The sequence below is a fragment of the Vulpes lagopus genome, chromosome X (genome assembly GCF_018345385.1).
Source record: "Vulpes lagopus strain Blue_001 chromosome X, ASM1834538v1, whole genome shotgun sequence".
NCBI classification, from domain to species: domain Eukaryota; kingdom Metazoa; phylum Chordata; class Mammalia; order Carnivora; family Canidae; genus Vulpes; species Vulpes lagopus.
The window spans coordinates 38,540,289-38,612,377 of record NC_054848.1 but is presented as its reverse complement, the minus strand read 5'-3'; the positions used below and the strand labels follow the sequence as shown (position 1 = coordinate 38,612,377).

At 41.0% G+C, this 72,089-nt stretch overlaps 1 protein-coding gene, 1 non-coding gene and 1 pseudogene across 2 annotated transcripts; all 3 read right to left on the bottom strand.

Annotated features, from left to right (window-relative positions):
- Nucleotides 1–14,156: 14,156 nt before the first annotated feature.
- Nucleotides 14,157–36,767, bottom strand: LOC121482489 (annotated as a pseudogene).
- Nucleotides 36,768–61,038: 24,271 nt separating this feature from the next.
- Nucleotides 61,039–61,505, bottom strand: LOC121482488 (60S ribosomal protein L23a-like). Its single transcript, XM_041740397.1, has 2 exons — nucleotides 61,421–61,505; nucleotides 61,039–61,253 (listed from the first exon to the last, which is right to left on the bottom strand). The coding sequence occupies exons 1-2, from the start codon at nucleotides 61,503–61,505 to the stop codon at nucleotides 61,039–61,041; spliced, it is 300 nt and encodes a 99-aa protein (XP_041596331.1).
- Nucleotides 61,506–61,657: 152 nt separating this feature from the next.
- On the bottom strand, nucleotides 61,658–61,766 carry LOC121483658. The gene has a single exon (XR_005985785.1). It is a non-coding gene; the product is annotated as a U6 spliceosomal RNA (small nuclear RNA).
- Nucleotides 61,767–72,089: the final 10,323 nt, after the last annotated feature.

The window sequence follows — 72,089 nt, the reverse complement described above, 5'->3', positions numbered from 1 at the left end:
CCCACCTTCTGTAACCAACCAACCTGGACTGCCGGCCAGTTTTCTTCTATGCTGTTCCTCACAGCTCACCCTTCCCCAGGGATTTGTCCTACTGCCACATTCCACTGCACCCTGGGTTTGAATCATAGCAGAGGTCTCATTTTCTCTAGACTAGTGGCTCTCTACTCTGGCAGCATGTTGGGATCTGCTGAAGAGCCTTCTTTCTCTCTCTCTCTTATTATTTTTTGCTCCTCTTCTCATTTCCTCTCTCCTTTCTTTCTCCCTCCTTCTTCTTTCTTTCTTTCTTTCTTTCTTTCTTTCTTTCTTTCTTTCTTCTTTCTTTTTCTTTCAAGATATAATTCACATAGCATAAGATCCACCCCTTAAGGTGTGTACACATAGTGATTTTTAGTATATTCACAAAATTGTGCCACCAGCACCACTAATTCCAGAATATTTTCATCACCCCCAAAAAAAATCCCATACCTGTTAACAGTCATTCTCCTGGGAAGCTTTGAAAAAGTATTAGTGCCTGGGCTACACTCCCAGAGATTTCGATCTAAACAGTCTGTGGTGAGGCTGGGGCATCAGTATTTTTAAAAAGCTCCCTTGGTGATTCTAATGCACAGTGAGGGTGGAAGAGCATTGTGTCTGGGTCACGTCCCCTGGCATCCATCCCCTGCATGTTTGCAGGTACAGCTTCCTAACACATTACTTTTATCAAGTCATCCCCAACTCCGAAACTGCCACTGATTATTCAGATCAAAATCTGTTCTGGCATTTAGGACTTCCTGGGATTGGCTCCCCATTTCATAGCTGTGTGCCTAGTCATCATCTCTCCCCTTCCATGGCTGCCTCGCCTCAGCCAAACTGGTTTAGTTCTTGTTTTTTAAAACCCCAAATGTGACAAACCACATTTCAACCTGAGCTCCTACCAGAGATTCTGTAGCTGGCTAAGGTTGGGGAGTCCCTGGGGTCTTTTATGAAAAGATAAAAAATACTGGGGTGTTGACCTCACAGCAACTTGGAATGATTATATTTACCAGAAATACGACTATGTTGTAAGTGTGTAATATTAAAAAAAAAAAAATCGCAGTCAGGAGCAAACATGTCCCTGAAAAAAGACAGCTGTTTACTCTTTCTATCTCATTTATTGTATTGACTTCTAGCAGGTAAGCAGTAGCAAACACCAAAGGGAAAACAACTTGTAAGAAATTTTACCTGTTAACTTGTTCTTGTATGTGTGCACTTGCCCAGGAGAGAGAGACACACAAAGACAGAGACAGAGACACAAAAAGAAGTGAGGAAAGACCATCCCTGTTGGAGTTAGTTGGGGGTGACCCTGGGCCCCTGCCCAGCTCCACCTGTCCTGCTCAGGCATGTGGAAGGCATGCTCTGTCTCCCCAGGTGTGAGTCCTTCCGAGGCAGGGTTGTTCCTTTCCCACGTTTGTACCTTCAGTGTGCAATCCCGTGAGTGTCCGACTGTTATCTGCTCTTCATGCTTAAGGGATGTGGCCCAGGCTTTGGGCTCACACAGACCTCGCCTCCTAACCTCCTAGACAAAGTAGCTTCTGGGCCTCACTTTTCCTCATATGAAGAATGGGAGAAATAATGCCTGTTTCAGCTTAAATGGGCTCACGTTGTCTGGAAATGATTTTCCGTGGGTCTCTTGTATATCTACAGGTCTTATGAGCAGAGGTACTGATCTCAAAAGAGCTTTTGTTCCACACTGTGTCTTCAGGGGTGTTTGTACAATAAACCGCTTAAGAAGACAGAGATAGTATCTCCCTTCAAAGTGGAGGGCAGATTTGTTGGCTGTCCTGTATGAGGATAATGTCTCTTCCTGGGGCAAACTTCAGGCCGACTTACTGCTTATTATAAGAGATTTGGGCTCCTTAAGGCTGGAGTTCCTCTCCTGGAATACAACCTGCTGTGTGTGCAGTGCTTCCCACAGTCTTCACTGCATCACCTTTTGGGAATGGGAGCTCAGGAAACTGGGATAAATGATGATATTCTGGTACTGTTGGGATAATAAAGCATGCTCTGTTGGGGCGCCTGGGTGGCTCAGTCAGTCAAGCATCTGACTCCGGCTCAGGTCATGATCTTGGGGTTGTGGGATCAAGCCCCATGGTGGGCTCTGTGCTCAGTGGGGAGCCTGCTTCTCCCTCTCCCTCTGCCCCTCTCCCCACTCATGGTCTCTCTCTCTGTTTCTCTCTCTCTTTCAAATAAATAAATATAATCTCTAAAAAGAAAAATAAGGTGTCCTTTGTCACTGATCCTGGAAACTTTTGTTTTATGCCAGCATCCATGAAACTGTGGTTAACTTGTTGGCTTGCACATAGTGTAAAATCTGACCCTTTGCAGTTTTTGAGGACTATGTGTAAATCCCTTCATGCGTTCTTGACATGTACATAGCAGGCTTTCAATAAGTCATACCTACATGACCGACGATGAGATGACAAACAGATGCCATCAACTGGTGACTTTTTACTCCACCTCTCCAAAACATAAAACATAGAGAAGCCTAAGAATGGCTAGTGGAGTGACAAGTCAAAAGTGACAACCACGGGGTCAAGGAGCTCTGGCCAGCTGGGAAGAAGAAACAATTCTACCAAAGACCAGAAACTCAGCTCCTCAGGCCCCAAGCAAGTAATTCACATGTGGCACACAGGAGCCTGAGCACAAGAGGGATTACTAGAAGTTCAATGTGTCAAGAAGGATACATGGGAATGATGGGCCAGAGTCCCAGGCTCCAGTATCAACTGTGTCTAGACAAAGGCTATACTGGACCAGCCAGTGTGGTCCGCCTCTGCACAGAAATCACTCCAGCTTCCATCAAGAGAGGTGCTCAGGGCTCATCTCATTGAATAAGTCCTGCCCATAGTCCACCAAAGATTATGGAGCAGTAAACGTCCAGAACTCAAGGACGGGTTTCTTGTGAGCACATGGGGAATCGGGCAGTGCTGGGTAGGGCAAGGGACCTGCTCTCCCAGTCACCACTTGACACCTCTCCAGACTCTTCCCTATTTTTGCTGATTCCTATTAGAAAAAATTTGTGTGTGACAACATACAACATAAAGCAGCCTCCTCAAAGCCACATTTTTCCTCTGGAGGAGGGCTGCCTTTACTTCCCCTTTCAGAATCTTCTTGTCTTTTGGGCTTGCTAAATAGTTTATGTATTTGTTTAGCATATCTTTTCCCCACTAGAATGTAAAATACACAAGGGTATGGGTTTTCCCTCTCTTTCTCTTTGTCTTTCCTTTCTTTCTTTTTCTTTCTTTCTTTCTTTCTTTCTTTCTTTCTTTCTTTCTTTCTTTCTTCTTTCTTTCTTTCTTTCTTTCTTTCTTTCTTTCTTTCTTCTTCCTTCCTTCCTTCCTTCCTTCCTTCCTTCCTTCCTTCCTTCCTTCCTTCCTTCCTTCCTTCTATCCTCTCCATAAATTGAAAATACTAATTTTTCCTTGGTTTGAGATATAATTGACATATAACATATATTAGTTTCAGGTGTGCCATACAATGATTTGATCTTTGTATATATTGTGAAAAGATCGCCACAATAATTCAGTTAATGTCCATCACCTCACATAGTCACAATTTTTTTTGTTATGATGAATTTTTTAATAAATTTATTTTTTATTGGTGTTCAATTTGCCAACATATAGAATAACACCCAGTGCTCATCCCATCAAGTGCTCCCCTCAGTGCCCGTCACCCAGTCACCCCCACCCCCCGCCCACCTCCCTTTCCACCACCCCTTGTTCGTTTCCCAGAGTTAGGAGTCTCTCATGTTCTGTCTCCCTTCCTGGTATTTCCCACTCATTTTTTCTCCTTTCCCCTTTATTCCCTTTCACTATGTTTTATATTCCCCAAATGAATGAGACCATATAATGTTTGTGATGACAACTTTTAAGATTTACCCTCTTAGCATCTCTCAAAATATACAATATTGGTAATTATAGTTACCATGCTGTACATTACATCCCCAGAACTTATTTATCTTATAATTGGAAGTTTGTACCTTTTGACTACTTTCACCCATTTCCCCACCTCTGACTCCCATGCTTCTGGCAATCAACAATTTGTTCTCTGCATCGATGAGTTTGGTTTTATTAGATTTCACATATCAGTGAGATCATACAGTATTTGCCTCTGTCCAACATATTGAACTTAACATAATGCCCTCAAGTTTTATCCTTGTTGTTACAGATGGAAGGATTTCCTTATTTCCTTATGACTGAATGCTATTCTCATATATATTTATCTATCTATCTATCTATCTATCTATCTGTATATATATATATATATATATATATATATATATATATCACATTGTCTTTATTCATTTGTCCATCACTGGACACTTAGGCTGTTTCTAGGTTTTGGCTACTGTAAATAATGCTTCAATGAACATGAGGGTGTAGATTTTGTTTCCTTCAGATACACACCTGGGCTGGGGGGATTGCTGGATCATTTAATAGTTCTACCTTTGATTTTTGGTGGAACTTCCATACTGTTTGCCATAGTGGCTTGCACTAAGTTACAGTCCCCCCAACAGTGCACGAGGGTTCCCTTTTCTCCCCATCCTCTCCAACACTTTTTCTTTCTTATCTTTCTGGTGGCAGCCATTCTGATAGGTGTCAGGTGATAGCTTATCATGGTTTTGATTTGCATCTCCCAGGTGACTAATTATGTTGAGCACTTTTTCATGTACCTGTGGGATCATCTGTGTGTCTTCTTTGGAAAAATGTCTATTCAGTTCCTCTGCCCATTTTTAAATTGGATTATTTGGGGTTTGGTTTTGTTTCGCTATTGAGTTGTATGGGTTCTTTGTATATTTTGATTATTAACTCTGTCGGATACATGATTTGCAAATATTTTCTCCCGTCCCATAGGTTGCCTTTCATTTTGTTCCTGGTTTCCCTGGCTGTGCAGAAGCTTCTTAGTTGATGTAGTCCCACTTATCTAATTTGGGTTTTTTAAATATTTTGCATCCTGCTATATAAACAGCAATGGCACTAGAACAGAGCCTCTACTTGTGTCCTAGCCCTACTTCTGCCTCTACCTGTGTGATAGCTCTCTGTTGCTTAACTTCCTCAAAGGGCCAGCTATCTCTCCTAACCTCATATGTCCTACTTTTCTTTACATCCTGTTCTGCAAAAAGATTTTAGGCAACCCACAGAGGTCTTAGAAAACACTTTCCTCAGATTCTCAAACATTCTCCAATGATTATTATTATTATCATTTTAAAAAGATATTATTTATTCATAAGAGACACAGAAAGAGAGGCAGAGACACAAGCAGAGGGAGAAGCAGGCTCTCTGCGGGGAGCCTGATGCGAGACTTGATCCCAGGACCCCAGGATCATGACCTGAGCCAAAGGCAAAGGCAGAGACTCAACCACTGAGCCACCCAGGCATTCCTATTATTATTATTATTATTATTATTATTATTATTATTATTTTCCTGCCATGAAAGATTTAAAGGACAGGTATCTCAGTGGAAGGAGAAGGGGTTCCTGAGCTTCCCACTAGGACCTACTGCCTTGATACCCTCATTCTGAACCTTTGAGTGGGCAGTGTTGGAGAGAGAAGGCAGCAGGAGGGATGGGGAAGTAGAAGTCAGTCCTCAGCTCCAACCCCTCTAACAGCCTGCCCTTCATTCACATTAAAAGCCAAAGAGCTTACTGTGGCCCATAAGAGCCTACACAATGATATTCCTTGTCAGCTCTCTGCCCTGCTCTGCTGATCTTCCCCTGGTTCATTCCATTTTCACCATTCTGGCTCCAAGGCCTTTTTATAGGCTGATTTTTCTGCTAGGAATGCTCTTCTCTCAGTCGTCATTTGACATTTCATCTCTTTTAGGTCTTTTTTTTCTTTTTAAAAGACTTTATTTATTCATAAGAGACACAGAGAGAGAGGCAGAGACATAGGCAGAGGGAGAAGCAGGCTCCCCACAAGGAGCTCTAGGTGAGACTCAACCCCAGGACAGATCCTGGGATCATGACCTGAGCCGAAGGCAGATGCTCAACCACTGAGCCACCGAGGTGCTCCCTCTTTGCTCAAATGTCATCTCCGCTGGGAAGACTTCTCGGATTATTTATTTATTTATTTATTTGTTTATTTATTTAGGAGAGACACCACTAGTGGGAGGTAGGGACAGTGGGAGAGGGAATAACAGACTCCCTGCTGAACAGGGAGCCCGATGTGGGGCTGGATCCCAGGACCCTGAGATCATGACCTGAGCCGAAGGGAGATGCCTCACTGACGGAGCCACTCAGGCCCCTGTCTGATTCTTCTATTTAAAGTATCAACTTTCTCCCTCTCCCCAGTGACACTCCCTATGACCCTTCCCTGGTTTATTTTTCACTGTAGCATTTTCTGCCATCTTCTGTGTTAAATATTTTATGTATTTGTTTATTGTATCTTTTTCCCATGAAAATACAAAGTCCATGAGGGCATGGGTTTTCCATCTATTTTGTTTACTGCTATATCTTCAGAGTTTAGAACCTTGCCTGGAACCTAGTAGGTAGTTAATAAATCTCTGTTGAATAAACAAATTAGGAAAAGAGTAAATGGTGCCTTTTCTTCCATTTTTCAACCATGAGATCTGTGTGAATGATTGCATGAGTGTGGTGGAGGGGCCTAAGAAAAGGTCACATTTAATCCCAAATTAATGGAGTGTGGGGAAGCAGAGCCTCCAGACATCCACAAATCACCTGCAGCAGTTCAGATTAATGGAAGGAATGCTAGAACAGTGGGCTACAGACCAGGTTTAAAGTCGATCTTTACAACTCTCTGGGCAAGTTATTTAACATCTCTGGGCTTCAGTTGTATCATCTGTAAAATGGAGAGGCTGGAATAAATAACCACTGGAAAAAAGTGGATAGCTCTTTATAATTCAACAGATTTTTTTTATGGGGCACCTGTGTGGCTCAGTCAGGTAAGTGTCTGTTGATCTCAGCTCATGTCTTGATCTCAGGGTCATGAGTTCAAGCCCTGAGTTGGGCTCCATGCTAGGTGTGGAGCCTACTTTAAATTTTTTTTTTTATTTTTATTTTTTACTTGCATTATCTTTGAATCTGTGAGGCAGCCAGGGCAGGTCAGTAAGTGTGAGAGAACACGAAGCTTTTTTGTAGTCGTTAATTATAATCTCTGACTGGAAGGGGTGCCAAAGCCCTGCTCTGTGTGTGTATTGGGGGCGGGGCGGGGAGGTTGTCAGGAAGAGGCAGTTTTGTGGCCAGATGAGCAAGTGGGGGCATAGGAAAGAAAAATAGAGGGATTGAATTTGTTCTGCCAGGAAGGATGTAATCCCTTCCTACATCGACTTCAGAAAATCTAAGTTGCTTCTGAATGCTTTGGCCCAGCTGAATTCTCTCAGGAGAACAAAATCCCTGTCAACCCTGTGTGAAGGCTGCTGGAAGGGAGGGGATAGCCAATATCTTGGCTACACAATGGGAAAAGGAGAGCTCAGGTTCACTGGAACAAGGCTCTGGCCCAGAAAGTGGGGTTCCAATGGGCAGCCCTGCCCATTCTTGTACTAGCATATTAGGGTATGCTACTGCCCTTCCCCCCCCCCTGAGTATTGGGTAAAGGGTCTGTTCTAGAATGAATGTTTGGGTCCTCTCCAAATTCATATGTTGAGACCTAATCCCCCAGGTGGTGGTACTAGGAGGTGAGGCCTTCGGGAAGTGATTAGGTCAGCAGACTGGAATTGTCATGAATGACGTTAGTGCCCTTCTAAAAGACGCCCCAGGGGCACCTGGGTGGCTTAGCAGTTGAGCATCTGCCTTCAGCTCAGGGTGTGATCCCAGGGTCCTAGGATGGAGTCTCACATCGGGCTCCCTGCATGGAGCCTGCTTCTCCCTCTGCCTGTGTCTCTGCCTCTCTCTGTGTGTCTCACGGATAAATAAAGGAATCTTTGTAAATAAATAAATAAATAAATAAAGCCCCAGAAAACTTCCTGGCTCGTTCTACCATGTGAGGACCCAGCAAGAAGTCGGCTGCCCATGAACTAGGAAGTGGGTTTTCACTGCTTGATTTTGGACTTCCCAGGCCTCCAGAACTGTGAGCAATTAATGTCCGTTGCTTAGAAGCCCCCCCCCCCCCCCCCGGTCTATGGGATTCTGTCACAGTAGCCTGAACAGACTAAGAGAGGGTCTTATTTATTATTTTAATCTCTCATCAGTTTGTTCTAATGATACCCTCTATCTCCTTGAGCTCGGTAATTGCTTTAAGCCGTAGAGTCTTCTTTAGCCCGATAAGAGTCATCATGTTAAGAGTCATTAGGGTCGGAATTAAAGAAATCTAGAGCCTTTGCCTAGCACTTTGACTTAGCAATTAACTTTTTGCTTTTGCATACCTAGGTAAATGGAAAAACACTTTGAACTCACTTTTGGATAATTAGCACAAAAAGAAAATGGCTTTGCAAGTCACAACGCGGCATGGTCCAAACTGAGCGAACTACAACAAAAATCAACACTTTCATATTCAGACAAACCTTCTGCCACAAAGAATTTTCATTTAACTTAAAGTGATAAATCTGAGTAATTACATGATAAGATTATTCATAAAACTTAATCAAACTCACATATATTTTGTGGCATGTCATACATAACTCTGCAATTGGAATCTTTTAGGAAAATACATTATTTGAATTTTAAAATATCATTCAATTCTAACCGTTTATCAGCAAAAATGGGAAAATGTCTCTTGGCTAGTTCTGTTTAGTCAATTACTGCAGTGGAAGGTATTAGGTAGTATCCAAGACATGTAATTATAAATAACACAATGTATACCTGTTTCTAATGTGTACTCCCTGATAAGCATCCAATGTAAATCAAGAAATATACATTTGGTCTACAATGGATATAGATAGGTAGGTAGGTAGATAGATATAGATATTGATAGATAGATAGTAGATAGATGATAGATAGAGATATAGAACCCAATATCTATATGGGTTCCTCTTCTGTGAGAAGCTTCCTCTTCTGTGAGTTACCAATTTCTATTCTGTTGGTTCGTTTGGGTTTTTTCTCCTGTTGATTTGTAAGATCTTCTTATGTGATCATCTTTGTGATTTTATATTTTGCAAATAAATCCTTCTAGTCAATGGATTTCCTTTTCGTTTTATCTTTGAGAGTATTTTATAGATCTGAAGTATGTAATTTTAATATAGTTGAATTTATTGATCTCACCTTTTGTGTGTTTAAGAAATCCTTCCCTATACCTTGGTCACAAATATATTTTCCTAAATTGGATTGAACCCTATATCTGTATCTATCTATATATATCTATATCTATTTATTTATCTATCTATCTATATCTATCTATATCTATCTATCTATCTATCTATCTACCCCCTTTAAAAGTCAAAGTTTTCCATGGACAGATAAAGATACAAAAATCCTTTCTCTATTTTATTTTGTTAAATCCACACATGAATACTTCTGGAAGGTATGTAATGTTTTACTAGTCAGTATCTCATTCAGACATTTGCCATTTGAGATGGGAAGGTATAAATAAAAACCAGAATGAAGACGGAGAGTTTGAAGGTAATTTTAAAAGCTGATTGCGTCCTATGAGAACCCAGGGCTAGTATGTTTGGGAGGAATCCATCCACAGATTGACTTTTTGACACTAACCTTTGCTTATCCTTTTCTCATTAAATGAAATTAATTCTCACGTGGTGTGAGGGAGCGCCTTTCAAAAGAATATTCCCTTTTCAGTGGCTTAGAAGCATTCATTTGCCTCACTTGGATTACCCATATTCTCTTTCGGCTCAGCAATTTCCAGCTCACTTTAGAAAGTCATTTCATCCTTGGGTGGAATTGCATTTCCAAATATTGGGCACTTTTGATCCCTGTTGGCTCAGAGGCCTTTTTTGAAGATCACAGTCAGTAAAAACATTTTTCTATGGATGACAACAATTGTGAGAATTATGGGTAACTTTTAGAACCAGTGAAATAAGCGGTTCATTTTCCACTGGTGTGGTTCTCTCACAGGCTAGCAGATAGTTTGGCAGTCAGGATTAAAGCAGCATTATTGAGGACTGAAAAAAAGAGAACTTAATAACTTAATTCTCCTGCTGATGGACATTTTAGGTTGTCTGTGTTTTTTCAATATTGCAAATACTGTTGCATTGGTATTCATGGCTGTATAACATTTCCTCTGGAATATATTCCCATAAGTAGGGCTGCTGGGTCAAAGGGTATATACATCTTTAATTTTACTAGATATCGTCACATGGTTCACCAAAATGCCAGTACCAATTTATACTCCCATCAGCAGGACATGAGATTTTCTGTTTTCAACATCCTCATCAAAACTCAATAGTATCTGAATTTTTTATTTTTGCTGGTCATCCAATGGTGGTAAAATTGCATTCCCTTACTGTTTTGTGTTTTTCTGATGAACAGTCATATTGCATATCTTTTTATATATCCTTTGGCCTTTAAGCTTCCTCTTCTGTGAGTTACCAATTTCTATTCTGCTGGTTCATTTGGGTTTTTCTCCTGTTGATTTGTAAGATCTTCTTATGTAATCATCTTTGTAATTTTATGTTTTGCAAATAACATCCTTCTAGTCCATGGATTTTCTTTTCATTTTATCTTTGAGAGTATTTTATAGGTCCGAAGTATGTAATTTTAGTATAGTTGAATTTATTGATCTCACGTTTTGTATATTTAAGAAATCCTTCCCTATACCTTGGTCACAAATATATTTTCCTAAATTGGGTTCAAGAATTTGTAAGGCTTTATTTTTCACAACTGGAATTTGTTATTTTTGTTTACCGTGTGTTTTAGTTCTCTGTTGCTGTGTAACACGTTACTACTAATGGCAGCTTACAGTAGCACAGATTAATCAGCTCACATGTCTAATACAAAATAGCTGATTCTCTGCTGATGATCTTAGAAGGCTGAATCTAGTTGTTGACTATTTGTGTGTTCATTTTCCAAGTTAATGTGGCTGTGACAGGATTTAGTTCTTTGCAGCTGTAGGTCTGAGGTTCTCATTTCCTTGCTGGCCATTAGCCAGAGGCTGCTCTAGCTTCTAGAGGCCATCCATATTCCTTGCCACGTGCCGCCCCCCCCCCCCCTTGATCTTCAAAGCCATCTTCAAGGAATATCCCTTGTGTGAAATTCTTCTACATGCTTCAAATCTCTCTGAGAATCTATTTTTCAGGAAGAGTCCTGTCTTTTTTAAGGGCTCACCTGATTAGGTCAGGCCCACCCAGGATAACCTCCCTATTTTAAGGTCAACTGATTTGGTATCTTAATTACATCTGCAACATTCCTACACAGCAGAACCTAGATTAGTGCTTGATTAAATAACTAAGGGAAGCTGCGAGTATACCATGGGCTCCATAATCTTGGGGCCCATCTTAGAATTCTGCCTACCACATGATATAAAGTAAGGATCCATATTTTTTCCCCATTTGGATCACTGCTTTCATTTTGGAAAATTTAAAACATACACAAAAATGGAGAAAATAATCTCATGAACTCCTATGTTCCCAGTACCCTGCTTCTGTGATTTCATATGGCTGATCTTTTTTCACCCATGTCCCCCGACTGCCTTCTCCCCATTCCCTGCCTGCAGATTATTTTTCAGCAAATCTAAGACATACTAGCTTGTCTGTAAATCGTTCCATATGTATCTTTAAAGATAATGACTTTTCTTTCCACCTGGAATTAGCCTAACTCAAGGTAAAGGGCACCATCCTTCAGACTGCCAAGTCTGCCCAACACTTCTGACACCAGCTGTGAGTTAGGGATTTCCCAAAATCACCTTCACATTTGCTAACTTACTAGAAAGGTCCAGAGCACTCCCAGAAACCTATTATATTCAGTCACATTTATTATAAACAAAGGATGCAAATTAGAAGATATGCTTAGGGCAGTGCCTTGGAGAGGGGAGGGTTCCAAAGCTTCCACCCACGTCGTCAAAGATGCGTTACCCTTCCAGCATTGATATGTGGCAATAAGTATATGGAATATTGCCAAGCCAGAAAGTTCACCCAAGCTTTGGCATCCAGACTTTTCTTTGGGGTCTCATTATGTAGGCATGATTGATTGAATCATCACCCACGTGGTTGAGCTCAATCTCCAGGCCCTCTGTGCTCCCAGAGGTCAAGCTGATACATGTGGCTCACGGCCCCAACCCTCTAATTACATAGTTGGTCTTTCTGTCGGGGCCAGTCCCCACCCTGAGTCATCTCCTACCCTGAGCCATCTCATTAGTACAGGGCAGAGGCTAAAGCACCCACCGTGAATAACAAAGATACTTCAATCACTTAGGCAATTTCAAGGGTTTAGAGGTTAGCTCCCAGGAACTGGAAGCAAAGGTCAGCCAAGTTTGTCTGTTCTTCTTTCCTTCCTCCCTTCCTTCCCACAATATCATTATCACATCTAAAAAATTAAAACAAATCCTGTCATCAAATATTCAATAGATGTTCTAATTTCCCCCATTGTCCATTTTTATACAAGCAGTTGATTTCTATAAATCAGTATCCTAACAAGCTTCATACATTGCACTTGGTTGATATGTATCTTAAGTTCCTTTTAGCTTATAGGTTCCTCTTCCCCCTTACCTCCCGCCCCCCCCAACCCTTGCAATATTTTTGTAGAGGAAAATGAGTCATTTGTTCTATAGAGTCTACCATGTTCGAGATTTCGCATAAATTACATAACCATAAAAATACTGTTTACACGTGACGTATTTGAATTCACTGAGCTAGAATAGACAGTCCAGATACACCTTGTGGCACAAACTGCACAGGCACAAGCTAGCATTTTATTTATTTATTTATTTATTTTAAGATTTTATTTATTTATTAGAGACACACAGAGAGAGAGAGAGAGAGAGAGAGGCAAAGGCAGAGGGAGAAGCAGGCTCCATGCAGGAAGCCCGTGGGACTGAATCCCGGGCCTCCAGGATCACGCCAGAGGCCAAAGGCGGCGCCAAACCGCTGAGCCACCGGGGCTGCCCACAAGCTAGCATTTTAAAGGCCCTTATGAAGAAGCCACTAGTTTGAGTGAACAGCTTGGTGACCTGGGAACTCTGGAATGTCTGTTCTAGTCTGTCCCTGATCCATCTTCCAAGCTTAACTGCACTTTACCCTCATGTTAATGAATGCTTGGAAAGCTCCAGAACTTCAAGGCCTGTTTCTATATGACAGATACTTCATAGAGGCCTGTTACTATGGCCCTGCCTAAGGGGATTTCTAAGAAGAAAACAAACTGCCGTGGCTGTGACTTGAAATCCCCCAAGACTTCTGCCCATAAAGAAATGAAGATTTGACCAACAAGGGCTTCAGAGCTCTGGGGTCCAGCTGTACAAACTCTAGCAAAAACAAAACTGGAACTCTGGCTGAATTGGGGAATCAGGTCTTCTGGGCCCAAATGACTTTTAAGTCAGAATGACACAGATTTACTGAATCCAACTGCAAAAAGCTTGACTAAATAAAACTGGCTGTGTCTCAAAAACAGCCATGTCTTTCAAAATAATTCTTTGAGAAGTGCTCAGAGGTGAGAATTGAGCCTCAAATAAGTACCTTTAAAAATCCCACCACAGCTGGGACACCTGGATGGTTCAAGGGTTGAGCCTCTGCCTTGGGTGCAGGTCCTGATCCCGGGGTCCTAGGATGGAGTCCTGCACTGGGCTCCCCTCAGGGAGCCTGCTTCTCCCTCTGCCTGTGTCTCTACCTCTCTCTGTGTGCCTGTCATGAATAAATAAATAAAATCTTTTTAAAAAGATTTTATTTATTTATCCATGAGAGACACACACACACACACAGAGAGAGAGAGAGAGGCAGAGACACAGGCAGAGGGAGAAGCAGGCTCCATGCAGGGAGCCCGACGGTGGGACTCGATCCCGGGTCTCCAGGATCACACCCCAGGCCGAAAGCGGAGCTAAACTGCTGAGCCACCAGGGCTGCCCAATAAATAAAATCTTAAAAAGAAATAAAATCCCACCACAGTTATCTCACCACTGATAAATCTGCAAGTCTGCAAAAGAGCTTCGTTGTCATACACAGAGGAGAAACTGATCGCCCATAAGGAGTATGAATTAAGGGCTCTTAATATATTTTCAAAAAGACAAAGCTACTTCTCTTGGTTGTGGCTTCTGTCTAGGCTTTTGTCCCGGTGAACACACCATTTGAGGATGGGATGGATACCATGGTCATCCCAGGGGTCTGCTTGTAGTCGCTGGCTTCTGGGACTGCATGAGGGACTCCGACCAACTACCAGGGTGTTTGGCAGATTTGCACTGTAGGTATACAAGCTGGTCTGCCACAACGTTGAAACTCAGAAACACATCAGCTTCTGTATTCCAAACTTTTGTGCTGTCCAATGTCCAAGACTGACTTGGGTGCAGAGGCTCTGTGGTGCTGCAGTTAAGACTGTTGTTCTTCTGGAAAGCTTTGTTGTGGGGAGCCAGACAGGAGTGCTCCTTGTGATCAGAGCTCTTGGGACTTTCTTCCTCAGACTGCTCCCATGTCACTGTTGGTCCCACCAGAAAATTGAGGGCGATTACAGACAGCTAGAGTGTGATGGTCCAGAGAGTTGGGCCTTGGAAAATACCTTTTTTTTACTTTGATACATAAAGACCTGAGACTTTTATGCAAAGCAATGGGGCTGCCAATTTGGGCTGATAGGATGTGGACCATTTTATGAGGCTTGGGCTAGGATTCCTTCACCTTGACTTTGAAGGAGTTATTACTTTCTTCCTGGTCAGGATTGATGTCAGCAGCCCATGGTGTGGTCTTCTCTCCTCACACAGAGACGTGGTCTACACCCAGTCTTGGGGCCAGTTTGGACCTTGACATCCAGGAAAGCTTTCCCACTACTAGTCCCCAGAATGGCTCTTGTTTCTTTCCGGACCACCAGCTGTCTGAGGACCTCCCTAATTTCAGCCTACTATCCGAATTCTTCCAGCCTCTGTTCTCCTTTTCCTCTTCTTTCCCAGAACAAATCTGTTCTCTCTGCTCCTTGTCTTTCTCCTCTTCCAGCATCTCTGCAATCTTTGCTTGTGTGTGTGCCTGGCATTCATCCTGGTACTTGGCCATCTGCTCTGGCAATGGCCTGCCAATAGCTTCTTTAAGTTTCTGTAGAGGCTCCTTCAGATGCACCCCACAGCTCCCAGAGAAGTTTTTGAGCAAGTGTGAGCAGGACGCCCTTGCTGCAGAGCAGGAGTGAAGTCCCAAGGCCAAGCACTTCAGAACGGACTGGGCTGCTCAGCTCCCAGGTTTGAACCTCTATGCCTACTAGGAGCCCATTAATATAAATATATAAATAAATATATATAAATATATAAATATATATTATAAATATATATATAAATATAATAATATAATATAATATATATATAAATAATATATATAAATATATATTTATATATAAATATATAAAACTTCATTTACACTCTCCTTCGACGCTTCTGGTGGCCTGAACGAGCTCCTCAGTACACCTCTCCAGGGCACCGGCAGGCCTTTGCAGAGGGAAGGGAGCTATTTGAATTCCTGGTCCAATCCCACCCCATAGGAATCTCTTGCATCATCTGTATCACAGAGGGGGGTCTTCCTTCCAGAGACTCACTGGGCAACTACTTCAAGTCCAAATCAGTGAAAGGGACCATGGCAGTGACCTCCTGGATAAATTATTGTCAGAAGCAGAGCAGAAGGTGGAGAGCAACCTTCTGGTGGGAAGGTTGATGCTTTCCTATTCCCACAGGCTTATACTCATGCCTGTTTGGGGGAGTTATTTCTCTTTCTGATATCTCTTTACCATCTCTTAATCACTTAATGCCCCTTGGGCATTTCTTCTTCCTCTTTTTTTTTTAAGATTTTATTTACTTATTCATGAGAGACACAGAGACGGAGAGAGAGAGGCAGAGACATAGGCAGAGGGAGAAGCAGGCTCCATGCAGGGAGCCCCATGTGGGACTCAATCCAGGGACTCCAGGATCACACCCTGAGCCGAAGGCAGACGCTCAACCGCTCAACCACTCAACCGCTGAGCCACCCAGGCATCTCCTCCTCCCCCTCCTCCTCCTCATCCTTCTTCCTCTTCTTTTTCTTCCCACCACTGAGAGCTGTAAAACCGGTTTAGGGAAACCAGAGCTTTGTTCATTTCTTCTCCCTGTTGAAAAGGTCATCTTTTTTTCTCATCTTACTACCTTCCTTCAACTTCTTTGATAATTTTCCTGCTTTCCTTTAACGAAGTCATTGTCAGATTCTGATGCTTGTCATAGCTGCAGGTTCTCAGGTTGATGTAAAGTGTTCCATACTTTGTGGTCAGAGAAGCAGAAAGAAGCTCATTCATACACTTCAAGCCCAGACCAGAAGGCAGAAGAAACAGATTCATCATACTTCTCTCCCATACCAATCGAGCCCCATATCTGGTCTTTTCCATGATTCTTTCCACCCTCGCTTCCAGATTGAAGACCTTCTACTTTTTCCTGCACACCTTCCACTAATCCTGGGTAGAACTCTGGGTATGCTCATCATCTGGGTCAAACACACGAGTGTAATCTGAACAGTTGCTGCAGCCAGCTTAGAATCTCAGTGCTCTTCTGCTCCCCCAACTTCCTCTTGCCCAGATTTCTTTAAAAATGTGAGACTCAGAGGGCCCGGGAAAGAGGTGAACTGGATCCTGTGGAGATTCTGACATGACTACAAACAAGTGTCGTCAACTGTGACTGTTTGGCTTCTTTGTCGCAAGTGCAACAGCACAGTGAGCTGCAACTATTCCCTCGCTAGCAGGCTTGGCCAGCACTTGTTATCAACTGGACCCAGAGGCTAGTCTACCAGTGGTGCCCCCTGCAGTTCCACAGTCCGAGTCCACAGATCAAAAACCTTCCATATGAATCAAAAAAGAGAAGGAAAATCCTAGTTCAAGGTCTGTGAAATGTTTCAGGGGACACTGTGGTGGCTGGTAGCTAATGCCCTGGGAGAACTTGGAAAATCTGGCTTTTCGGGGCACCTGGGTGGCTTAGTGGTTGAGTGTCTGCCTTTAGCTCAGGTCGTAATTGAGTGTCTGCTTTGGGCTCTCAGGTCCTGGGATCAAGTCCCACATCAGGTTCCCCAAAGGGAGCCTGCTTCTCCCTCTGCCAGTGTCTCTCTCTCTCTCTCTCTCTCTCTCTCTCTCTCTCTCTCTGTCTGTCTCTCATGAATAAATAAATAAAATCTTTAAAAAAGAAAAATCTGGCTTTTTGAAAACCAGTTGTTAAAGAAGAGCACTCAATGAAAACTCAACAATAAGAAAACGAGCAACCCAGTTAAAAAATGAGCAAAAGACCTGAACAGACACCTCATCAGAAAAAGATACACAGATGGCAAATAAGCATATGAAGAAATGCTCCACATCCTATGTCATTTGGGAAATGCAAATAAAAATGAGACCCCGCTGCACCGCTATTAGAATGGCCCCAATCCAGGACACCAACAACACTAAACACTGGCAAGGAAGTGGAGCAACAGGAATGCTCACTCATTGCTGGTGGGAATGTAAAATGGTAACGCCACTTTGGAAGACAGTTTGGCAGTTTCTTACAAAGTTAAATATACTCTTATTATACCATCCAGCAATAGCGCTCCTTAGTATTTTATCTGAAGGAGTTGAAAACTTATGTCTACACAAAAGCCTGCATATGGAAGCTTACAGCATACTTGTTCATAGTTTGTTCATAATTTCCAAAACTTGGAAACAATCAAAATGTCCTTCAGTAGGTGAATAGCTAAAAATGTAATGTTATTCAGTGCTAACAAGAAATGAGCTATCAGGTCATGATAAGGCATGGATAAATGCATGTTGCTAAGTGAAAGAAGCCAATGTGAAAAGGCTACATACTGTGTGATTCCAGCTATGTGATCTTCAGGAAAAGGCAAAATTATAGAGACAGTAAAAAGATCGGTAGTTACTAGAGGTTGGGTAGGAGGGAGGGATGTGTAGGTAAAGCACGAAGGATTTTGGGGGCAGTGAAACTATCCTGTATGTGGATCCATGTCACTGTACATTTGTACCATGGACTTTAGTTAACAATAGTGTACCAGGGACATCTGGGTGGCTCAGTGGTTGAGCATCTGCCTTTGGCTCAGGCTGTGATCCCAGGACCCTGGGATCAAGTCCCAAGTCGGGCTCCTTGCAGGAAGCCTGCTTCTTCCTCTGCCTGTGTCTCTGCTTTTCTCTGTATCTCTCATGAGAAAATAAATAGAATCTTTTAAAAACACACACACACAATAGTGTACCAATACTGGCTCATCCATTGTAACATATCTACCACATTGATGCAAGATAGAAATAATAGGGAAACCTGGGTTGGTGGGGAAGGGGGAGCATTTGGGAACTCTGTATCTTCCAAATAGTATTTCTGTAAATCTAAAATGCTCTAAAATATAGTCAATTTAACGAAAAGCACTCACAACCATGGGAAAACAGAAAAGACCTTCTGTAAGAAGTCTCCCAGATGACAGCAGCCATCTGAGGCACAGTGGAGAGTGCTCACCAAGCCCAGAACCTGGAGGAGAAAAGGAGACCAGGCTTTCTGGGGCCATGGCCAAGCAGAGCCACCGGGGCAAAGGAACTGTCCTGCATGGGACAGATGGCTTTCAGGGACAAGGAAGGTGGGTCTTTGGGGGTGAAGTGGCACCGAGGGGTTAAGTGCTTGTAGTCAAAAGCCCAGGGTGAAGAGAAGGACCCCTGGTCTCTTTCTTTCTTTTTTTTTACACAGGCTCCTTACCCAACATGGAGCTCAGTGTGGGGCTTGAACTCACCACCCTGAGATCAAGACCTGAGCTGAGGTCAAGAGTCAGATGCTTAACCAACTGAGCCACCCAGACAAATCCCTATCACCACCCACTTTCTAATGCATGTTGTGCCTTCACTGATCTAGAGCACCTCAAACATAATTCTTCTGAAGTCTCCTTCTGTTCCATTGACATCACTTGCACTGAGTTCATACAGTTTGTTTTGTTAGATGTTTTTTCCTTAACAGAAGATTTCGTTATGTGTTCTAGAATTTTTGTTTGCACATTCATTTGGAGTGCCTTTTCCTTTCTTTTTGTTTTTCTCTTCCTTTGTTTTATTTTCACTTACATTCTGACTTTGTCGAAAGGTTTGGCAGTTGCTTCAACTCAGCACCCCTTGCAGCAGGAAATTGCATGGAAGTGGCACACACACCCTGTTTCCTGGGTTTGTTACTCTGTATACTATTGATGAACCATTTTTGTCTGGGCGTGGAAAATGAAACCATCACTTCCACAGTGAACCTGGGGCATCTCTTGGACTGTAATTCTGCACCAGTTCAGACTTCTCTCTTACCAGGTTCCCAATGCTGCAAAATAATGGCCCTCTTCCTAGTTCTACCTGCTTCTTCTATATAAACTGATCTAGAATCTTTGCTCCATTTGCTTGCGATAGAGAGAAAATATTTCTGCAGGGAAAGGGAGGCACAGAGCAGAAATGCAGAGAAAAGCAACAAATCTAAGGATGAAGAGGGAGGAATTCATGGGTTCCCCATTTTCCTCAAGCCCTGTTCTCTGCTATTCTTGAAGTTTGTCTAACTACTCTATCTTTGATTCCAGGACACGCCTTAGTATTCTTATAATACCTCTCTCATATGTTTTTGCTTAAGCTAGTTCCTGTGGGTTTCTCTCTTTTTTAAAAAAGATTTTATTTATTTATTCATGAGAGATACAGAGAGGTAAAGACATAGGCAGAAGGAGAAGCAGGATCCCTGCAGGGAGCCCGACGTGGGACTTGGTCCTAGGATCCTGGGATCACAACCTGAGCCAAGGGCAGACACTCAACCACTGAGCCATCCAGGTGCCCTGCCCTGCGTTCCTAATACTTAAAATCAAGAGGCATAGTGGATATATGTCTTTTGGGCATTCCCTGGTCCGATGTGCTTGTGATTCCTGCACCTCACACTGTGGGAGTTCCCAGTCCTAGAACTCCTGCATCTGAGTAGCAGTCTTGGTTCTCACTGTGCAGCAGGAGGGTTTGGATACCTCTCAATCTAAGCAAATTTTGACAGGAAGACAGGGTTTGGTCAGGAAAACAGAGCCACTCTATGTACTCCAGGAAACTAAGGGCTTGAGGGTTTATGTGATGTGGCGAAGCTAGGGGAATGAGGGTCTGAAGGCTGTGGGTGGAAGGCTGGAGTTAACAGTCAGCAATGCTTCCCACATGAAGCACTGGCTGGGGGGCAGGTGATTCTCAGAAAGTCCTCAAGGAAATTATAGTTCTCAAGTGTCCAGAAATGACCCAACCAGCTTTCTCTCCAGCAGCGAAGTGGAAACCTGAGAAGTTTGGGAAGCAATGGCAATTGGGTGTGATGACCACCCAGTGGGAAGTTTCGGGCAATTCCAAAAGTCTGGAGTTCACAGAGAACTATGAGAAAATGGAGTTTGCAGAGAAGACCTTAGAAGTCGGAGGCAACCATGCAAAGTCACCAACAAACAATTCAGCCCGAGAACCTTTGAAGACAAGAAAATTGTCCTGTGTTGAGAGCCAGAGGACTCCCGAAGTGAAAATGGCTGGGCCAAATGATCTCTAAGGTCTTTTCCAGTTTTAAGATCTGCTGAATCTTTAACACGGTCCACATAGTGTCCCCTGTAGACTCATCAATAACAAGGAAAACACGGGAGGTCGTGAAACTGGACCATTCTTAGTAAAGGGACAAGAGCCCTTTTCACACTAGCCCGTGATTGGGATCATGGTGCCTAGTGTCTCAGTACGGTTTGTCCTTCTTATAACTTCAGCTTTCCTGAGCAAATCAGCCCCCACTCCATAGCTTTCTCCCATTGTTTCTGCCCTCTGAGTTTTGTGCTACCACTTGCCATTGAGAATGCGCTGTCCTTCATTTGGGGAATATAAAAAATAGTGAAAGGGAATAAAGGGGAAAGGAGAAAAAATGAGTGAGAAATATCAGAGAGGGAGACAGAACATGAGAGACGCCTAACTCTGGGAAACGAACTAAGGGTGGTAGAAGGGGAGGTGGGCGGGGGGTGGGGGTGACTGGGTAACGGGCACTGAGGGGGGCACTTGATGGGATGAGCACTGGGTGTTATTCTATATGTTGGCAAATTGAACACCGATAAAAAAATAAATTAAAAAAGAGAGATAGAGAGAGAGAATCCGCTGTCCTGCCCCAGCTTTCTTGCTCAGTGCTGGCTCGTTAACGGTGTCCTTATTTCTAGCTTGGGGACAGAAACTCTATCGCCTCCTCTGGCTCCCTGACCAATCTGCTTAACCAATGCACAAGGACCTCGGACAGAGACCCTTGTCTCTTTCCCACTTAAAAAAAAATGATCCCATCTTTTTTTTCAAACTTCTTCTGCAGCCAGCCTGTTTTGCTCTCCTCTCTTCACAGAATATGTAAAATCTTTCTTGTACATTAAGAGCTTGTGAAAGTTTTACTTGCCTTAGCCACATGATTTCCAAAATGTGTTAATTATGCATTACTCACAAACTCTCTGAGCTTTTGCTGCTAATGTCATTTTACTGGACTGGGCAGAAGGTGCCTGTAGTGGTTACATAATCCTCAGACTTGCTGACAAGGAACTTTGCCACTATACCATGCTTAAGTGGGGGGTCTTCATTTTTGATTTATTGTCCTGATGAAATAAAATCCTACTGGCATTTTCTTCCTTTAGGTAGGTGGTAAAGGAAGTCAACATTTTCTCTCATCTGGATTTTTGACTTTACTTCCATAGACAAATATTATTGAAAGACTGAAGTAATATTGATCAAAACAGAGGACTGAAAATTCCTACTAAGATTAATGGGGGGACGCCTGGGTGGCTCAGTGGTTGAGCATCTGCCTTCGGCTCAGGGCAAGATCCCTGGGTCCTGGGATCAAGTCCCACATCGGGCTCCCTGCATGGAGCCTGCTTCTCCCTCTGCTTTCTCTCTCTCTCTCTCTCTCTCTCTCTGTCTCTCTCTCTCCTCTCTCTCTCTCTCTCTCTCTCTCTCTCTATATATATATATATATATATATATATATAATGAATATATAAAATATTTTTAAAAAAGATTAACGGGTTTTGGGTTCTTTTTGTCGAAGTAAACCACAGAACATCATCTCAACCCCTCAAATTTTTGTTACAGGGGTGCCTGGGTGACTCAGTCAGTTAAGCATCTGACTCTAGATTTGGACTCAGGTCATGATCTCAGGGACGTGGGATCGAGCCCCTCATCGGGCTTCGCACTGGGCGGGGAGTCTGCTTAAGATTCTCTCTCTCAAAAAAAAAAAAAAAAAAAGATTCTCTCTCTCTCTCTTTCCCTCTCCCTCTGCCCCTCCCCCATCTCTCTCTCTCTCCCTCTCTCTCTGTCTCAAAAATAAATACATACATACATACCAAAAAATTTTTCATTTCGAAAAGGATGCACAGTTCAATCCTCATAAACATGATGAAATTGGTCAGAAATGCTATAGTTTCTTCGTAGTTGCAAATGGTATGATTATTAAATAGACTGACATAGAACACTTGACAGCTCTTTCCTTCTTATACACTATAATTAATCTTGAAACCAGTTTTATCTGTCAGTTTTCAAAAATAAGTCAGTGAAACATGCAGTTAACACATGGCATGATTCCATGATAAATAGACATGATTCATAGTCCAGAGCACGTTCATGCAGAAACCAGCTTTGCCTTTGATGAAATGTCACTGCATGTTTATATAGCATCCTCTGAGTACTTCAGGAAACCCTGTATCTGAGGCTGAAATGCATATACTACTACTTATCTTTTCTGCAGCATGGATTCAATTGTTTGTTTTTTTTTTTTGTGAAATATTCTTCTTGGGGCCCATCTGTACAATCACAGAAATAATGAAGTGTGGCAATTTTTAGACATGTCCACAAATTCTTTGACGCTCTTCCCAGGTGGGTTCTATGGCCTCTCCACTTGAATCAGGGCTGCCATCAGTGATTCTTTCCAGCAGAAGTGAGCTGCATAACTTTTGAGGCAAGTTTATAGAAGGCCTTGAGGATTCTGCTTGGTTCTTGGGACACTTGCTGTGGGGAAGCCAGGTGCCATGTAAGAAATCCAACTACCCTAAGACTCATATGGTGTTGAGGCCATATGGAAGTGTTCCAGCTGACGGCCCAGCTGAACTCCCCAACAATAGCAAAACTCCCAGCCATGTGACTTAACCATTTTGGACGTCCAGCTCAGTCAAATTTTCAGGTCACTTCAGTCATTGAGGGAGCTCAAGCAAGAACTGCCCAGCTGAGCCCTTCTCTAGTTCTGCAATCAAATAGTTTTAGGGAGAATTCATCTTTAAGGAGATTCAAAATGCACATTGTAACATTAAAGTCTCTGATAAGTTCTACAGCACAGAAAGAAAGCTATGTAGCCTAGGGGCACCTGGGTGGCTCAGTTAGTTAAGTGACTGACTTTTGATTTTTTTCTTAAGATTTTATTTATTTCTTCATGAGAGACAGAGAGATAGAGAGAGGCAGAGACACAAGCAGAGGGAGAAGCAGGCTCCATGCGGGGAGCCTGATGCAGGACTCGATCCCGGGTCCCCAAGATCAGGCCCTGGGCTGAAGGTGGTGCTAAACCGCTGAGCCACCCGGGCTGCCCTGACTCTTGATTTTGTCTCAGGTCCTGATCTCAAGGTCCTAGGATAGAGCTCCATGTCAGGCTTCACGCTCACTGGGGAGTCTGCTTGGGATTCTCTCGCTCCCTCTCCATCTGTCCCTCCTCCCCCACCCCTCTCTCTAAAATAAATAAACAAATCTTAAAAAAAAAAGAAAACTATGTAGCCTAAATTTACTACATTTTAGGAAATACTGGCTTTCTGTTATAGCTTGGCTCAGAATTCAAAAAGAAAGCCAGTTGCAGTTGGAAAGTAAGAAGCTATTGGTTAAAACAAATTACACACAAGTGTAGAGAATACATCAGCAATCATCAGGAAGGAAGTTACTTACCCCTGAGTAGGAAGAGAGTTGGGTTTTAAAATGTCCTATGGTTCTGCCTCTTTTAGTTGTCAAAGAAGTAGCAGAAAGTCCTGGCTGGGTTTCAGGGCAAATCAATGTATGTATGTATCTATCTATGTATCTATGTATCTACCCACCTACCTACCTACCTATCCATCCATCCATCTTTATTCATTTCATTTGAATAGGTAATATATTCATATAGCATAAAACTTACAAGGTATAAAATGATATACAGCATAAACTTTCCCTCCCACTCTGTCTTCCAGCCACAGTGTTTCCAATTTCTTGTCTATTTCTCTAGGGTTAACATAAGCATATATTAACAAATATGCATCTATGTTCTTTAAAAAAAATACATAGGGATGCCTGGGTAGCTCAGCGGTTGAGCACCTGCCTTTGGCTCAGGGCGTGATCCTGGAGTCCCGGGATCAAGTCCCACATCGGGCTCCCTGCGTGCAGCCTGCTTCTCCCTCTGCCTGTGTCTCTACCTCTCTCTCTCTCTCTCTCTCTCTCTCTGTGTGTGTGTGTGTGTGCTCTCTCTCTCTCTCTCTCTCTCTCTGTGTGTGTGTGTGTCATGAATAAATAAATAAAATCTTAAATAAAATAAAATCTTTAAAAAAAAACATGGTGGCATACTGTACATATTGCATTCCGCACCTTGCTTTTTTTTTTCACATGGAAGTATGTATTTAAAGCATCCTATATCCATAAATGGCCAATTTCCTTATTCTTACTTTCCCTACATCCACCAAATAGTCCGTTGTATGGATGTGCCATAATGTAAGTAACCAGTTGCTTATTGACGGGCCCTTTCCTTTTTTTTTTTTTTATGATAGTCACAGAGAGAGAGAGAGAGAGAGAGGCAGAGACACAGGCAGAGGGAGAAGCAGGCTCCATGCACCGGGAGCCCGACGTGGGATTCGATCCCGGGTCTCCAGGATCGCGCCCTGGGCCAAAGGCAGGCGCCAAACCGCTGCGCCACCCAGGGATCCCCTTTCCTATTATAAACAATGCTGCGATGAATAAACTTGGACATGCATTATTTTGCGCAAGTGCAAACATACTGAGGATAAATGACTAGACATGGGACAGCTGGGTCCAGCAATGACAGATGTTGTTGGTGTCTGGCCCAGAACTCTTTTATGGGACTGGCATACCCATACCCTACCTGCAGCAGGTGGTGGGTGCTAAAAGCTCACCACTGCTGTTGACAGTTGCTGCCGGACCTGCAGATGTCTTCGAAGTCACACACTGCTCTGGGGCAGCCCTTGGCCAATGACTAACAGATGTGTGGGTCTAGTGGCCCTACCTCTTTGTCTCTGGGAAGGACGGCCTTGGTGGTCCAATCCCACCCAAGGGCACCTTATGGGATTAGGCTGAGACTAGATGGATCTGAAGCCATATCTTTCCCTAGTTCTTTGTCCTGACATCTCGTTTCCTTTACTCCCCAGCAGGTTTCTCTGGAGAACATTCCCTCTGTAAATCATCTGCACAAGAATCCCTGTTGCAGCCTCTGTTTCTAGGGAACATAGTCTGAGACAAATGGTATGTGCACATGGAAATTTTATAGATTTCATAAGTATTGCTCAGTTGCCCTCCATAGAGGTTGTACCAATGTAGACTCCTTCTAGTAATGTAAGAAAATATTAGGGAAAAAATCTTATAATCTTAATTTCTCACCAAGTATCAGTTAACCAATGAATATATGCCATATGCCATATCTTGTTTTGGGGATGCTACATTTGGTGCAGTGTACCCGTACTTTTTTGTTTGTTTGTTTCCAGAGGAACAGGGACACATGTCTGCTTAAAAAGTTATGTTTCCATCTCAACGGCCATGTGACCACCAACTTCATGGCCCTTCCACTTGATGTGACTGCCAGCAAGTGCTGGAAAGTAGGTGACTTGTGTGTTTGTGGCGGGGAGGGGGGGTGGTTTATAGGCAAAGGGAATGGTTAGGAAGGGTTTGTATATTTTAGGATAAAACAAAATGTAAGGACTGAAATCTTGGCAAAGCACAGGATACATAAATGGGAGGAAGATCTTTGGGATCCACAGAGAGATTCTGCTTCTGGATCTAAACTCAACCAATGTTCTTAGGTGGTATATGGTTTAAGCTGCAGCATGGGCTGCATAAGCTAGAGGCAGCCGGCTGTGGGCTTCCAGGTCAGCAGACTGGGGATCCAATCCCAGCTCTTGCTGACTTGTAACTCAATGACCTTATCTCTGAATCTTGGTTTCATTTTCAGTAAAATAATAATATCTATCTTGCCAAGTCCTCATAAAGAGTCAATGGGTTTGGTCCCTGGTCTGGGTTCTGTAAAGAGTATTGGAAAGGGAGTAGGAATTTCGGCTATTATCAGAGCGCTCTTATTGATCATGATGAGAGGTTTCAACACTGGGGAATTATGTTTAGTACAGAAGAAGGCTACTTCTTCCCCTTGTCCTATTCCAATTCTTTTATACTAACGAAGGCCCATGCTTCCTTCCCCTCTGCCCCCCAGTTTGTTCAGGAGCTGGGAAAGACAACCAATAAAAGAAAGCCAGAGCATGTGGGTTGCAGGGTTTTCTCTTGGCAAATGTTTGGGAACCCAATGACCTGTCCCCAAAAGGAAGGGCTGACTCCCTGTATTGCAAGGGGTTGTAATGGGGGTGAGAAGCTTTCCCATTTCATTTGTGTTTTTTTTTAAGATTTATTTATTTACTTATTTATTTATGATAGACAGAGAGAGAGAGAGAGAGAGTCAGAGACACAAGAGGAGGGAGAAGCAGGCTCCATGCAAGGAGCCCGATGTGGGACTCGATCCCGGGTCTCCAGGATCGCGCCCTGGGCCAAAGGCAGGCACCAAACCGCTGAGCCACCCAGGGATCCCTTTCCCACTTCCTCTGAAGAAAGCATAAAAAGAAATGGAAAGGCTGGAGCCCAAGGGATTAGGATGGACTTAAGCAAGATGTTCTAGGACCCACGTTGCTAGAAGATTCCATACCTCTGGGTTTATTTGAGTACAGTCCAGCTTTTTGAATCACCATTGGCTATGTATTGTCTAAGCCACCTAAAGGAACCCCCATCCACAATACAAAATGCACACATTAAGAACGAAGCCAGGGGTTGGGTTTGTTTGTGTGTTTGTCTTTTAAGCCCTCCATTATGCCTTAAAGCATTTTTGGGGTACATTTCAAATTATCTCCTTTCACTATATTCCCCACTGATGTCCTGCTCATAAATGTCGATGTTGCATAATGATGAGGGCTATGAACAACTTTATTTGCTGACTTGTTTTGGTGGAGGAAGGGAGGATTTTCTTGAGAAAAGAAACCTGGAGCATTAATTTAACAAAAGTTTGTGTTGAAAGAGTTCTCTCTGCTTTGGAAAAATAAGGAAGCTTAGATCTGTTTCAAGCCTTTCATGTTAGATAATGGCTGCAGAGTATCTCTCTACACCTTGTAGAGTAATCATTGCACAAATTATTTTGTGCTCCTTTCCACAATAAAGAACTTCTTGGTACTCACACTTGAGAGAACTTACAGATTGGAGTGGAGTGTGCTCCAAGCTTTTTTGTTTTCTTTGTTTTGTCCTTCCCCTGAAGCAGAGAAGGCAGATTCAGTAAGGGCACATGCACACAGGTAACATTCAGGGGGATCCAGGCTGCCATGGTGCACATGTCCAGGGGATATCATTACATCATATCCTATGAATGATGCCCTCGGGAACTCAATGGCGTAAATAGTGAGCCCCGGAATTGAGCCTTATTTGGTAATGTCACATTTTGCTTCTAAATGACATTTTAGGGGTCACACCTCATCTAGTTCCCCTAGGAAGCGTTGTCTACAGTCCAAGCCACCATGGCAACAACTTGAGGTCAGTGCTGTCAGAGCAGAAGCTGGCAACCAACTCCAACTTAAGATACTTTTCTTCCTCTGTGTCCCACTGGAGTGTGGAAGAGTGACTAATGCTTGGTCCCTAATGGTCCTCACAGCACAGGGGGTGAATCATCAAAAGCAGATTTTAGGGGTGCCTGGTTGGCTCAGTCAGTTAAGCGTCTACCTTCAGCTCAGGTCATGATCTCAGGGGAGCCTGTTTCTCCCTCTCCCTCTGCTCTTCCACCCCGCTCATGCTCGCTCGCTCTCTCTCTCTCCCAAATAGATAGATAGATAGATAGATAGATAGATAGATAGATAGATAGATAGATTCTGTAAAAAAAAAAAAAAGCCAGAGATTTTGGTCCTGTGGTCTATGGGCATGGTGACCATATTTTTTCAAACAAAAATCAAGACAAAGGATCTGGCAAAGGTTTATTTATGGTCTGTGGGGATAGTTAAAAGGACAATTACAAATAGTAATTTTATGTGTTTTATGTGACAAATCATTGTGTTCTCTAAGAATGAAACTATGAAATTGATGCTGTCCTGGACATTATAATGTGCACTCACTGCTTCTGATATGAGTTAAGCATCATTTATTGAAAGCTTATTGTTGAAACATCAAATTCAGTGCTTTACAGAAATTATCTCATTTTGTCCTCAGGACAACTCTTGCTGGGGAGGGGGCTATTAACCCATTTTCCAGAGGAGACAAGTGAAGTTCTGGATGAGAAGTAGCTTACCACAATCGTGTAGCTCATAAGCAGTAGAGCTGACATTTCTACCCAGGCCGGCAAAACCCGTTCTCTTCCATGATAGGACTCTATACTGTCTCTCCTATTTCACAGGGGCTTTTTACTCTTTTATTGGCACATTTTACTGGTCTTTTGGGGTCTGGAGTACAGTAAAAGGCTATGATTCTCTATAAATCTCTACAACAGAAGATTTGCAAGTCTCTCCTATTAGTGGAGAATAAGATATTCCTTATCTCTTCGATTTAGGTAAGGACAACAAATATTTATTAAAATGTCTACTTAGTACCAGGCACAGGTTTACTAACAATGGAATATAAAGATTAATGAATATCAATACTGCACTCTTCTTACCTTCAAAATGTGTGGATTAGAGGGAAAAGGCAAACACACAAACAACTAATATAAGGCCAGCTTTAATAAATGATATTTTTAAAAAGATTTATTTATTTATTTATTTATTTATTTATTTATTTATTTATTCATAAGAGACACACAGAGAGAGAGAGAGGCAGACACACAGGCAGAGGGAGAAGCAGGCTCCATGCAGGGAGCCTGACGTGGGACTCGATCCGGGGACCCCAGGATCAGGGCCTGGACTGAAGGTGGCGCTAAACCGCTGAGCCGCCCGGGCTGCCCAATAAATGATATTTTTGAGAAACTGATTGTTATAAGAGTTTCCAGAGGTGGAAATTAAATCTGACTAGGGAGGCTTCCTAGAGAGATTGGCATTTACTTAGGGCACTGGAAGATTTGTAAGGAGGTCATGGTTACTATGGTTGTGTAATCTACCCCAAAACTTGGTGGCATGAAACAATCATTTTAATTATCAAAAAATCTAATGTTTAGAAATTCAAGAAGGTCTCAGGGGAGCAGCTCTTGCTGGAGGTCTCTTAAGTGGTTGTGATCACACGTGATGGTGTATAGTCATCTAAAGGCTCCAGTGACTGGATTTCCAAGATGGCACACTCACCAGCCTGGCATTGATGCTGGCTCTCAGCCAGAATTCATTTGAGAACTCAGCTGGGCTGCCGCTGGGGTGCATGTGTCCTCCATAGCATGGTGGTCTCAGGCAGAAACTGTGGACTTCTCTGACCTAGCCTTGGAAGTCACACAACGTCCCTTCTGCCGTATCCTATTGGTAAGGAGAGAGTCACTACAGCCAGCCAAGATTCAAGGATCAAGGTCACATTGTAGAAGAGAATGCACTAGGGTGACAGGTGGAGGTGTGGGTGAATAGACTTCCAGTCAGATAAATCAGCAGGAGCAGGAAAGAGGGGTGTTCAAAGTGTGTTGAAGGCATGGCTAATTGTCTGGTAGAGCTGAGGTGTGGAGTGTGATGAGCTGGGGAAGATAAATTTGAAAAACTATTTTGGGTCCTGTCCATGAAGGGCTTTGAAAGCCAGAATGCTGAGTCTGGATTTACTGAGAGGCAACCTAGTGATGAGATTAACAGCATGGTGTAGGAGTCGCTAAAACACCTTCCAGATCAACCCTTGATTAGCTGTGACCTTGGGCGACCTTAACCTTCCAGAGACTCAATGTTCTTACCTACAAAAGGGGATAATTATAACTTCGTTGCAGTTTTACTTCACAGGATAAGCTAATGAATGTAAATCACTTAGTGTATAATAAAGGGTGGCTATTACCATTATTCTGATAGCAGCCAATGAGAGTGTCTGAGGATAAAGCATCATGATCAGATTCATCATTCAGAGATACCAGGTAGGCCCAAAGTCAGGAAGACCAGTTAGGAAGAAATGCCACTAACCTAGTTAAGCCATGAAAGCCTAAATTGGGGTGGTGACTGGGGAGGGCTTAGAATAACAAGACGTTGAAGAGATAGAGGTTTTATTTGGGGGCTCATTGGCTACAAGGGTGAGAAAGAGAGAGAGAGAGAGAACCTGATTTGGGTCAGGGGTCAGAGTGCAGAGTGCAGGTCCTCTTGGTGGGTTGCTGCAAAAAGACAGCATCTCTGAAGTCTAGGATGGCTCTTGCTCTCCAGGTAAAGGACGTGTCTTCAACAAGGTTCTAGAAGAACCTGGGACAGGGATTTCTTGGGCGAGCATTCTCAGGAGAATGAGGGGGAGGGAAGAAGGAAAGAGCAGGGGAAAATGTGAAGAAACATGGTGGTCTCACCTGGAGATTAGCTTCAACTGGATCCCACAGGGAGCTCTGCAGCTTGAATGCACCACACAGTTGCACCTTGAGGCAAAGGGAGCCTGCCTTTTGTGCTTCCCAGCCAGTCAGTTGTTGGCTTTGGGGTAGGACATAATCTCCCTTGCCAGATGGCTCTATGTGACCAAGAGCAATTCTCTGGGGAAAGGAGAAGCTGTGTTGCTTTCAGCAACCACCATTCCTAGCAGCTAAGGACCAGGTGTACTAGCCTGGGAAAGGGGGTTTGGATGATGCACCACCAGTGTCCATCATAAGGGTCAGGGTTTTGATCAGGGTATTCAACACCTTTCCAGAATCAGGGAACCACAGCAACTGCACTTCTGCTCAGTATGCTTCTGATCATCATAGAATATTCCTTTCAGGTCGCAGGCTGTGATAATAACTGTGTTTAGGAGCTCATCTTGTCTTCTTAAAGGATCTTAGAGTATGGCATTGTGCACATGGAGACTACCAAAATGTAGGCTGGCAGTGAGTCTGGAGCCTCTTGGCCTGCTGATACACAGAGAGACAGAGAGGGGGCAGGGGTAGAGAGGGAGAGAGAGAAACAAAGGCAGAGAGAAAGACAGAGGGCGGGAGAAGGCACCCGTAGAACAGACAGCACACGAAGATATGCATTGCATCATATTTACTGAAGAACTTCCTGCCTCATAATTTATGTGCCTCTCAAAGGCCCCAGCAAGTGCTATTTATTTCATCTGTAGCTCTGTGATCTTCTGTTCCATGCACATTGGATTTGATTGAGATTAGACAAATCACTGTTTTCTTTGAAATGAGAAACGTCTGAAGCAATCTCTGAACATGGTGCATGATAAATGTAACTGTTCGCATAGGTACTGTTTCCTTCTTTAAAGTCAATATAAATGATTAAACAAGAATAACTTACATAATTCAAAGTAAATACATACACACATACCAAATCTGTAGATGAATGGTTAGGCTGCCTGCCACCAGAAATCTCCCACTTCCCTTTTATTATTAGAAGCAAACACAAAACCGAATCAACACCATCAAGGGTTTGCCCACTTGGAAAGGATATTGCATTCCAGAGAGGTCCAAAGGTTACACTACTTATGACGATTGTACATTGTTCTCTCTCAAGTTCATGGGAAAATAATAGTCTTTATTTTTCTACCTCCATGCCAGCTTTTTAGCACTCAGAGTCCTTCTGAAAGGAAGAAGGCCCTTGTTTTGTGCCTTTTGTAAAGTGACCCTCTGGCCACTCTTTGGGAAGCCCTCCTACGAGACCAAGCTCATCTATTTATCACCATGGTTCTACTTTATTCTATTATAGAAATCTAAAACAAACCTCAGCTTCAGAAGGAGAGAAGATACTCATGAAAACCACTCACAGACTATCACCATTCTGATACTAGCCAGATAACTATATAAGAATGAGTTGCCGGAGAGCAGACGTTATGTTTGACCAGATGACCACAAATAAATGGTTTCCAAAAACATGTGTTAGATTCTGTTGCACTGAGTGGGCTAATTAAGTGCTAAAGATTAAATGCTAGTGGGGGTTCTCATTCCTGTCAAGATTAATGCTCAAGATGAACATGTTCTATATGTATTTAAAATGAAAAACAACAACAACAACAACAACAACAACAACAACAACAACAACAACTCGAGTGCCTGGATGGGTCAGCCGGTTAAGCATATGCCTTCAGCTCAGGTCATGATCTAGGGGTCCTGGGATCAAGCCCACATTGGGGTCCCTGCTCAGGGGGAGTCTGCTTCTCCCTCTCCCTCTGCCTCTCCCCCTGCTCTTGCTCTCTCTCTCTCTCTCTCTCAAATAAATAAATAAAATCTTAAGAAAAAACTGAACTTTTCTTATCTGATATATGATAAAAAGATGAAGATTCAAGAAACCCTGACTTGCAGTGACAAGAGATTTTGGACCAGTCTTTGAACCTCAGATTCTGGATCTCTAGAGTGATAATATTTGTTAGACCTGTCACCCAGCATTGCTCCTTACACCTAAGAAGATATAAATGGAAAGGAACTTTGTAAACTCCCGAGTGTTATTCAAATATTGGAAACTAGCAGACATTAAAGTATTATATACACTTAAAATGTCTTCTTTTGGGGGCATCTGGGTGGCTCAGTTGGTTGAGCATCTATCTGCCTTTGGCTCGGGTCATGATCCCAAGGTCCTGGGATCAAGCCCCATATTGGGCTCTCTGCTCAGCAGGGAGACTGCTTCTCCCTCCTCCCTGCTGCTCCTCCTGCTTGTGTGCACTCTTTCTCTCTGTCAAATGAACACATAAAATCTTTTTCTTTTAATGTCTTTTTTTAATTCCATGGCATGGGAAATATATACTGCAGGATATATGCAGGAAATTTTTAAATGCAGGAAATTTTAAATGCAGGAGAATTTTAAAAAGAGAAAAGTAGTTATAGGATTTAAAGGGTTAAGGGTTATTGGTTACCATCAGGGGTTGAATGGGAACCCCTCAAAAAGATACATGTGAATTTTAGTATCCCAGTACTTTTGAATATGACCTTCTTTGGAGAGAGGATCTTTGCAGATATGATCAAGGATCTTGAGATGAGAACATCCTGGATTAACTGAGAGGGCCCTAAATTTATTTATTTATTTATTATTTTGTTTAGGGCCCTAAATTTAAAAAGAAATGTCCTTATTAGAAGAGGAGAAACACAGAGGACAAATGTGGAAGAAGGCCATGTGAAAATAGAAGCAGATATTGGAGTGATGTGTCCACAGCCAAGGAATGCCAAGGAACGCTGGCAGCCAACCAGAGGCTGGAAGAGGCAAGGAAGGAGTCTTCCCTAGAAACCCAGTGGAGCATGGCCCTACTGGCACCTTCATTTCCGATTCCTGGCCTCCAGAGCTGTGAGGGAATATTTTCTTTCTTTCTTTCTTTCTTTCTTTCTTTCTTTCTTTCTTTCTTTCTTTTCTTTTCTTTTCTTTTCTCTTTTCTTTTCTTTTCTTTTCTTTTCTTTTCTTTTCTTTTCTTTTCTTTTCTTTTCTTTCTTTCAGGGTGGGAGGAGCCAGAGGGAGAAGGAAACAAGAGAGAATCTTAAGCAGGCTCCATGCCCAGCATGCAACCCAATACGGGGCTTGATTCTGCAACCCAGCGATCATGACCTGAGTGAAAATCAAGAGTCAGATGCTAAACCAACTGAGCCCCCCAGGAGACCCCAGTGAATACATTGCTATTGTCGTAAGCCACCTAGTTTGTGATAATTTATTATGGGAGTTCTCCAAAACTAACAGACATACTCACCATAACGAAAGCCCAATGAATTTCCTCAGGTCAGAAAATGAACAGTTTTGAAAGACAAGGGAAGCCGGGAGTTGGAAATCTTTAGTGCATGGCTTTTCTAATGAGAAAAGTTTATTGCCTGTCCTTTCTAAAGGAGCACAGTCACTTTAAACAGACCAGGAGAAAACAGCATTAAAAGCTATAACAAAGGCAATTTAGACAAGGGGAAGGAAAGTAATCATAGCAAATAATAAGATTGAGTCATTTGAGTGGCCTTATCTTGTATTAAGGAAAGAAATTTGGCATGCAATTAGGTAGGTGAGCATTTCCTCCTAAAGTGGAACATGGGGGTAAAAGAATACAGGGATTAGGAATGGAAACAATTAAGGGATAGTGGGAAAAAGCCTATTCGATTCAGAATTTAGACCTTCTTTACCTCAGACCTTATCTGTTCTTTATTTTTTGACTCTCCGTTTAGTTGTGTTTAAACATTTTAATAAAGAGATTGATTTTTATCAAGTGAAGTTGGAAAAATGTCATTGTTTAATCTGGGTGAGTCTTGGCAAAGGAAGTCTTTGGCTATTTGAGCAACCTTAATGGGGTACCTGGTACCCACAGCTCAACCACTTGGAGCCCAAATTTTTAATATGGCTTTTCCATATCCTGGGACTGACCTTTTTCCCAGAAGGCAATTTAAAAGAAGTCCTGCCTAGATTTAAAGTCTGCCTGGTTCCTATTTTGTCAATCTTCAGCCCACTTAATTTTCTTCTTTACTTCTCACTTGGTACATTTCTATGGTTGGTTGGTTGTTAAAAAAGAATAATACCACTGGTTAACTCTAGGCACTTATGGTTTCACAGATACTGTTTGACTCTCTCTCATGACAATTTTGGAGGCACTTATTACCATCCCTGTTTTATACACGAGGAAACCAAGGAGCTATGATATTGAAGGTAGTGTGATGAGTGGAAATCAAACAGATTTGAATTCGATTTCTGGCTCCAACTTCAGAAATAAGCTGTGTGATATTGTTTCGTTTTGTTTTTTAAACTATATCTAGTCTTTTTCTTTTAAGATTTACTTATTTAGGGCAGCCCCGGTGTCGCAGCGGTTTAGCGCCGCCTTCAGCCCAGGGCGTGATACTGGAGAACCTGGATCGAGTCCCACATCAGGCTCTCTGCATGGAGCCTGCTTCTCCCTCTGCCTGTGTCTCTGCCTCTCATTCTCTCTCTGTGTCTCTATGAATAAATAAATAAAATATTTTAAAAAAAGATTTACTTATTTATTCATGAGAGAGAGACACAGGCAGAGGGAGAAGCAGGCTCCCTGCCGGGAGCCCCATGCAGGACTTGATCCCAGGACCCTGGGATCACCCCCTGAGCCAAAGGCAGAGTGTGATCACCTACCCAATTTCATGCCAAACATCTTTCCTTAATACAAGGTAACAAGGTAACGCCACTCAACTGACTTAATCTTATTATTTGCTATGATTACTTTCCTTCCCTTTGTCTAACTTGTCTTTATTATAGCTTTTAATGCAATGTATCCAGCCTTCTTAAAGATACTTTTCAGGACACCTGGGTGGTAGAGTTGGTTAAGCATTCGACTCATGGTTTTGGCTCCAGTTGTGATCTCAGGGTCGTGAGGTTGAGCCCCCCACTGGGCTCAGTGTGGAGTCTACTTGAGATTCTCTCTCCCTCTCCCTCTGCGCCTCCCACTTGTGCTTTCTCTCTCTCTCTCTCTCTCAAATAAATAAATAAATCTTTTAAAAAATAAAGATACTTTTCACAAACAATCATGGTATTTCAGGCAGGCCATGGGCAGACGATCATTAACAGTATACAACAACTTTCAAATTCCCTTTTTGGGCTACCAAAAGCAGAAAGCCACTATGAAACCTAGTGAAGTCTTTGTGTGATTCTCTGAACAGGGAAAGTTTAGAGGGAGGGTTGACAGCTCATATTTAACATGTTGTTTAACAACTTTTCACAAGCCGACCCTGACTTTTAGGAAATGAAATGAGAATAGTAGAATTGCCAATCCAAAGATCCACAAACTAAAAAAGGAACTCATATGAGGGATGCCATCTCAGTGGTGACAATGTAAATTCCAGATTGCCTGACATACTGGGAACCATGTCTTGGGGTCAGGTTCCAACAGGCCTCTGGGCTTAAGGGAGTCAAATCTATGCTGAAGGCAGAGAGGGAGAAAAGGATGTAAAAAATGAATCTTAGTCTCTCCACACCACCAAGGCATTTGTGCCAAGGTGGCTCATGTGTGTTAACATCAAAGAATCCCCCTTCCTGAGAACCAAGAGGAAGTTTCTTGAAACTAGAAGGGAAAGATGTTTTTCCCCTTATATCATTTAGCTCCAGAGATATTCTATTAGTAATAATACGCCCTTCCCCCAAAACAACAACGAAGCGTTCTGGGTGCTGGTTAACGCAGCTTTAAAAAAAAAAAAAAGGCAAAACAAGTTTCTACATTTTTATAAAACTTGATAAAAAATAGTATCTCAAACTGTGTGGTCACCAGAGGTACACAGTTATCAAAAATGCACATGTTTCACTTGGCGTGTCCAGTGCCTTCAGCTTTCTGTTCCTGGTCTGTTGGGGCATCTCGGTTTTGGGCAGGGTCATTCCCATCCTTGCCGGCATCAGCTTTCCCCCTTTTGACCTTTGAGTACCTTCTCTCCCTTTTTTGTGGGGGCCTGTGTAGGCTTGGGCTTTGGCTTGGGAGAAGCAGGTTTAGCAGATAAGCTTGCAGATCTTCTCTGTGGCTCATCCTTCACCTTGGCTTTATCTCCTTTAGCATCCACCATCCGCCTTCTCTTGGGCCCTAGGAACTGGAGGCCAGGATGCGGTGGTGCAGGAGCTTTGGCTGGTCAGATCATTCTCTTCTTTTCTTCTTCACACTGCTTCTAAGCCATGTGTCCTTGGCCAGATAAGGCTTCCTAACCCTCACCTTTCTCATATGTAAAATGGGATACTTACTACTCCATTTTCCATTTTCTTGTGTTCTAAGGAGCCTTTTATTTTCACTTCTTGTTTTAATGTTTGAAATTGAGATGCGTCTTATAACTACTGTCTTGAAAAGTGTTTTTCCCCCTATGAAGTTGCTATTAAACTGATGATGTCTTCTCATTGGCAGCATTTGATAATTGAGAGACTGACTCATACACACCCCTCCAGGTTCTTCTAAAGCTTAAGATTATGGATGCAAGTGCTTGATACAGAGCCAGAGCTCAGGAAATTTTATTACGTTTCAGTAACTTGGTCATAGGCTGTATTACTAGGGCATGCCAAAGCCTAGATTGGAACCAAGTTTGTAACCATAGTTACAGAGCTCCTTCTCTTCCAGCCCTAAACTCTAGCCCCAAATAGTGAGGGAACTAGCTTATTATATTTGCTGTGAGTTGGTCCCCCACATCATGGGCCAGACTCCTTGATTCTCATAATTCTGTCTGCCTTTTCTAATTCCTACTGTCTTCACCAGGCATATATCATATTGAATCCATCATTTTAAAATCAAAATAGTAATCCTTATATTTTTTAAAGATTTTATTTATTTATTTATGAGAGAGAGAGAGAGAGGCAGAGACACAGACAGAGGGACAAGCAGGCTCCATGCAGGGAGCCTGACGTGGGACTCGATCCCGGGTCTCCAGGATCACACCCTGGGTTGAAGGCAGCACTAAACCACTGAGCCACCCGGACTGCCCCAAAATTGTAATCCTTAAATCAATGCACACAAGACTTTTATAATTATTATTTGTTACATTAAGTTGTCATGTTATCTTTTGGACATTAAGCTTCTGGGATAATAGGAACTAGGTGAAGCATCAAATGGGCTACTAGGCAAATAGAAAGATAAATCTTAAAATTGTCAAAATGAAGTTAAGTCTTTAGCCTACATCAATGCTCTCTGCTTTGTGCTTCTTATTTTTCTCCCAGAGGGAATCAACAATCCATCACTGTACTAGTGATCGGTGCCAATGCTCCCCTAACCACTGAAAGTGACTCTGAGTTGGGAAGGGGAGTGTGGCCAACAATCTCAACCACAAAGTTGGTATAGTGGATGGTGATGATGATTATAATTGGTAATAATGATGATTTGCCTGCCCAGCATCCAATCTTTCTTCTTTTCCATTGGAGAAACTCTGTCTTCCCTCCATCCTTATGATTTGTTAGATGTAGGATTCATCCTAGGGATGGTTGAAAAACCCAGGCCTGGACAATCAGCACATTTTATCCCTTTGGCCACAATATTTGGTTCAGGGATGAGTTAATAACTGAGCATTTTTTGCTTAATCTAGTTTGAGTTTTAACTTTTTAATACTCTCAATTAAAAAAGTCCATCTTCACTAATGTAATTGGAAATCAAGACTGATTGGCAATTGAGGACGCCCCTAATAGCCACAGGCTCACACAGGAACTAAATCCTTAACAAGGAGCTGATGAGAATAGTTTTTCAGGGTCCCTTGGCACCATCAAGGAAGAGGCTTGCTCTCATGGGCCAACCAAGGTGTAAAAGCAGCCAAGCAGATATTTTCATTAGGACTGAAGTCATCGTGGTACCACAAATCAATAACCTTTATTTAAAGCACACAGTTCCCTCTTCTTGAATCTAGTGTTTGTCAACTAATCATTTGGACTTAATTCAGCCTCTCTTCTCTGGGAAGGGAGTACATACAGCAGGCAAACCCCATACTCTGGGAGGTATTTGGTCAGGAAGTGCAAATAAATAAACTCATGGGTCTGGGGTTTTTTGTTTTTTTAAGATTTTTAAAATTTATTTATTCATGAGAGACACAAAGAGAGGCAGAGACATAGGCAGAGGGAGAAGCAGCAGGGTCCCTGCAGGGAGCCCAATGTGGGACTCAATCCCAGGACCTGGGGATCACAATCTGAGTCAAAGGCAGACGCTCAACCACTGAGCCACCCAGGCATCTCACATGGGTCTGGTTTATAAGTGAACTTCCTGTGAATTTGATTATCACAAGTTAGTCCAGTCACTGACTTCAACCTTGGGTCATTTAACACATTTGAATTTCTGAACCCATTGAATTGAAAATCATCACATCCCAAACAGAAATGATTAGCAGCAAAGAACCACCCTAAAGATGATCCCCAAACACCAAATCTTTAGATTATGTATTTGTTGTTTTCTCTTGAGGGAGGAGCAGAGCTCATGTTCTTTGAAATGTATTTCACTCATCGAAGATTCTGGATGCACTGTGTCAGTAACCAATGAGAGTTTGATGGCTGATGGACTTGCCTGCTTTTTCCCCAAGACCTCAGCCATCAAACTTCACAATCCTTTTTGTGGTTGCTTAGATGTTAGCAATGGGAAGCTATGGCAGCCTTGGAAATATGTTCTAAAATGCTACTTGACAAAATGATTCCGTCTTTCAGAAAGTTTTTAAACATGACTACCTTGGTAAGATGTAAGGTTCTAGAGAAAGAGGTAAAAAAATAAGATGTCTGATTTATTTTATAATATGGCTTCCTGCAGCATCTTCAGATAAAGAATGACATTTAAAGAAGATTTCTCTTCATTAAGAGACTTGATATTCCTACGTGAATCGCAAATATTAAACTATTAATGGACTTGCCAGGCTTTTTGTTTATTAAGTATAACAATGCTGCATATCTACTAGGTACATGGCATGGGTTAAGTAAATGTTCTTTTTTACACAATCTAAGTGTAAGATACTGTCAAACTCATTTCACAATCATTTCATAAGCCAGATAAAGGCACTTACCATAAAGGTTGTAATGTTTTTTAAATGTCAGAGCAGTAACTGAACAATTATAAGAGTTAGGGCACATTTTATTATTAATTTGTCACTCTTACTGTGACATTAACTTCCTTCCTCCAAATTGCTCATTTGACATTTTTCCAATCCAGACTGTGTGAGAAGCTTCACAATGGACATTGACTTACTTTTTTCTTCTTTTTCACAATGTATTTTTTAAAAAAACATAGAAATTAAGCACAAATACTTTCTTGTCGTGAAAGAAATTTCAAATGATATAAAAGCCAATGTTCCCTTTTATTCATACCCAATCTTACTCCCCTTTCCAGAAGTTAACTGTTTAGTGGATCCACTTCCAGCCACTTCTGTATGTATTTATGAAAAAATATGTGCATAGATCAGTATATGGTTTTTATTTTTGGTGTGTATGTGTTTATAAATTGGATCATAGTGTATGTATTGCTTTGTGACTTGCCTTTTTCACTTCATGGGGATGTGTTATAGATCTCTCCATATCAGTACGTGTAGATTTATTCATACAATCGTTCTACAAATATCTATTGAGCACTACTGTAGATTTTATTGTTGTTCAGCAAATATTCCCTCTCCTTTCCCCAGCTCTTCAGGGGAGGAGTCTGTTTCCCTATTCCATTGATGTGGAGCTTGCTCATATAACTTGCATAGGCCAATGGCATGTGGTTGGTGGAAGTGACAGTGTGCCAGATCCTAGCAGAAGCTTTTAGAGACATTGCAAGTTCTGTTAGACTTCTTGGGCTCCTGCTAAAAAGCATAGTATGTCTCTCATATTCTTTAGCCTGGTCCCTGTTACAGGAAAACACATGGAGCAGACCAAGCCAACCCACAGCCTGGAGCAATGTTGTTTCCATGGAGTACAGAACAGTGAGCAATAAATAAACATTTGTTGTGGTAAGCCATTGAGATTTGGGGATTTTTGTGACTCAGCATGGTCACAGCCAAAGCCGACTGGTACACATACTTGTGTACCAGCCTGATGCAGGATTCAAACCCGAGACCCCAGGATCACAACCTGAGCCAAAGGCAGATGCTCAACCACTGAGCTAGGTACTGTTCCAGATGCTGGGAAAGCAATAAAAACCCCTGTCTACGTGGACTTCACATTGAAAATCTGCATAATGGGGATCCCTGGGTGGCTCAGTGGTTGAGCGCCTGCCTTCGGCCCAGGGTATGATCCTGGAAACCTGGGATCAAGTCCCACATCAGGCTCCCTGCATGGAGCCTGCTTCTCCCTCTGCTTGTGTCTCTGCCTCTCTCTCTCTCTTTGTGTCTCTCATGAATAAATAAATAAAAACTTTACCAAAAAAAAAAAAAAGAAAAAGAAAAGAAAATCTGGATAACACTCCACCGAACAGTTGTACTGTAGTAAAGTATTATCTCTTTTTCAGTCTTTTGTAGAAAGTGCTTAATGTGCAATGTCTGTGTGACTTCAAATCCTCTGTCCCCTCCCTCCCTTCCTTCTATTACTCTGGCCATCTGTTCACTTCTCCCCTCTTCACCTTCTACCTGGACTGTGGGAAAAAACCATTGGTTCTCCTCTTGGTTCTGCCTATCCTCAGATGTCCCATGCATTATGATAGATCCGACTTCTAGCCGTGGCCTTGCCTCATGCAAAATGCAGTGACCCATTTTGTTCTTTACAAAACACAGCATGTGGCCTTCAATGTCCACCCCCTTCTTGGCTTTCCAACTCCATTCTTTCCTTAGTCTTACACTCTCTTTTTGCTAGATCACCCCACTTTGCTGCCCAGGACACCCATTCTGTACGTGAACTTCACCCAGAATTTTCCTTTCAGGACCAACTTACTCACTTCCCCAGCTGCTGGGAGTGTTGGTGGATGCTGGCTTTCATATGAGTCCCTCTCTAGGGATTGCTCTCCAATGAAGAGGGCCACCTCACCCAAGATTCACATTCCCTCCCCGGGGAGATCCTATACCCAATGACAGGCACAAAACAGGTCTATAAAGGTCTATCCCCCTTGTCTCAAAGCAAGACAACTCTGAATAGTCATTCCACCTTCAGAACAATTCATGAAATTGGCAAAGCCCTTTTTTTTTGGTGTGCCCAACACCCTCTTTTTCCTAATCCTCTTTCCCTCACTCTCCCACAAGGGTTGATCTCGATGACTCCCTAAGACATTTTCTGAATGCAAACCTCTATCTCAGAGTCTGCTTCCTGGGAAAACTGAGATAAAACACACCCTGTATGTCCTTGGGCCTTTCCCAGACCCTGGGACCCTTGATCTTGCTGTTTCCTCCACCTAGAAACCCTCCCTATAATCTTCTGCCAGTTAAAACTCCCCCCATGACCTCCCTCAAACATCACCTATTCCATAAATTTTCCCCTGATTCCTCAACCCAGAAACCCTTGCTCTCCCTTCAAATCCCCCATCAGCAATATTCTTTTCATGTTTCTGTTATGGTGCTCTGGGGCTGGCAGGTGGTAAGGGAAGAGCATGGACTTTGGAGTCTAGCAGGCTGGTACTCCTTCCCTTGTCAGTTGTGTGACCATGGACTCCTCAGTTTTTCTCATCCATAAAATAAGAAAAAAAGGCTACTTTGTAGAATTAATATGAGCATTGAGTGAAATAACACAGAAAAAATGCACAGATAGTGCATAAGAGGTGTCCAAGTTCAAGATCCTGCCAACACTCTCCTTTCTTCTTCCCTTTATTTATATCTTGTATCCTTGTTGATTATGCCAGTCATTTGTGGACTCATCTCATCTGCCTGTAGGCTTGGTAAGGACTGGAATATGTCTTCTTCCTCTTTTTTTTTTTTTTTTTTTAGGATTGTATTTATTTGTTCATGAGAGGCACAGAGAGAGGCAGAGACATAGGCAGAGGGAGAAGGAGGCTCCATGCCGGGAGCCTGATGTGGAACTCGATCCCAAGACCCCAGGATCACAACCTGAGCCAAAGGCAGATGTTCAACCACTGAACCACCCAGATGCCCCAATGTCTTCTTATTTTTGCATTCACACAGTGCTTAGCACAAAGAGCTTAATAAATGTTGTTGAACTGAATGCCACTTCTGAACAAAATCTTCTAGCTTGTTTTCAGATCTAAGAATTTCTATGTTGTATCCCATAATTCATAAATTCAGCACACAAAGGAGTCCAGAATGTCTATTTATGGGATCTCAATAGGAATGGTACCCCAGCTGCACTAAAGTGCTCCATGCCTTTGCTCATGCTGCCTTTCTTCTTAGAATGTCCTTCCCCTGGTTTATTGGGCTAACACTTCCACTCATCCGTTAAAATTAATCTCAGGGGGATCCCTGGGTGGCTCAGCGGTTTGGCACCTGCCTTTGGCCCAGGGAGCGATCCTGGAGTCCCAGGATCGAGTCCCATGTCAGGCTCCTGGCATGGAGCCTGCTTCTCCCTCTGCCTCTCTCTCTCTCTCTCTCTCTCTCTCTCTCTGTCTATCATGAATAAATAAAACCTTTTAAAAAAAAGTATATCATTAAAAATAAATAAATAAATAAAAATTAAAAAAATAAAATTAATCTCAGAACGGGGAGCCTGGGTGGCTCGGTCAGTTAAGTGTCTGCCTTCAGCTCAGGTCATGATCCCAGGGTCCTGGGATTGAGCCCCAGGTCGGGCTCCTTGCTCAGTGGGGAGTGTGCTGCTCTCTCTCCCCGCCTGCTTGTGCTCTCAAATAAATAAATAAAATATTTTTTAAAAATGAGAATAAGAGTCTGCTTCTCTCTCTCCCTCTGCCCCTCCCCCTGCTTGTTCTCTCTCTCTCTCTCTCTCTCTCTCTCTCTCTCTGTGTCAAATAAATAAATAAAATTTAAGAAAATATAATTAATCTCCAAACATGATCTCTAAGATGTTTTTCTGGGCTCTCCAAACGAGATAAGTTGCTGTTGCTCCACAGTGCTCACAAAATATCCTGCGCCCTGTACTTCTTTACCACTCTATTTTTGTGTGTCTGCTTCTGTGTCTGCCTCTGCCTCTCGTTCTAGACTGGGAGCCCTTTCATGGCCTGGCAGCTGGCAGTGTCTGATGCAAACACAGAATCCAGCTCATGTTTGTGAAACGAATGATGGGGTGCACGAATGATGGGGCTCATTAACAGTCCTGGTATGTGAGTGTGCAGCCCCACTGGCTAAGAAGTTATAGACTGGGTCTGTTGGTCTGTTGTCACATTGTCTGTCTTCACTCAGACTTTTAAACTTGCAATAAATATGTCTCTTAAATCTTATGAATCCCTTTTCATTTGACTGGCTGGCTGTTTTGCAAAGGGAGCAGCCTAGGCGATGCTTTTCTGGCCCGCTGTTTCCCAATGAGCAGGTTGGGACACTTTGGTGTGTCATGAAAATGTTCTTAATGTGTCACAATATCCTTGGTTTCCTCATTCCTTGTTATCAATTTCTGACCCACAAGATAGTATTAGTGGTGTTGTGGTAGAAAGAGCAGGTGGGACAATACAGTCACATATGTGAGGGACTAGAGGTCAGGTGCTTGGGGTGGGCATGGCTATAGAGCTGGACCAGCAAAGGGCTGGACGGGATACAGCAGGTGGCAGGAGGCCACACACCCTGCCTTGTCTCTGCATCCTGCTTTGCACAAAGTTGGTGAACATAGAGATTTCAAATGGCTGCAAATGAAAATTTGCCCTGTATGTGTCTGTGCAAAGAACGCTCACATATTACAACTCTTGTAGTTGCAAATGATGGAAGAACACCTGGAACCGCCTGAGGCAAAATGAAGGATATGCTGGTTCATGTAGAAAACTCTGGTAAAGGCAGAGATGCAGCTGGCTTCTGGGAGAAACAGGGACCGAGGCTATTGCCCCACTACGGTAGAGAATGCTGGTTTCTCTGTATCAGATTTCCTCTTCCAGACAGGCTTTTCCACCAGACCAGACCACGGATGACTCAGCTGCCAGCTCTCATCTTCCCACGTTTCATTCATCCAAGTCACAAAACAAGTATCTATGGAGCACCTATTATATCGCCAGCCATTGTTCTAGATGCTGGAAGAGATGAGAAAGAACAACAAGAAAAAAACCTTCTTTTCATATTCTGGGGGAGGAAATTCAGGCAGCATACAAAAGTAAAAAGCAGTCTTTTATAGTATATTAAAAAGTAATAAATGCTATGGAAGAAAAAGATCAAGCATAGAAGGGGGATCAGGAGTGGGGATGGGGGTGGGGGTGAATGTCGTGATTTAAATAGTCAGGGAAGGGGCACCTGGGTGGCTCAGTGGTTGAGTGTCTCCCTTTGTCTCAGGCATGATTCCGGGGTCCTGGGATCAAGTCCTGCATCGGGCTTCCCACAGGGAGCCTCCTTCTCCCTCTGCCTATGTCTCTGCCTCTCTCTGTGTATCTCTCATGAATAAATAAATAAAATATTTTTAAGAAACTATGATGGGGCACCTGAGTGGCAGGTTAGGTGTCGATTAGGTGTCCAATTCTTTGATTTGGCTCAGGTCATGATCTCAGGGTCATAAGATCAAGCTCCACGTGGGGCTCGGCACTCAGCACAGAGTCTTGCTTAAGTTTTTCTTTCCCTCTCCCTCTGCCCCTCCCCACTGCTCTCTCACTCTTTCTCTCTAAAATAAATAAATAAGTTTTTTTCTTTTAAAAAAGAAATAAGGGATGATAGCACAGTAATTATGAACCAGAAGAAGATGGGATGGTTCAATTCTATTATTATGGGTTCATCACTTGGAGTTTGTATTTGTTTTTAAAATTTAAAACAGTGAAGCAAAGTGCAAACTATGATATTTAACATTTTTGCAGGTTCGAAAATTCAAATATGTTAAATTACTTGAGGTTGAGCTCGCTGATTGGACTGACTCGTGATAAATTCGCAAATTCACAGGAGGTTCACTTACAAACCAGATCCATGAGTTTATTTATTTGCACTACCTGACCAAATAACTCCCAGGGTGTGAGGTTCACCTGCTGTATGTACTCCCTTCCCAGAGAAGAAAGACTGAATTAAGTCCAAATGATTAGTTGACAAACACTAGATTCAAAATGAGGGAACTGTGTGATTTAAATAAAGGTTATTGATTTGTGGTACTTTTATAAAATAAGGCAGATTACATGGGGTTTTGTGGGTCCTAGTCAAGTCTTTGACTTTGACTTAGAGTATGAGACAGGCAAGCACCAGAGGGTTTTGCAAGGAGGAATGACACTATCTGATTTGCATTTGGCTCTGTCTTGTATTGAGAATGAACTGTAAAGAGGCAAGGGCGGAAGGAGGGAAGCCAGTTGCCTAATGCAATAATCCAGGTGAGATATTATGGAGGTTGGGACCAGGTTTGCTCCCTGAGAAGGACTGCTACTGTTTCCCAAGCTCCAATTAAAAGGGGAATGAGGGCTATGAGGTCATGGGGTCACATAGTCACCAGTATGGCTGGCTTACCCAGTGGGAGCACTTGGGTAGAAGGGGAGAAGGAGCAGATCTCTTATATGTGGAGAGCTGTTTCTAGAAGAATGGAAAAGTGAGAGGAAAACACTTCAAACACTGTTTACTCAAGATGGCTTTAAAAATGAACATAGGGCAAAGGAGGGAAAAATAAAATAAGATGAAAACAGAGAGAGTGGCAAACCACGAGAGACTCTTGACTCTAGGGAGAGTCAAGAGACTCCTTGACTGAGGGTCACTGGAAGGGAGGTGGGTGGGGGCATGAGGTAACTGGGTGATGGGCATTAAGGAGGGCACTTGATGGAAAGAGCACTGGGCGTGATATGCAATTGATTAATCACTAAGCTCTACCTCTGAAACTAATAATACACTATATGTTAACTAAATTTAGTTTAAATAAAAATTAAGATAAAAAATAAATACAAATTTAGAAGCATTCTCTTGCCTTTGCCTCTGTGTTTGGGTATATTTGGGAAAAATCCTGTGCCTATAACTCACATAATATACTCCAGTACATCTGTAGACTAGTCTGCAGGAAACAGAGCTAAGGTTTTTATGAAGAACCAAGCCATGAGATTTCATCCTGACAGTGTCTTTTAAAGTCCTTGTCTTCCTGCTCAGAGAAGTTTTCTTTGTTGAAATATAGCTTACTCGATTCCTTATTTACTGTCACAACAAATGACCTAAATGGTTCCATATGTGCACGTCTGGTTTTCTTAAAAACTACCTCTTTAGAGCACCATCTTGATTCTCTGAAAAGAGAGAACACGTTACAAACACTGCATTATTTATGCCATCTTTGTTTCTGAGTGACTCTTGAAAATGCTAGGTAGAAATTTAGGAATCTAAAGAATAATAAAATAGGCTCTTCCAATTACAATGAAAGAATCTAAACACAGAAGTGGTCCCCCTTTCACTTGTCTTGAGTGGTCTTTTGTTTTTTGTTTTGTTTTTAAAGATTTTATTTATTCACGAGAGCCACACACAGAGAGAGAAAGAGGCAAAGACACAGGCGAGGGAGCCCGATGAGGGACTCATCCCAAGTCTCCAGGATCACGCCCTGGCCTGAAGGCGGCGCTAAACCGCTGAGCCACCCGGGCTGCCCTTGAGTAGTCTTTTGTATTTAACCATGATACAGACTCCATGAGTGATCTTTGAACAGTGGGCTCCTCCTTCTCAATTTTTTTTTTCATAGAAGTATGGTATATGATGAGATCTGCAAACATTTCAGATGATATTCAGGACTGAAATCTGTATCTTTCACAATTTTAATGCTTGCTCTCCCATCTCAACTTTTATTATTATTATTATATTATATTATATATATTATATATTATATATTATATATAATAATATAAATTATATTATTATTTTATTATTATTAAATATTTATATGTTTATTTATTTTAGAAGGAAAGAGAGACAAGGGGCAGAGAGCATTCCAAGCAGATTTTGAGCTGAGCACGGAGCCCAGTGATGTGGGGCTGGACCCCACAACCCTGAGACCATGACCTGAGCCAAAACCAAGAGTCGGGTGCCCAAACGACTGCACCACCCAGGTACCCCTCAACTTTTTTTTTAATCTTTTTTTAAATATTTATTTATTTATTTTTAAAGATTTATTTATTTATGATAGACAGAGAGAGAGAGAGGCAGAGACACAGGAGGAGGGAGAAGCAGGCTCCATGCCGGGAGCCCCACGTGGGACTCGATCACGGGACTCCAGGATCACGTCCTGGGCCAAAAGCAGGCGCTAAACCCCTGAGCCACCCAGGGATCCCCCCCTCAACTTTTATTATATTTAGCACTCTTGGTTGAGAATTTAATGTTATCTTGTAACTTGGAAGGAGAAGCTGAGTATTTTTCTTCTTCACTTACAAGCTTACCTATGGCCTTTCTAGAATGAGAAGTTTAGACTTTGTCTCTCTCTATGTTCTCTGAGGTACAGCCAGATGGGAAAAATTCTTGTTAGGACACCATTCTGTCCACTGCTGATACTATGGCCTACCTCTTCTGACAGCCACAAACAACAGAAGGTATGCAATCAGGGTGCGTGGGTGGCTCAGTCAGTTAAGCATCTGCCTGGCTCAGGTCATGATCCCTAGTCCTGGGATAAGGCCCACATCCGGTTTTCTGCTCAATGGGGAGTCTGCTTCTTCCTCTCTCTCCCTCTGCCTGCTGTTGCCCCTGCTTATGCTCCATCTCATTCTCTCTCTCTCTCTCTCTGTCAAATAAATAAATAAAATTAAAAAAAAAAAAAGATGGGCAGCCCGGGTGGCTCTGCAGTTTAGCGCCACCCTCAGCCCAGGGTGTGACCCTGGAGACCTAGGATCAAGTCCCATATCAGGCTCCCTGCCATGGAGCCTGCTTCTCCCTCTGCCTGTATCTCTGCCTCTCTCTTTCTGTGTCTTTCATGTACAAATAAATAAAATCTTTTTAAAAATAAAATAAATAAAAAAATAAAAAAGAAGGTATGCAATCTATTTGTAAGGTATAAAGAACAATGTGACAAGTACAAGCCAAGCTAACTTAAGAAATACTACTAGATCCCCTGTATATCCTTCTTCTGCAGAATCCTTTCCATTATTCCAGAGGCCACTACTATCCTGAGCTAAACTTTACTTTTTTTATTTTATTATGTTATTTTTTTGTTTTTTTCTTGAGTGAGTATGGATTATTTTGTATGTATGAAAGAGTGTAAGATATGTAACAAACACCCATTTATCTACCATCTAGCTGAAGCAGTAGACTATTACCAAGACCACTCAAGTTTCTATATTCCTCTTTGATCTTAAAAACTACATCCTCCAGCTCTTTTCTAAATTTTGTGTTTGTTATATCCTTGTTTGTCTTTATAGGCTTACTACATTTTTATGTAGCACTAAATAATGCATTCTTCAGTTTGACATTTTAAACTTCATGCAAATGGTGTGTATTCATCTGCGACTTGCTTTTTGTGATCAGCATGATATGTGGGAGACAGTCTAGGGCAATGAGGATGGATTATGCTGGCTGTGTACTGCACAACTGTGGGGGGAGCTATTTGCTTTGAGGTCCGGGCAAATGGTAACTCCTGTCGTTGGACAGCATACAACTTGCTTGATTGTGATGGCTACAATAAATTGTGTTTCCAAAGATGGCCACAAAAATCTTTCCCATCCCACAGGCTCTTTTTGCCATGTGATCTCATCTTACCCTCACCAACAAGGAGTCTGTTTCCCCTCCCCTTGGATCTGAGCTGATTCGTAGAATGAATGAGAAGCAATGCTGGGTGACTAACAAGGTTAGGAATTAAGAGATCTATGGCTTCTGACTTCACTATTTGGGATGCTCCCTCTTAGAAGCCAGCCACCACATAAGAAATCTGATTACTTCGAGTCCCGCGTCGGGCTCCCGGCATGGAGCCTGGTTCTCCCTCTGCCTGTGTCTCTGCCTCTCTTTCTCTATGTCTATCATGAATAAATAAGTATAATATTTTTAAAAAAATAAAAGGAAATCTGATTACTGCCAGAGCACCATGTTGTGAGGATGTCCTAACTAACCAAATGGTAAGACTGAGTCCACTCAGGGGAGCATTTGGGTGCCCCCCAATGTGAATGAAAGAAGCTTTATTGGAACTTCGAGTTCAGCCTACTTACCAACCAAATGCAGCTGAGGGAATGACCCCAGAAGATCCGATGTGGAGCAGAAATAGTGACCTAAGCCCAAACCAAATTCCTGTCTCACAGTATCATGAGCAAATAAAATGAAGTGGCCCTTCAGAACATGCATGGTTGTCCCAAGTTGGGCTGACCAGTCACTGGATGTGGCCATCCCAGTAAGGAAAGTGACGTTGTCTGAGGCAGTTCTCTGAAGCTGAGGCAGACCCTGAAGGGCTTGACAGCTGAAGGTCAACTGTCAGCAGCACCGCCAGCAGCTGAGGCCCCAAGTCTTCCCTTGAAGAGAGCCTTGGAAGTGCATCGCAGTGTCCACAAATATTGTATTGTATGTGACTAGTTATTTAACTCTATTCCTCTAGATGGATATTTGGACTCCTGAGACCATTAGACATTCTATTGTGTTTTCTAATTATATTAAAGTTTTGCTGCTCATATATAATTTCTGCATGAACCTGGAAGTGATTATTTTGACATGAGGTAAACATCAATTTTTAATTTGACAGAGAGAGAGAGAGAGCGTGCGCACAAGCAGTGGCAGAGGCAGAGGGAGAAATAGACTCTCTGCTGAGCAGGGAGCCCAAACCAGGGCTCGATCCCAGGACCCTGGGATCACGACCTGAGCTGAAAGCAGATGCTTAACTGACTGAACTACCCAGGCGCCCCAAGATCCATTTTTTTCATATAACTAAATTAGTTTGCAGTGATGCCTCTGTCATGTCAAGTGTCTCTATATGTTTTAGTGTGTTGCCAGCTGTTACTGTGTTCTGTTGGCTCATTTGTCCATCTCTGAGCTAATATCATGGTACCTTAATTACTATACATTTATAAGACTTGGAGCAGAATTCCTCAACATTGTCACTCTTTTTCAGGGATGTGTGTGCTATTCTTGACTCAACTCTACCATATAAATTTTAAATCAATTTGTCAAATTCCATACACACCCAAAATATACTATAAGTTTTTTGTTTTGTCCTGTTTTCTATGAAAATGGCTTTATATTAGAAGTGGTCTGTATCTTAATTATAATATGAGAAACACTGAGTTGAGAGATTTGCTAACTACTTGTAGTGGGTTGAATGGTGTCTCTCCCCACCTTACCTCACCACCCTCCCCCAAAGGTATGGCCACATCTTGGGACCCTGGGTGGCTCAGTGGTTGAGCGTCTGCCTTTGGCTCAGAGCATGATCCCAGGGTTCTGGGATCGAGTCCCGTATCAGGCTCCCCACCGGGACCCTGCTTCTCCTTCTGCCTATGTCTCTGCTTGTGTGTCTCTCATGAATAAATAAATAAAATCTAAAAGAATTTTTTTTTAAAGATATGGCCACATCTTAATCCCTGGAACCTATACATGTGACCTTATTTGGAAAAGGTTTCTTTGCAGATGTAATTAAGAGTTTTGAAATAAGAAAAAAAAATTTAAAAAAAAAGAGTTTTGAAATAAGGAAATATCCTGGGTTATCCAGGTGGGCCCTAATTCCAATTTTAGGTATTCTTATTTTTTTTAAAGATTTTTTAAAATTTATTTACTCATGAGAGACAGAGAGAGAGGCAGAGACACAGGCAGAGGGAGAAGCAGGCTCCATGCGGGGAGCCTGACGTGGGACTCCATCTGGGGTCTCCAGGATCACACCCCGGGCTGCAGGCCGCGCCAAACCTCTGTGCCACCGGGGCTGCCCCATTAGGTATTCTTATAAGAGACACAAGGGGCTCAGGTCATGATCCCAGGGTCCTGGGATCAAGCCCCACGTCTGAGTCCCTGCTAACCGGGGAACCTGCTCCCTCTCCTGCTCCACCTGCTTGTTTTCTCTCTCTCTCCCTCTCTCTCTCTCTCTCTCTCTCTCTCTCTCTCTCTCTCTCCCCCTCTGTCAAATACATAGAAAAATCTTGGTTAGATTCACTCACAAATGCTGTTCTCAGGTTAAAAGATGATGCAAAGGCAGTGGGCATCTTGGTAATGTCATCCCTCAACATTTCTATCACATTGGGTCATCTGTTCCAATTTGGCCTGGTTGCATATGTCTGATGATGCACAGTTGTCATCCAGGAAATCCCTTCACTGTCTACATGGGGATTCTCTTTGTGTTTTCCACGCTGGATCTCCTATTTCCCGTGTCTCATATCTTCTTTTGTCTTGATTTGGTCATCTCATTTTGGTGAGCACTTCCTCTAGTAGATTCTTGGGAAACTGTGCTTGGAAAATAAGTATTGTGAGACCTTGCATGTTTACCTTTATTTATCTATTCTAAAATGATAGTTTAGTCAAGTATAGCATTTTAGACTGGAAATAGTTTTCTTTCAGAATTTTGAAGCATGGCTCCATTGTTTGCTTGATTTCATTGCTGCTAAGAAGGATAAAGCCATTCTGATAGCTGATCCTTTCTATAAAACCTTTTTTTTTCTGTTCTAGAAGCTTCCATTAGTTCCCATTGTTTTGAAGTTACCTTGATGTAGGTCTATTTTCTTCAATTGTGCTTTGCTTTAAGTGGGTCTTTTTATCTGACAATTCATGTCCTTGACTTTGGAGAAATTTTCTTTAATTCTTTCAGTGATGATTTTCTCACCCCTGCTTTCAATGTGTTTTCTTTTTGTAACTCATATTTTCCAGATGTCATACCTCTTGGTATGGTCCTTTCATTTTCTTACATTTCTTTCCTGACCATTATTCTTTTTTTGTCTTTCAATATCACTATTGAGTGTTTCATTTCTGCTACCATCTTACTATGTTTTTACTTGCCAAGAGTTCATTTTCATTTTCTATTTTAATAATAGAACTATATTCTTGTTTCATAGATGCAATATCTTTTCCAATCTCTTTTAATATATTAATGATAATTATTTTTAAAGTTTTCTTTTCCTTGCATAGATTATATTTCCTTCAGGTTACTTTCATCCCTTTGTGTGTTTACAGGTCTGTTTGTTTTGGACTCCATCTTCTGTATTAGAGGTTTTCCTGTGATGTTTGTTTGACCTTGTTTGAGTGCCTATGATTAAAAGTCTAGGATTAAAAGTTGATTGAAAGCTCTGACCCCATGAATGGGACTTGTTGACTTTGAGCTTTACTGTTGAGTAATTTGAGTGCATCATTTGGGGGGTAATCCCTAAGGTCAGTATCTTTAAGTCTTTCTTCATAGATTGGCTGAATTCCCCAGAGGGAATTAGAGGAGGATCATCTAATTGGAGGGTAAATGTTTGGCTGTCAGAGTTTTGTGATCCAACCAGAGAGGAGGACTTGGGAGAGACTGGGCTGGACTCTCAGTATTTAGCATTTAGGGATTTGGTCACCTATCTCCTTGGTTTGTACCAAGGTACTTCTGTCTTCCAATGTACCTATTGTCTGCAGTGCAGAGGCCTCCTATTGATTTGTATAAGGAATAAACCTCCATATTTCTGTCAGTTTAGGGAAGAACAGTTGTTTTAGCTTTCAGGAAAGCTTCTAACTTTCTCTATAAATGTTATGTATATAGGGATGCCTGGGTGGCTGGCTCAGTGGTTGAGCCTCTGCCTTCAGCTCAGGGCATGATCCCGGGGTACTGAGATCGAGTCCCACATTGGGGCCCCTGCATGGAGCCTACTTCTCCCTCTTCCTGTGTCTCTGCCTGTCTCTCTGTGTCTCTCATGAATACATAAATAAAATCTTTACCAAAAAAATGTAATGAATATATTAGATTAATTTCTATATATCTTTTCTTGCTTTTCTTAGTGGTATATTTTGACACATGTTTTCTATCTGTTACTGTTGTATAGAAATGAAATTAATTTAATTTAACTTTAAAGATTTATTTATTTATTTATTTATTTATTTGAGAGCGAGAGAGAGCATGAGCAGAGGGTAGGGGGAGAAGCATGCTACCCACCTGAGCAGAAAGCCTGTCACGGCTCTCAATCCCAGGACGTTGGGATCATGACCTGAGCCAAAGGCAGACCTTAACTGACTGAGCTACCCAGGTACCCTGAAATGGAATTAATTTTAGATCTCTCCATTTTAACCAACCATCCTCAATTATTCTATTAACTCTAATTATTTGTCAGCTAATCTCCTTGGATTTTCTGTGTTAGCAATCCATTACTTTTCAAATAATGATTATTTTTCCCCCTTTTTAATCGTTATAACCTATAAAGGTTATAAGTTCTCTTTCTCCTTTTACTTAAACAGGATCCCTAGTTTGGTGTTAACATAGGTGGTAATAGTCCTTGAGTTCTTTCTGATCTGATTTTAAAGGTGAAGTTCTTATGTTTCAGATTTAGGTATTTGGTTGATTTTTGGGTTTTGGTAAATAATTTTATTAAGTTATCTTTTAATCCTAGATCATTAGGCAATTTTATTCCAAATAGGTATTGAATTACATTGAATGCTTTTACTGCATTTAGTAAGATAATTTTTTCTCTCTTAATCAGTGAATAAAAATCATGGATTTTCTAATATTAAACCAACTTTGCCTTGCTGAGATAAGCATAGCTTAGTTATGATGTTTATCTATTCTGTTCATTGGCAGTTCATTTGCATATAATTTGTTTAGGGTTTTTATATCTGTGTTGGTAAGTGAAATTATGCTGCTTGTAGTATTCCTTTCTTGTACACTTTTTTTTAAGATTTTATTTATTGATTTGAAAGACAGAGTATGAGGGGGAGAGAGAGAGAGAGAGAGAGCATGAGCAGGGGGAAGGGGCAGGGGGAGAGGGATGAGCAGACTCCCTGCTGAGCAGGGAGCCTGATGCAGGATTCAGTCCCAGGACACTGGGATCACGACCTGAGCGGAAGGCAGATGCTCAATCACTGAGCCACCCAGGCACCCCCTCTTTCTTGTACTCTTATCTGTGTTTGTTATCAAGGTTATACTAACCTCATAACATGGGAGAGCTGGAGTGTTTCATATTTCTGTTCCGTGGAAGAATTTTCATGATTTTGGAAAGAGATTTTTTTTTAAGATTTTTATTTATTTATTTGAGAGAGCTTATAATTTTCTTATTTATTTATTTATTTATTTATTTATTTAAATTCAATTTGCCAGCATATAGTATAACACCCAGTGCTCATCTCATCACGTGCCTTCCTTAATGGCCATCACCCAGTTACCGCATTCCCCCCCAACCCCCTTCTGCAATCCTCTGTTTCCCAGAGTTAGGATCTCTCATGGTTTGTTTCCTCTCTAATTTTTCCCCACTTAGTTTTCCTCCTTTCCCTTCTGGTCCCTTTCACTATTTCTTATATTCCACATATGAATGAGACCGTATAATAATTGTCTTATACTTTTCAATATATCTTGCCTGCTAGTCTTTTATGGTCATACTCACTTCCCTCCAACTCACCATTGCTAACTCCTGGTAGTTACAAACCTGTTCATCATTTCTATAATTTTATCATTTTGAGAATGTTATATAAATGGACTCGAATAGTACATCATCTTTAAGACTGACATTTTTCTTTTTTTCTTTTTTAAAGGTTTTATTTATTTATTCATGAGAGACACAGACAGAGAGAGAGGCAGAGACACAGGCAGAGGGAGAAGCAGGCTCCATGCAGGGAGCCCATGATGATGGGACTCCATCCGGGGACTCCAGGATCACGCCCCAGGATCATGCCCCAGGCTGCGCTAAACTGCTGAGCCACCCAGGGATCCCCCAAGACTGATCTTTTTCACTTGGCCTAATGCCCTTCAATCCATTCGAATTGTTGTGTGTATTGATAGTTTGTTCTATTGTATGGCTGAGGAGTAGTCCATGGTATTGATGTACCAGAGGTTTTTTTTTTTTTTTTTTAACTATTTATCTATTAAAGGACATTTTAGTTGGCTCAAGTTTTGACTATTACAAATAAAGCTGCTATGAACATTTGTGTATATATTTTCTTTTTTTTCATTTGTGTATATATTTTCTTAAAAGATTTATTTATTCTAGAGAGAGAGAAAGGGAAGGGGCAGAGGGAAAGGGAGAGAGAATCCTCAAGCTGAGTATCTGCTGAGTACAGAGCTTGACATGGGGCTTGATTCCCAGACCCTGAGATAATGACCTGAGCTAAAATTAAGAGTCAACTGCTTAACAGACTGAACCGCCCAGGCTCCACTTGTGTACACATTTTTGTGCAGACATAAGTTATCATTTCCCTGAAATAAATGCCCAGGAGTCCTTTTGCTGGATGATGTGGTAAGTATATGTTTAGTTTTTTAAGGAAATTGCAAACTATTTTCCAGAATGGTTGTACCATTTTATAATTTGATGGTAAAAAGCAAACAATCCACTTAGAAGATAGAGAAAAGCAATGAAGTGATATTTCATTAAAGAGGATGTACAGATATAAGCATATAAAAAGATGTTCAACATCACTAGCCAATAGCACTGTTAGAAAAGTAAAATATGGGGCAGCTGGGTGGCTCAAGCGGTTGAGCGTCTGCCTTGCACTCAGGTTGTGATCCCAGGCAGGCTCCCTGAGAGGGGCCTGCTTCTGCCTCTGCCTATGCGTCTGCCTCTTTCTGTGTGTGTCTCATGAATAAATAAATAAAATCTTAAATAAATAAATAAATAAATAAATAAATAAAATCTTAAAAAAAAAGAAAAAGAAAAGAAAAGCTAAAATATAAACAATCAAAGACAGTATCAAATGCTCACAAGGATGTGGAGAACCTGGATCTCTAAACATTGCTGGTGAGAATGTAAAATTATATATATTCTATATACAATCCCATTGTTAGATATGTTTTACAATTATTTTATCCAGGTATATATCTTAGTTTTCCATTCTTATAATAGTCTCTCAGAGTTTTAAATTTCGATGATGTCCAATTTATTGACTTTTTTCTTTTTTTACTTTTTAAAAAATTTTTTTTTTTATTTATTCATGAGATACATGCAGAGAAAGGCAGCGACATAGGCAGAGGGAGAAGCAAGCTCCCTATGGGGAGCCTGACTCAGGACACTATTCCAGGACCCGGGATCATGACCTGAGTCAAAGGCAGATGTTCAACCACTGAGTCGCCCCAGTGCCCCCCTTTTTTTCTTTTACACGTTTTAAAACTTTTTTCTTTTTCTTTTTTTTTTTTTTTTTACTTTTTTCTATTTTGAACTGTGCTTTGGTTTCACGTTTGCCTAGCTTCAGATCCAAGGATTGTTCCCATGTTCTCTTCTAAAGTTTTATAGTTTTGTCTTTTGCATTTGAATATATCATTGATTTTGAGTTAATTTCTATATAATTTATGAAGTTTAAGTCGAGGTTCATTTCATAGATTGATTGATTATCTATGGATGTTCAAATGCTTTAGCACCATTTATTAAAAAGATGATCTTTTCTCCATCAAATTGCTTTTGCATCTTTGTCAAAAAAAATCAGCCAGTCTTGCTTACCTGTTCTATTTTGGGGTTCTGTATTCTGTTTCATTGATTTATGTGTATATTCCTCTGCCCATATTATACCATCTTGATTACTGTAGCTATATAATAATTATATAGAGTTCTCCTTTCCAATTTTCTATTTCCCAACTCTATTTCAAAATCCTTTTAGCTCTTCCAGTTCCATTACCTTTCCAAATACATTTTAGAAAATTTTGTTTATATCTACAAAAAGTCTTACTGGGATATTAATAAGAATTGCATGAAACCTGTGTATCAGTTTGGGGAGAAATGAAACTTATTATGTTGAATTTTCCAATCCATGGATATGCTATGTCTTTCCATTTATTTAAATATTTTATTTCTGTCATCAGTGTTTTGTAGTTTTTAACATAAAAGTATAGTATATATTTTTTTATATTTATACCAAAGTATTTCTCTTTTATTTTTGAGTGGTTGTAATGGTATTGCTTTTCCTTTTGGTGTCCACGTGTTCATTGACAGTACATAGGAATACTATTGATTTTTTTTTTTTTTTTTTAGAATTTTTTTTTAATTTATTTATGATAGTCATAGAGAGAGAGAGAGAGGCAGAGACACAGGCGGAGGGAGAAGCAGGCTCCATGCACCGGGAGCCCGACGTGGGACTCGATCCGGGGTCTCCAGGATCGCGCCCCGGGCCAAAGGCAGGCGCCAAACCGCTGCGCCACCCAGGGATCCCCACTATTGATTTTTATATGTTGATCTTGTTTCCATTGACCTTGCTAAATTCACTTATTAGTTCTAGGAGTTTTTATGTAGATTTCTTGGCATTTCCTATGTAGATCATCATGTCATCTGAAAATAGGGATGCTTTGATTTCATCCTTCTTGACCTGTATGGTTTGTGTTGCCTGATTGTTCTGGCAAGGATTCCAGTATTGTGCTGAATAACAGCAAAAAGAGCAGACATCTTTGCCTTGTTTTGGATCTTAAGAGGAAATCATTGTTTTTCACCATGTGTTTCACGGCAGCTATAGGATTTTTGAAGGCATTCTTTATCAAGAATAAAGGCAGTTTATTAGGAAGTTACTAATAAAGGAAGTTACTCTCTATTCCTAATTTTTTTTAACATTTTATTGATTTATTTGACAGAGAGAGAGAGGGAGCACAAGCAGGGGGAACAGCAGAGAGGAAGAAGCAGCTCCCTGCTGAGCAGGGAGCCAGACATGGGATTCAATCCCAGGACCTTGGGATCATGACCTGAGCCTAAGGCAGATGCTTAACCGACTGAGCCACCCAGGAGCCACTCTATTCCGAATTTTCTGAGCATTTTTATCATTAATATGTGTTGAATGTTTTTTGCATTATTTTTATTGAGATAAAATTAAAATTTTATTGAGATAAAACATAAAGAATTAATTATTTAAACCATTCAAAGTGTACAATTCAATGTTCTTTTTAGTATATTCACAATGCTGTGTAACTATCACCACCATCCAATTTCAGAACTCTCTTAATACCTTAAATAGAAATCCATACACATTAAGCAATCACTCTCCATTCCTCCTTCCTCTCAGCCCCTCGCAATCACCGATCTACTTTCTCTGTATATAGATGTATCTAATATGGATGTTTCATAAAAATGGATCCACACAATATGTGACTTTTGTGTCTTTCACTTAGCATAATGTTTTCAATTTCATTCATGTTGTAGCATGTGTCAATATTTCATTCCTTTTCGTGACTGAATAATTTTCCATTGTATGGATATCTCAAAGTTTGTTTATTCATTCACCAGTCAATGGACATTTGAGTTGTTTCCACTTTTTGGCTATTATAAATAGTACTGTTATGAACACTCATGTTTTTATGTGAACATACGTTTTCACTTCTCTTAGGTATATATCTAGGAATGGAATTGCAGGGTCATGCAGTAACTCTGTGTTTAACTTGTTCATAAACAGAGTGAGTTTTGAGGTAGGCAAGATTAAGGCAGACTTTGTGAGCTGATCTTCCAAGGAGCTACCAGGTGAGTCAAAGCAATTAATTACAATTCTTTGTAAATGAAGTCTGTTTTGCCCCCCTCCACGCCACTACCAGGAAAGTGGGGTGTTATTTTCGGGCTGCCACTGGGCTTGGATTGGGGGATGTAACCATGATCTGTTAAAATTCCACAAAGCCGGGCAGCCCCGGTGGCTCAGTGGCTCAGCGGCTTAGCACTGCTTGCAGCCCAGGATGTGATCCTGGAGACCCTGGATCGAGTCCCACGTCAGGCTCCCTGCATGTAGCCTGCTTCTCCCTCTGCCTGTGTCTCTGCCTCTCTCTCTCTCTCCTCTCTGTGTATTCTCATGAATAAATAAATAAAATCTTTTTTAAAAAAATTCCACAAAGCCACTATTCTTACTGAGATTTGGCTTTTTTGTTTGTTTTTTGTTTTTTGTTTTTGATTAAACACTCTCCTTGTCACTGTAAGCTTTTAGTCAGTTTCCAGAATTCTGAAAAAGTTGCTTTTGCCAGTTTTTAATTGCTTTTATGGAAGGGCAGATTTGTGAAATTCCTTTCTTCAACATTTTTGCTGATATCCTTGAATGATAAATTTTGTGAAGTGCTTTTTCTGCATCAGTTGATATGATCATTTCACTTTTCTTCTCTAGACCATTTATATGGTGGTTCACATAGATTGGTCTTCAAATATGGAACCAGCTTTGCATCTCTGGAATAAATCCTCATCATTCATGATGTATGAATATTTTTATATGTTGCTCAATTCTATTTGATAATACTTCATTAAGTACTTTTCTGCCTATATTCATGAGAGCTGTTTGTCTTTGGTTGCCTTTTTTGGGACTGTTTGACTTTGGTGTCAGGATGATACTACCTCATAAAATAAGTTCAGAAAGGTTCTCCTTTCTATTTTTTGGAAAAGATTTTACAAATTTGGTGTTCTTTTAAAAATGTTTGATAGATTTCACCTAAAATTCATGTTTGGTAGAATTTATGTCAGCCTGGGGATTCTTTTCTTGGGAGTTTTAAAGTTATAAATTTCTATAGTTGTTAGAGGGCTACTCAAATTATCTATTTCATATTGGGTGAGTTGTGGTACTTTGTGTTTTTTGAAAAATTGCTCTATTTCATCTAATTCACCAAATTTATGTGTAGAGTTGTTCATACTATTTCCTTATTATCCTTTTGATGTTTGCAAGATCTCCAGTGATATCCTGTGTTTCATTTCTGATATTAGTAATTTGTGCCTTCTCTCCTTTGGTGTTTGTCAGTCTTGCTAGAGATGTGTCACTATTATTGTTCTTTTCAAAGAATCAGCTCCTTGTTTTTTTTTTTTTTTTAATTTTATTTTTATTTTTATTTTTATTTTTTTTTTTTAGCTCCTTGTTTTATTGATTTTCTATATTGTTTTTTCTGTTTTCAATTTTATTGATTTATACTCTTATTATTGTTGTTTATTTATTTTTGTATTCTTTGGACTTATTTTGTATGCCTTTATGAAATTTCTTTTTTTTTTTGAAGTTTCTTAATATTAGGTGACTGTTTTGAGATTTTTTTTCCTTTTTTTTTTAATGTAAGCATTTAGTGGTAAAAAAAAAAAAAAGCACGGGTATAGCAGCATCTCACAAATTTTGATATCCTAGATTTTTATTTCCATCCAATTCAATGTATTTCTTATTTTCTTTGAGATTTCCTTTTTGATCCCTGGATTATTTAGAAGTATACTATTTGTTCTCAAGTGCTTAGATATTTTCTGTTATCTTTCTGCTATTGGTTTCTAGTTTGATCCTTTTGTAATCAGAGAACACACTCTGATTTCCATTCTTTTAATTTTGTTGAGATTTATGGTCCAGAATATGAACTGTCTTGTTTTATGTTCCATAGATAATTTGTTATTTTTTGTGTATATGGTAAAATGTTTCTATTTAGAATTAGCCTGTTGGACTCAGTTTAGATGATCCCAATTTTGTTGGCAATATCCAAAGTGTCAGAGTCAGAAGCCAGGTGAACATATGCCTTCTCTTTATCAGGCTTGATTGGGATGTTGACCTTGGAAACCTCAATGTTGTAGAGCTTCTTCACAGCCTGTTTGATTTGGTGCTTATTTGCCCTGACATCCACAATGAACATTGTGTGCTGTTGTCTTCTATCATTTTCAAGGCTGACTGTGGTCAGGGGGAAGTTGATGATGGTATAATAGTCAAATCTGTTTCTTTTGAGGGTGCTCTTCTAAGGGTATATTGGCTGCTTTTAGAACTATAGTGGCTTGGGCCGCTAGAAGTTGAGTGTTGTGTGAATATCTTCCACCCATTCCTTCTTCTTTTCTGGATACCTTTCAGCACTGCTCTCTTGGCCTTCAAAACCTTGGCTTTAGCTTTGGGAGGGGCGGGGGCTTCCTTCTTCACTGTCACTGCCATCTTTTTGCCATGGACACTTTAAAAGAATGTTTATTCTGCTGTTGTTGGGTGGAATGTTATATAAATGTTAATTAGATCCTGTTGGTTGATGATGTGTTAAGTTCTTATATATCCTTGTTGATTGCCTAGAAGTTTTATCAGTTGTTTATAAGAGAGGTGTTGAAGTCTCCAACTGTAATTGCACGTCATCCTTGTGTGGGGGCCATGCTAATCTTCTCTGTACCATTCCAATTTTAGCATATGTGCTGCTGAAGTGAGCACTCTCCAACTGTAATTGCATTAATTTTTGCTTCACATGTTTTCCAGCTCTGTTGGTTTATGCGTACAAATTTGGGATTCCTATGTCTTCTTGGTAGACTGGCTCTTTTATCATTATCTAAAATTCCTTTCAGGCAGGTAATTTTTTTGCTCTGAGGATGATTTTGTCTGATAATAACATAGCCACTCCTGCTTTCTTCTAATTGATGTTTGCATAGTGTATATATTTTTATTCTTTTAATTTTAACCTATCTATATGGTATTTGAAGTGAGTTTCATGGTTGTGTTTTATGTTTGACTCTACTCTGTCAATCTTTGCCTTTCAATTGCTGTAATTATGCCATTTACATTTAATGTAAATAATGATATGTTAAGGCTTTAATTTGCTATTTTAATTTTTCTTTTCTGTGGATTGTTTGCTTCTGTTTCTTTTACCTGTCTTCCTTGGGTTATTTGAACATATTTTAGAATCTCATTTTGATTTATTTGTAGTTTTTAAAAATCTTTAATAACTTGTCAAAAACTTATAAAAATAATACAGGTTCATTATAAAAAATTCAAATAATACCTAAAATAAGAAGTAAAAATAGCTCCATTCTTCTGAAGAGGTGCAAAATAAAATAAGGTATCGTTTTCCAAACTACAGGATAGGTAAGATTAAAAGAATGATGAAGCAATGATGATTGTGGAAAACCAATTATCCCTGCTTACATAGAGAGCAGGTAAAAGGAAACATAAATACAAACTTCAAAAAATGTTATTCAAAAGAATGATAATATCCAGCACTGGTAAGCATGTAAGCCAGGGCTTCTCAGCCTTAGTACTATTGACATAAATCTTTGTTGTAAAGGACTGTACTGTGTGTTGTAGGACATTTCACAGCATCTCTGGCCTGTAACACTAGATACCAGTAGCATCTCTAACCCTGTCCCCTCTGACCCTAGAGTATTTTTTGAGTATATCTCTTTCTACAGAGTTTTAATGGTTGTCCTAAGTGTTACATACTTTTACATAGATGAGTTTTCATACTCTACTGATGGCTACATTTTACCAGTATATAAATCTTATCTTCCTGTGAATTCCTTTCCTCCCTCCCATTTGTAATTATTTTAAGTATTTTGTCTACGTACACTGAGAACCATATCACATAATGTAATTTTTTTTTTTGCTTCAAAAGTAAAAATTCAGAAAACTCAAGAGAAGGAAACTATTTTATTTACCTATATTTTTACTATTTTTCTTATTTTTTATTCCTTGTTGATATTTTAAATTCTTATTTTTCATCATTCCTGTTCTTTTTCAAGAATTTCCATTAGCTATTTTTTTTAGAGTAAGTCTGCTGGTGACAAATTCTCTTAGTTTTTCTTTATTTGAAAATATCTTGATTTCCCCTTCATTCCTAGCAGTATTTTAACTGGTTATAGAATTCTAAGTTGACAGTTATTTTCTTGTAGCACATAAAAAATTTTGTGCCACTTTCTTTTTTTTTAATATTTTATTTTTATTTATTCATAGAGACACAGCTAGAGAGAGAGGCAGAGACACAAGCAGAGGGAGAAGCAGGCACCACGCAGGGAGCCCGACGCGGGACTCGATCCCAGGTCTCCAGGATCACGCCCTGGGCTGCAGGAGGCGCTAAACCGCTGCGCCACCGGGGCTGCCCCTGTGCCACTTTCTTATGACCTACACAATTTCTGATAATAAATCCATTGCCAAAAAAAAGAAAAAAGAAAAAAAATCCACTGCCGTTTGAATGATTTTCCCTATAGATAAGGGGACATTCATTGATGTCAAGATTTTTCTTTATTTTTAGTTTTTCAAATTTTAATTATCATGTGCTGTGGCATGAATTTCTTTGAGTTTATTCTGTTTGGAATTCATTAAGCACCTTGAATTTGTAGGCTTATGCCTTTTGCCAAATTTGAGGAAATCAGACATGATTTTTTCAAGTGCTTTTTCAATCTTACATTTTTCCTCTTCTCATAACTCTAAAGACGTGAATGTTAGATCTTTTGTTATAGTTCTACAGTTCCCTGAGGCTCTATTTATTTTTTCCCTTTCCTTTGTATAGACTGGGTAATTCCTATTGTTCTTTCTGTTTATCAATTCCCTTCTCTGTCTCCATTCTGATGTTCAGCCTATCAAGTGAGGTTTGTTTATTTTTTTTTTAACTTTGGTTACTGTATATTTCAGTTCCAATATTTCCATTGGATTCTTCTTTTTATTTCTTTATTGACACCATTTCTTTGCTTAAACTTTCTATTTTTTCATTTGTTTTAATCATGCTCATAATTGTTTCTTAAAGTAATTTTGAAATGGCTACTTTAAAATCCTTCTTAGATAATTTTAGTTTACCTATTGGCACCTCATTGTTGGCATTGGCTGACTGTCTTCTTATTCCAGTTGAGATTTTCCTGGCTGTTGGATCATTAGTCATTTTAGATTGTAGCCTGAGGGATCCCTGGGTGGCGCAGCGGTTTGGCGCCTGCCTTTGGCCCAGGGTGTGATCCTGGAGACCCGGGATCAAATCCCACATCAGGCTCCTGGTGCATGAAGCCTGCTTCTCCCTCTGCCTATGTCTCTACTTCTCTCTCTCTCTTTCTCTCTCTCTCTCTCTCTCTCTGTGACTATCATAAATAAATTTTAAAAAAGTAAAGAAAAATATTGTAGCCTGAACATTTTTAGTGTTATGTTAGGACACACTGGATCTTACTTAATTCTTGTTTTAGTAGACTTCCTCTGACACCATGCGTTAGGGGGAATATGGACACAACCTCTTTCCTGCCAGGTTGTGAGCAGAAGTCCAGATGTCCCCCCTCAGCCTCTATTGACACCCTGGGGTTGGAAGTGGGACTTTGTTGCCACCAGGTGGTGGTGAAAGTCATGATTCTCTACTAGGCCTTCTTTGAAACCATTCCAGCAAGGAGAGACAGGGTAGGGTTCCTTCTTACCACCAGGTGGAAGTTCTGGTTCCTCATGTGATTTCCACTGGCATTATGGGAGATACTTCATTATTTTCTTGCTGGAATGAAAGTCTAACCACTTGATCTTACATTTTACCAACCTGGCAGAGGCATTGGGTCACTTCATTAAAGCTTGGCAAGAGTGTTGAGTGGTGGGACCACTCAACTCTCCCCTTGGCCTTTTCTGGTGTGTTGAGTAGTGGGATAAAAATCTTTTCCAAGGTGTTTGGATGGAACAGAGTGGTTGTTGCCCAAAAGTTTTCTTGCTAGGTCGCCCCTTTCCTGGTTCTATGGTTAGAGAGAGAAAGCTTTTTTAGGGATTTTTTTTTTTTTTTTTGGTCTGTGTCTGCTGGCATTTCTGTGTTGCCAGCATCCTTAGCCCCCAGTATGAGATAGACAAGGCAAAAAGTATGCCTAGGGAGCTCATTACTGTGTCATTCCTTGAGTCCCTAGGTTCCTAACTGGTCCCCATTTGAAAGTCATATATATATATATATATATATATATATATATATATATATATATTATCCTGGCTATACTTTGTGGGAGAAATAGGGGGAAGAGTGTTTGCTCTTTTTTGATCAAGACCAAAAGTGTTCATTTAACATTATTATTTTTTTTAAGATTTTGTTTATTTATTCATGAGAGACACAGAAAGAGAGAGGCAGAGATAGAGGCAAGAGGGAGAAGCAGGCTCCATGCAGGGAGCCCAATGGGGGACTTCATCCTGGGTCTCCAGGATCACACCCTGGCCTAAGGTGACACTAAACCGCTGAGCCACCCAGGCTGCCCTCTATTTAACATTATTAAATACATAACATTTTCATTGATTTTCAGTTTAAGAATTTTATAATTTTCTTATGATTTTTTTTTAACCAATGAGTTCTTAATTTCCAAATACATGGGATATACTCTTTTGCCTGTTTTTTTAAACCTATTTGCTTCTGGGTAAGAAAGTTATTTAAAGGACTGTGCTTCAGTTTTTCTCCGATAAAGTGGAGGTAATAATAGTTCTAATCTCATAAACTGTGCAGATTAAATGAATCTGTCCATGAACTTTCCTAAGAAACCATAGATGTGCTCCCCTTATCGCTTTTTTTCCTGATTCTTCTTCCATATAATTCCTTGGGTTAAGATGCTGGGTTGTTTCTTTTTAATAAAAGTTTTATTGAAATATAAATGATATACCATGCAAATCACCTATTTAAAGTATACAATTCAATAGCTTTTAGCATATTCACAGAGTTGTGCAAACATCACACAATTTTAGAACACTTTCATCATCCCCCAGCAAAACTCATTAGCATTCACTCTCCTTCTCTTCCCAGTATCTAGACCTAGGCAATTGCTAATCTACTTTATGTCTCTATGTATTTGCCTATCTTGGACATTTCAAATACACAGAATTATACAACATGTAGTCTCTTGTGGCTGTCTTCTTTCACTTAGCATCAAGAGCCATCCATGTTGTACTGTGTATTAGTGTTTCTTTTTAAAATACCAAATGATATTCCGTTGTATGGTTATGCTACATTTTATTTATCCATTCATCAGTTTATGGACATTTGGGTTTGTTCCACTTTGGGGCTATTATGAATAATGGTGCTATGAACATTTAAGTACAAGTTTTTGTATGGACATATGTTTTCTTTTATCTTGGGTAAATTCCTAGGGGTGGATTTGCAGGGTCTTGGTAAATCTATGTTTAAACTTTGAGGAACTGCCAGACTTTTCCATAGCAGCTATATCATTTCACATTCCCATCAATAACATATGAAGGTTATAATTTCTTCTAATCCTCACAAACACTTGTATTTTATCTTTTCGTTAGAGCCATCCTAGTGGGTATGAAATGTGATCTCATTTTGGTTTTGAGTTTTATTTCTCTGATGGTTAATGATGTTAGTATCTTTTCATGTGATTTTTAGCCATTTGTATATTTTTTTTTTGAGGAATGTTTATTGAAGTCTTTTGCCATTTAAAAAACTGGGGAGAAAAATAAATAATAAATAAATAAAAATAAAAAACTGGGGAGAGGGGTGCCTGGGTAGCTCAGTGAATGGGCATCTGCCTTCAGCTCAGGGTGCCATCCACAGGTCCTAGGATCGAGTCCCACATCAGGCTCCCCACAGGGAGTCTGATTCTCCCTCTGCCTATGTCTCTGCCTCTCTGTGTGTCGCTCATGAATAAACAGATAAAATCTTTAAAAATAATAAAAATTTAAAAATTGAGGTATTTGTCTTTTGTTGTTAAATTGGAAGAGTTCTTTGTATATTATTTTGAACACAAAATCTTTATTAGAGATATGATTTGTAAATCTTTTCTCCCATTCTGTTTGATTGCCTCTTCACTTTCTCAATAATGTCCTTTGATACGCAAGTTTTTAATTTTGATGAAGACCCATTCACCTATTTTTCCTTTTGTTACTTTTGCTTTTGGTATCATGTCTAAGAATCCATTGCTAAATCTAAGGTCATGAAAGAATTACTCCTATGTTTCGATTGAAGAGTTTTATAGTTTTAGCTATTAGATTTAGGTCTATGATCCATTTTGAGTTAATTTTTGTATATGGTGAGAGGTAGAGGTGCAACTTGACCCTTTGCATGTGGATATCCAGTTGTTTCAGCACCATTTACTGAAAAGAATATTCTTTCCAACTGAATCATCATGGTACACTTATCAAAAATCAATTCATTGTAAATGTGAATGTTTATTTTTAACTCTTAATTCCACTGGTCTATCCTTCTGTTAGTACCACATTGTCTTGATTACTGTAGCTCTGAAGCAAATATTGAAATTGGGAAGTTTGAGTCTGCAAAATTCGGTCTTCTTTTTAAAGATTGTTCTTTTTAGAGATTTTAAAAAGATTCTTCTTTTTTAAAAAATAATTGCAGTGGCTATTCTATATCTCTTGAATTCCTGTATGAATTTTAGGACCAGCCTGTCAATCTCTGCCAAGAAGTCAGCTAGAATTTTGATAGGGATTACACTGACTCTGTAGATCAATTTGGGGAACTATTTTGATCTTAACAATATTAAGTCTTCTGATTCATGAATACAAGTTGTCTTTCCATTAGTTAAATCTTCTCTAATTTCTTCCAGTGGAATTTTATACTTGTCAGTGTACAAGTTGTGTACTTTCTTTGCTAAATATATTCTTAAATATTTCATTCATTTTGATACTGTTAAAATATTCCCTTGAACCCTAAGGATGAGGGCCATATCCTAAGAATGGCAGACCAAAAGCTGGAAGGAGTCAAGTCACCCTACACACCTGAGTACCCAAAGAGCTCTGTGCCTCTTACAAAGAGGTAAGAGAAATTGTGAGGAAAAAAAGATGTCTATCTTGTACAAACATTTGTTATTTTGAGTGAGCTGTCACTCACAGATAAACTTGTTTTAATAAATCTAACCTATAAGTACAGGGGCAAGATGGCGGAGGAGTAGGGTCCCCAAGTCATCAGGTCCCACCAACTTACCTAGATAACTTTTAAATCATCCCAAACACCTATGAATTTGATATGAGATTTAAAGAGAAAACAGTTGGAATGTTACAGAGAGAAGAGTTTGCACTTCTAACAAGGTAGGAAGGAGGAAAAATAAATTAAAAAGAATCCAGTGGGGGAGGGGCCCTGCGAGGAGCCAGGATAAAGGGGGTGGCAAGAGCCCCGGACAGGAGAGCCCAGCCCAGGAGAAGCAGGAACTTTAACAATCTGCCCCAGATTCTTCCCAGATGGAGAGGAGCTCAGCAGGGAAATCAGGCAGGATCCCAGAAGGGCCAGTGGAGCCTCCAGTCTCTCAGTGTCACTAACAGAGGAGGGGCGCCTGGGGGAGAGCACACCACACACTGCGGGCCCATCTTGGTAAAGGGTTGGAGTGTACCCGGTGGGGCCTCAGGGAGAAGCCAGTTGGTCAGGCAGGAGCTCCGGGTGGAGGGGGCTGTGCCCTGCTGCCTTAGGGGGCTGCGGCCCTGGGAGAGAGACTCTAGCAGTGCAGGCCCTGGATCCCAGGGCACCGGGGGACACAGCCCAGGATTCTGTTCTCCCCCTGGAACAGGCGGAGGTGGGGAAGCCACAGGACAGTAAGGACTCTCCTGCAACCAGGTGCCCCTGAGCTGTGCAGATCAGTGCCCCCTGCCACCCCGGGAGCACCCAGGCCAGTGTGGACTGGGAGACTGCAGTAGTTACTGCAGGACCTGACTCCAGAGATGGAGAGCTGGCCACCGCCAGTGTTGTTGTTCCTCCTGTTGTCACCCTGTGCCTGGAATGGAGAGGGGCCTCCAGTGAATAGAGGCCACACGGGGTCAACAATTCCCACTGAGCCGGGCACCTGGCAGGGGGCAGGGCAGCTCCCCCAGGTGCACACACCTGAGAATCAGCAGAGCAGCCCCTCCCCCAGAAGACCTGCTGGAAGGACAGAGAAAGAGCAAGTTCTTGACCCAGAAGCACTGGAAAGCTCCAGGGGAAGTCAAGGAATTCAAGTATATAGAACCAGAGGGTACCTCACCTTTTTTTTTTTTTTTTTTGCTTTACTTTTTTTTTCTTCTTTTTCCAGTACAACTTGTTTTTAGCCACTCTGCACTGAGCAAAATGACTAGAAAAAAGAACTCACCACAAAAGAAGAATCAGAAACAGTCCTTTCTGCCACAGAGTTACAGAATTTGGATTACAATTCGATGTCAGAAAGCCAATTCGGAAGCACAATTATAAAGCTATTGGTGGCTCTGGAAAAAAAGCATAAAGGAGTCAAGAGAGTTCATGACTGCAGAATTTAGATCTAATCAGGCTGAAATCAATTGGATGAGATGCAATCCAAACTGGAGGTCCTAATGACAAAGGTTAATGAGGTAGAAGAAAGAGTGAGTGACATGGAAGGCAAGTTGATGGCAAGGAAGGAAGCTGAGGAAAAAAGAGAAAAACAATTAAAAGACCATGAGGAAAGGTTAAGGGAAATAAATGACAGCCTCAGAAAGAAAAATCTGCATTTAATTGGGGTTCCAGAGGGTGCTGAGAGGGACAGAGGACCAGAAAGCATATTTGAACAAATCATAGCTGAGAACTTTCCTAATTTGAGGAGGGAAACAGGCATTCAGATCCAGTAGATAGAAAGGTCACCCCCTAAAATCAATAAAAACAGTTCAACACCTCAACATTTAATAGTAAAACTTGCAAATTCCAAAGATAAAGAGAAAATCCTTGAAGCAGCAAGAAATAAGAGATCCCTAACTTCTATGGGGAGAAATATTAGATTAAGAGCAGACTTCTCCACAGACACCTGGCAGGCCAGAAAGGGCTGGCAGGATATATTCAGGGTCCTAAATGAGAAGAACATGCAGCAAAGAATACTTTATCCAGCAAGGATCTCATTCAGAATAGAAGGAGAGAGAAAGAGCTTCCAAGATAGGCAAAAACTGAAAGAATATGTGACCACAAAACCAGCTCTGCAAGAAATATTAAGGGGAACCCTGTAAAAGAAAGAGGAAGCCCAAAGAAATAATTCAAAAAAATAGGGACTGAATAGGTATTATTCAGTCACTAAATTCATATCTTTCGATAGTAACTCTGAACGTGAATGGGCTTAATGATCCCAGGAAAACACACAGGGTTTCAGACTGGATAAAAAAGGAAGACCCATCTATTTGCTGTCTACAAGAGACTCATTGTAGACCTAACGACGCGTCCAGCCTGAAAATGAAAGGTTGGAGAATCATTTACCATTCAAATGGCCCTCAAAAGAAAGCAGGGGTAGCAATCCTCATATCAGATAAATTAATGTTTATCCCAAAGACTATAGTAAGAGATGAAGAGGGACACTATATCATAGCTAAAGGGTCTATCCAACAAGAAGACCTAACAATCACGAATATTTATGCTCCTAATGTGGGAGCTGCCAAGTATATCAATTAATAACCAAAGTAAAGACATACTTAGATAATAATAAATACACTAATACTGGGAGGCTTCAACACGGCACTTTCTGCAAATGAAAGATCTTCTGAGCACAACATCACCAAAGAAACAAGGGCTTTAAATGATACACTGGACCAGATGGATTTCACAGATATTTACAGAACTTTTCATCTGCATGCAACTGAATACACATTCTTCTCAAGTGCACATGGAACTTTCTCCAGAATAGACCACATACTGGGTCACAAATCAGATCTCAACTGATACCAAAATATTGGGATTGTCCCCTGCATATTTTCAGACCATAATGCTTTGAAACTTGAGCTCAATCACAAGAAGAAATTTGGAAGAAACTCAAACACATGGAGGTTAAAGAGCATCATGGTAAAAGATGAATGGGTCAACCAGGAAATTAGAGAAGAATTAAAAAGATTCATAGAGGGGATCCCTGAGTGGCGCAGTGGTTTAGCACCTGCCTTTGGCCCAGGGCGCGATCCTGGAGACCCGGGATCGAATCCCACATCGGGCCCCCGGTGCATGGAGTCTGCTTCTCCCTCTGCCTTTGTCTCTGCCTCTCTCTCTCTCTCTCTCTGTGACTATCATAAATAAATTAATTAATTTAAAAAAAAAAGACCTAAAAAAAAAAAAGATTCATAGAATCTAATGAGAATGAGGGAGGATACAACCATTCAAAATCCTTGGGATACAACAAAAGCAGTCCTAAGAGGGAAATACATTGCAATACAAGCATCCCTCAAAAAATTAGGAAAAACTCAAATACACAAGCTAACTTTGCACCTAAAGGAACTGGAGAAAGAACAGCAAATAAAACCTACACCAAGCAGAAGAAGAGAGTTAATAAAGATTCGAGCAGAACTCAATGAAATAGAAACCAGAAGAACTGTAGAACAGATCAACAAAACCAGGAGCTGGTTCTTTGAAAGAATTAGTAAGATAGATAAACCATTAGCCAGCCTTATTAAAAACAAAAGAGAAAAGACTCAAATTAATAAAATCATGAATGAAAAAGGAGAGCTCACAACCAATACCAAGGAAATACAAATGATTTTAAAAACTTATTATGAGCAGCTATACACCAATAAATTAGGCAACCTCGAAGAAATGGACACATTTCTGGAAAACCACAAACTACCAAAATTGGAACAGGAAGAAATAGAAAACCTGAACAGGCCAATAACCAAGGAGGAAATTGAAGCAGTCATCAAAAACCTCCCAAGACACAGAAATCCAGGGCCAGATGGCTTCCCAGGGGAATTCTATCAAACATTTAAAGAAGAATCAATACCTATTCTACTAAAGCTGTTCCTAAAGACAGAAAGGGATGGAGTACTTCCAAATTCGTTCTATGAGGCCAGCATCACCTTAATTCCAAAACGAGACAAAGACCCCACCAAAAGGGAAAATTATGGACCAATATCCCTGATGAACACAGA

Bases quoted from the DNA above. Each gene is read 5' to 3' on its own strand.
- LOC121482488 (XM_041740397.1), bottom strand. From the start codon at position 61,505: ATGGCAGTGACAGTGAAGAAGGAAGCCCCCGCCCCTCCCAAAGCTAAA. The intron at 61,254-61,420 runs GTATCCAGAAAA...CCCTGACCACAG, and splicing joins CAAGAGAGCAGTGCTGAAAG to TCAGCCTTGAAAATGATAGA.